Consider the following 60,948-nt stretch of genomic DNA (forward strand, 5'->3'; position numbering starts at 1 on the left):
TTTGAGATAATAGCTTCTTACTAATTCGTTTTTATAAAAAATATTGTTTTTTAACATTAGGACAAATTTTGAGAAAAATCGAATTGACAGTTTTTTTTTACAAAAAAAAAACCTAAAAACAAATGTATAAAAGTTGGTAAAAATTGATTTTCGACTCAAATATCTTTTCAAAACTCTGAGATATTGGCTTTAAATTACTTTTATCTTTCAAAAAATCTTGTTGTCAACATTCAGTAAAATTTTGAAAAAAATCGAATTGACAGTTTTTTTTACAAAAAAATAAAAACCGAAAAAAAATTAACAAAAGTTGGTAAAAAATTATTTTCGACTCAAATATCTTTTCAAAAATTAAAAATATTGGCTTCAAACTTATTTTATTTCACAGAAAAAATTGTTTTCAATATTCAGTAATTTTTATATACAAATCCAACAGTCCGTGTTTTCATAAAAAAATAAAATCTACAAAAAATAGTACGCAAATTTGGTAAAAATTGATACGAGTACATATAGACAAACTTTTAAGCAAGACAAATCGACAGACGGGATGGGAAGTTATCAGTGTGGGTCGCATCCCAGCCTCTTTTTTTCAAAAGGTATACAGTCTGTAGGAATTTCGGAGTTTACTTTTTCTTAAATTGAAAGATTAAAGAGACTTTTGACGATGTTTCAAATGTCAATAACCTTTTATGTAGTTGCATTAATTTTTAACAATTTCCTCTTTTATCACTTTATCTACTTATAACTTTAATTTCTATGGCAAGACACATTAAATAAAAACAACAAAAAAAATCTATGAAAATAATTACAAAGTCAACAAAACAAATTTTGAAAAAAGTGAGTATACGCCCAAGTGATCCCAAATAATTTGTGGAAAATATAACGTAGTAGGATTCTTGTGATGTTATAAAAGCTTACGAGTAGCAGATTTCAATTTGCATATCGAGAAGCACACAATCCTATATTATTGTTGTTTAAATAAGCCACCTCAAAACACCACAATATATAACTTATTAATGAAACAGACAAAACCTATAGTATACCAAAAACAGTAAATCTTCTGCATAATATTGCCAAGAGTGACAGCAGAAACAATTAATCCCAGAAATACATTCGCAAAACTGGACCGGACCTTCAATATTCCCTTGAGCTTGAGAGTCATAAGCACAAACCATATAAATCATATTTTATACGGATGTTATGTATAGTATTTATATAATTATGTAAGTTTTGTTTTATAAATTTGGGATGGCAACAATCGAGACTCGAATATGAATATTGATTTGCCTTAATATTGAGCCTGGGGGGTTTTGAATTTGATTTATGTTTGCTCCACTGATGGCCATTATAGGTTAATTATATATAAACTTAATTCGAATAACCAAAACGCAACGCTCTGCTTAAGGCAATTAAAAATATTTTTGATAATGAAAAATCGAATTAACGAAATAACAAAAGGCAAGACTCAGACGAAAAATGTTGTTTATTATCTCTTGAAGAAGAAAAGGGAACTGTTTTTCCTTTTAGCTACAACTTAATTTATGTGAGACTAAGATGAGTTAAAACGTAGACAAAAAATAAACATCCGTCTGGCCGCCGATCCTTTTTTTTCTGCCAAACAAAAAAACAAACTTCAAACAATATTCAAACGTGAAAAATACTTCAGGAATATCTTACTTAATATTATCTTTGTCGATTTCAAGAAAAGATAAACCTTAAAAATGAACAAAGTCCTTTTTCGTAAGCCAATTAATCCAGATGTCCTGCCTAGATTTTTCATGTGATTTTCTTCTCTTTTGAAAGTAGGATAGAATGTTATCTTAAACAAATTAGAAAATCATGTCTGGACAACTGAATTAATTTGCTGTCTCTCAATTCAGTTTTCTGATGGTCAATTCCAACAAACTTTTTCAATAAAAATCTGGTTTTTTGGATCTATACAAATTTGAAATTGAAATATTGATGTTATTTCTTATGATATTCCATTAATTTTCATAAGTCTGTCACCTGTCTTACAAAAATTTGAAAGAAACGGGTTTCAACGAATCTGTTGTCTGCACAATTCTATTATAACGTTGTAAAATGAAGTCCAAAACGTATTTTTAAAACTATGAAAGTGTCAAATTAAAGATTTTCTTAAAGCTCCATTATAGAGTTTTTCAAAATTCTGCAATTTTTTGTTAAAAGATATTTTGAGTTTTAACTTAGCCTTAAGAACCTTGGAGTAGAATCGGCTAAGGTGATAATCGACTATCATATTTTTGATAGTCAAATTTGACTATCGTTTGTTTTAGATGATTCAACTCAATTTAATTCGATTGAAAAATTTCAGATTATAATAATTGTGAACATTCATTGTTGCTATGGTGATATTTTGAAATAGTTCCGATAAAATATCAAAATAAAAATATCAATTTTGCTGAGTTAGAAAAACATTCTTACTTTTCCTGTAATTTTTGTCGAATGTCGTTAGCTTTGTCGGTCACAAGAATGTGTTTTTGTTGTTAAAAAACTTAACTGAACAAATTTCCCTTTGTTTTTTGTAAGTGTCTTATAGATCTATTCAGGGACTTTATACTCGTATTGTAGGAAAACGATTGTCACATTTTTGTTGTGACAGATTTTTAGGCATCAATTTGACTACCACCTTACATACATATGTACATAGATCGAATTCCATTATTTTTACGGTCATTTATCAACAATCACCTTAGCCATCCTTGTTTTTGGTTGTTTTTAGTATTTTTAAAGATATATAAACAATATACATAAGTGTCAATATCGTTCTCATTTAAATTTAAAATTGCGTACACCTTTAAATAGTATTGAATTTATTGATTATTTTGAAAAGAAAGTATTTTAGATAGTATTAATGTATCAGTTTCTAAAAAAAATAGTAATCGGGCTATTATTCTTCTTCGTATCGTGTTGGATCTAATTAAAACAAGAAATATGTTAAGACAGAATTGGCAAAGATATCGATAGCAACACGATTTTCAACAAATGAATTATCTAAGCAAATTGATATCAAAATTCAGGAACAAAGAATGGAACAAAAACCTTAGTTCCTTACATCCTAGTTCTTAACCGTTTTAGAACATACATAAAATAATTAAAAAGAAAAATACTCAAATAGCACCACTTGAATCATCACGGACAGAACATACTTCTGACGAAGATTAAGCAAATACGCTTGCAAACATTGAATATTTAAAAATCTCTGTATGGTATTCAAAATCAAATTCTTAAAGAACGTCTCTTAAATGGAAGATGGCAAAAGTAGTTTCAATATTGAAAGCCGAAAAAACCCGAAATGATGCACTAAGTAAAGGGCCAATAAACCTACTGAGTAGCTTAAGTAAGATTTTTGAAAAATTTATTCGCAGCAAATTAGAATCTTTTTTGAATAAAAAGAATATCATACCAATACAGTAATTTGGTTTCCGATGACATTGCGATATTCTCATCCGATGAAGATCCTGACAAATAAAGTAAACAATATTTAAACTGACTGATTTCGAATATTATAAACACTGGAAAATTAAAATTAATGCTGGGAAGAGCCAAGCTATCTTTTTGCCCAGAAAAAGAAAGGAGTGTTTTTTACCCAGACGTAATATCAACTTTAATTACTGTTATATACCTTGGGTCAACTCTGTCAAGTATTTAGGCATTTATTTAGATAAGAAGTTGACCTTCAAGAAACACACACAAATGACAGCAAATAAAATAAATGTCGGTATAAAATGTTATATCTGTTTATTATCAGAAGTTCATTATTTAGCAAACATAATAAACTTATTATTTTTAAAGTCGTTTTCAAGCAATACTGTTGTATGGATCGCCAGTATGGGGTAATTTAAAAATTTTAAAAAGAGGCTGGGATGCGACCCACACTGATAACTTCCCATCCCGTCTGTCGATTTGTATTGATTAAAAGTTTTTCTATATTTACTCGTATCAAATTTTTACCTAATTTGCGTACTATTTTTTGCGAATTTATTTTTTATGAAAACGGACTGTTGGATTTTTATATAAAAATTACTGAATATTGAAAACAATATTTTCTGTAAAATGAAATAAGTTTGAAGCCAATATTTTTAATTTTTGAAAAGCTATTTGAGTCGAAAGTAAATTTTTACCAAGTTTTAGTATTGTTTTTTTAGAGTTTTATTTTTTGTAAAAAAAACTGTCAATTCGATTTTTCTCAAAATTTTATTAGAAATGCAAAAACATGTTCTTCGTTGCACAAACTTGTTTTAGAACGAAATCATATTTCAGTCGTAAAATTTTGGAGATGACTAATTTTTTTTCTTCAGTTTTTTTGATTTAAAAAAAACCGTTTAATTGATTTTTTTCCAAAAATATACTTCTTTGATATCACGTTACAATATATAAAATAAAATTTAATTCAATTCTCTAGTGTTTTTGGTTCCTAAGATATTTAGAGTTAACCAAACTGTTCACCTTTTTTTTTAAACTGCTATGGTAAAAAAAACACCCACGCAATTTTCTTGAGAGCCCTTTCTGCATCTTTGTGTCTTATTATCTGTATAATAAAATTTATTTGAAATCGATATCTCTTCCGGTTCTTGAGCTATTGACGACGAATAAACGTCGCGAACGTACGGACGTACGTACACACGCACGCTAAGACATCTTTCTAAAAATCTTTTATATCGACTCTAGGGACCTTGAAACGTCGAGAAATGTCAAAATTTTCAATTTGACAAATCGGACCCATTACAATAACTTCCTATGGGAAGTTAAAAATGATGCGCAGGCTCCCTGGCATTTTTCAAACCAATCCTTGCACACAGAGAAAACAAACGTGTTAAAAATATACCAGAAAATTTAAATTCTCAATAAAAAATTTTCTAAAAAATGTTTATTGAGTGAAACTCTCTAATTAGAAAACTAATTAAAAATTATACATTTTTAACTTCCCATAGGAAGTTATTGTAATGGGTCCGATTTGTCAAATTGAAAATTTTGACATTTCTCGACGTTTCAACGGGCAGAGAAAAAACGTAATTTTGTTGACCAGTGATTCTAAAGGTTAAATTATTCTTTGTCCGTAAAATATTTGAAGTTAAATATATAATTTTTGTAGTCATAAGAAATTGTGTGTTGATATTATATAAATGCATATTTATCACATCACATCATCATGATTTGTATTCGTGACTAACTTTTTTTTTAATTTGTATAATGGTTAATGTTACCATCTTATAAAACAATGAATTTAACATTTGCTTAAACAGAAAAATTAAATTAGTGAAAGATAAGATATTCTCGGATTTAATTTAGGAAATGATGCCTTCTTAAAATGGCTTTCTTTTAAAAGAGGAATTTCAACTCTGAGTAAAATGTTTAAACTTTGTAAAAAGGTTGCAGTTAAAGTGCATTCGAGAAAAAATATAGAATTTTTGGATATTTTTGTATATTTGTTTCTGTTGAACAAATTTTTGAAATTTTAATTTTTGTCTTAAATTTTGTCTCAAGACAAATGATTAAAAAGCTGGGTTTAGAAACATAAAAGACTAATTATGTTAATATGATTGAGATCATTTAGATCGTTATAGAAGAATTCTCCTAACTAAGTCGTGCATTTTCGAGCTGCATCATGTTTCAGAAAAAATGAAAAACTGTTTTTTCTTTTTCCTCATCGGTAGAACTTAAGCAAAAGTCATTTGAAAATACGTCTAGTGGTAGTTGTACTATAGATTGAGATGTACCGTACCACTCCTGCAAGTATGGCCTGCCACACAGCAAAGGTGAATATTAAACTGTTGCACCATCTCCATTATGATCGACAACTATGGACTGTTGTTGGGTTTGTAGAAACAGATTCCAGAGATTTGATAGCGGCATGACTATTGGAGAAAATACGGATATCCCGGTATCCCGTTGATATCACGTTTTCTTTTAGCCTGGACAGTACTTCGTTTATCGCCAAAACTTCGGCAGGAAACACGTTACACTGATTGGGAAGGCGGAATAAGGGACGTAGTTTTCGTTGTTCAAAGTACACGCATCCACCAACTTAAAAAAAAGGCACAGATGCGACTCACACTGATAGCTTTCCATCTGTGCCTCTTTGTCGACTTTTCTAAGGTTCTAACAACATATTTAAAACATTATTTTTTGTGAGATACAAAAATCAAACTGCAAAAGATACAAAAAACTTAAACGAAGTCACATTCTATATAAATAAACATTAAATAACATTATTTTTACATTTTTTGACTTATTTAAATTATAACAATGAAAGAAAGATTTAAATCTCATAAATTGGTACCATTTTTAACAATATAATAAAATCTAGATGTTTTTGGTTCATTTAAGTTTGAGGTAAGATAAATTTACACATTTATATGTTATTTGTGCCTCATAAATATTGTAATATTTTATATGGTACATTATTAGTTTATTTTTATTGTTTTTGTTTTTGCAGTTACAAATTATATCGTATCCATATCAACTTTATTACTTTTTTCCTCTTGTAGTGTTATTTAAACCCAAATAAAATTGTCCTACACATAGTTTAGCATTTTGTTGCTTCATATATTTTAATTAATATTAAGAAAACTGTTATTAATTAGCCCCTAAAAACCATTTTATAAAAGTATCTGTGTAAATTATTACATTAGCATCTAATTATTTCTTATCCCTTTTTATTAACGTATTGCATAGTAACTGTTACAATACAAAGTGAACATAATTCTTTGTTTCCAAACCTACAAGAATTTTTGTGACATTATTAACACAATTCAACAAAAACAAAAAAAATACAACCTGTATATACACCTGTATATATTTAATGTATTTTCTGCTAATATTACATGTCCTTAATGTCCTTAAAACTTTAAAAAGGACGATTTTCCGCTAAAAAAAAAGTCAATTTAATTCGAAAGCTAGAAATGCAAGTATTCTTAAAATCAAACATAATAATTTAATTTTAGATGTTTATAATTGAAGATTGTTTTTAAGAATTTGCTATGTAAGTGTTTTCCATTCACAATCATTGAGTACTTAAAGAGTGTCGTACGTGATAAGGGTATCTTTCCCATAGAAGAAAAGTCTGTTAATATTATCAAATACTAAAAAAATGGAAGCATTCCTCTTTTGCTTCAAAGTAGCATATTGTGCAATATTCCAATTTTAAGAACTTCCGTTAAGTTGAATAGTTCACAACTTGCCTTTGCGCATAAAAGATATTTCTCATGTAGGTAAGTTTATCGTTGAAATAGTTTCAGTTATTAATATTAATTAGTTAGTGGATTTTCGGTCTTTTTCGACAAATCATTACCTGATTCTTTTTGGTTACTTGGGTTATTTTACCACTACACCAGTCTTTATTCCTTGATTCTTATAAAAAATGCAATGTTTCAAAATTTCAGGGATACCTTTTTGTGAGTAGGGAGAATAACGGTTTTTTTAACGATGAGGAAAATCAGCATGCGAGAAGATTATATTATAAACTGTTTTTACGTTGTAAACAATTAAGTGATATGCATTAAAATAAAATTCGTATGATATCCTGTCGTCTCGTGGTGCCTTCCACATTTTATGCCTTCTTCATAACTGCTCCTATCTCCTCAAGTGTTGAAGCCTAACCCGCACACATTAAGGTGTTACTTCAATCTTTTCGTTAAAATTCGTTATAAGTTCTTTCATTTCGTGGGACAAATTTGCAACTTGAACATTTTTAATGCCAAGATTCAAAGCTAAAGTTAGTTAGTAAAAGTAAAAATCTGTTACTGGGACAACTGTTGTTGCAAAATATTGGCATTCTTCCCTTTAAACAGTTGCAACCACAATACTCAAGCTTATAGGTATGCTCATCAGTCCAACTTCGGTCGTATTGAAAAGTAAAGATATTCTTTCTTTAGCCGTAGTACGCGAATGTGAATATGCTATACCGCACTCTGCATTTCCCTGTCATTAATGTTCAGGAATTCATAACCAATGTACAACGTCATCTCCTCTCCAACTACTCCATTTTTTCCTAAAGCCAAAATATCAGCAAATTTCGAAAATAAATTTCCAAATCCCCTTTTTTCTCCTGCGTATTGAAATGTTCATATCAGATTTTTCAATAACAGCGCTACAAAACTCGATATATTTGGCATTGTCATCACGGGCACGCTTGCAGAAGTATAGACATTGAACCCAGTTTTCGACAGTTTTCAAGCATAAATCTGCCGATGCTGCTGCAATTTCACGTTCGATATTCGTACGAAGTTCATCAGTTCCGAGGCGATTAAGCGACTGGACCATTTTGGGAGATAACAAACTTATTTTCCAATAAATTGATTGTGACAATATCTGGGTGGCTTGTCCTGTTGGAACCACATCTCCTCCAAGTCTATATCATCCAACTGGGGCTAAAATTATTCAGTTATCATTGAACGGTAGCGATCCCTCTTCACATAAACTTGACGGTTTGATCATCACGGAAGAAGTACGACCCAGTGATGCCACTGGCCTATAAACCACACCAAACCGTACTTTTTTCGGTTCGCAATGATGACGCATGGAGTACGTGTGGATTGCTGCCTGAACAATACCGAACATTTTGTTTATTGACCAAGTTATTCAGCCAGAAATAAGCCTCTGAAATTTATTTGTCGATGGAAATCCGAATCATTTTCAAGTTTTTGCTCAGCCCAATTAACGAACATACAATACTTGTCAAGGTGGTCAAGGGATTCAAATTTTTCCACTAGACGCTCAATTGTTGATCTGATAGGATGATTATGACGACTATAAATTGGGTGTAGCGCTCCTAACATTGATTTCACTGATTCCGAATTTCGGTAGTAAATTTTTATAATTTCGTATATTTTTCCATCATGAAATGGAAAAGTTACTGAAGAGAAATGTCAAAAGAACGGCAAAAAATATGGCGTCATATGCTGTCCCCGTCGCTCTACTTTTGTAGCGTCCCTGTTGAAAAACACTGTATTTAAATTATGTCATAGTTTTGGTAAAACTAAAGGTTATAAGTTTAAGCTTTACAAATTATGTTTGAAAATTCTCTCCACATTTACCTAGTTTTCTATTTCATTATCCTTGTTGAGGAATAAAGATATCAAATCGACAACTAGGACGATGACGACAACTATACCAACGACAGCACATATTCATACGTACCTAGTTTTGGATCCTGGAAGACTTATTTTTCCACTAAGTAATTAATTTAAAACCAAGAATCAGTGACTGGAAAAATTAATACGGAACTCATTAAATTAAGATTCTATTGAAAAGATGAATATTATACGAATGATGAGTGAATGAATGAATGAATGATGAATAAGGGGACCTCTATGAGTGAAAAGGATATATTATTTTATTTCAATTAGGTACACTTATTTAATAATAATAATTTATAAGTATAAGACTCTGTAATTAGTAAGCACTCATAAAAATCTATGCATGTTTGGTTCTATGTTATGTATGATGATGATGATGAACATTGAGTACTCACTCGTGTTTTACTTATAGTTTTTCATTTTAAGGCAAAACTGCCTTTCCCTCTATCTAACAGTATACATACCATATCATCATATATCAGGGATATACTTGTACGTCTTGAAAGTTTTATGATATATTCATTTTGCATCGAGAACGGGATCCTTATGTTAAAAGATGCACTTGAGGAAAATCAGAGACATTCATAATATTCATAAGGCATACCGAGAAATATGTGAAGGTAAGTAGGTATAGACGTTATAGACATATACCTACGTAGAAGGTAAGGTATTATTATAAATATACTTCATAAATTGACTAATTGGCTTCTTTTGATTTTAAGTAAAGATATACCTAGAACATACCTCTCCTACTCCTATACTTTATATTAGACATTGAAATTGAGAGAAAATAAACTTAATTTCAGAATTGGGTCTTCTACAGAAGCAATCTTAAAATATGAATAAATGAGACCTTTTTGGGTTCATAAGTAATGTATTCTCAGGAACATGTTTTCCCTGAACATGATACATGATAAAATGAAAAATAATATAGGTTTGGATCTCAAATGTAAGCATTTGAGTAGATATCAGTTATTCTTGAGAACTGTATGCTTAAAAGATAAAAACATTGTTAGAAGAGTAGTGTACATTTAATTCATTACATTGATTTTTACGCTTAGGATTAAATTCTGAGAGGAAATCATTTTTGAACAAAATAAAATAAGAAAATACAACAAAGAAAATTTTGGAAAGTGCAATTTTATCTTAGTAATCCTAAGGAAACTATAAACCAACAAATATCATCAAAAGATACAAATCAATAACTTTAAAAACAAATTTTCCGAAACATTAAACTCTGTAAATATACACTGCTTAAAGTGTTATCAGTTGTACAAGGTTTGAGTAAAGTTTTTGAAAGGTTATCACTTCTTGAAAACGATAATAAATAATTGTATGCGCAACGCTTATCTACACTTAATAAATGGCTTGATACTAAGGGTCATATGCAAAAGGATGAGTTCAAGCTCTTTACTGACTTTTCTGAAGACTTTCTTAGAGTGGTATGCAAAAACAATACAGAGACCGAGATCGATCTCAAGCTGTGAGTTCGAATTTAAAGTGTTAAGATCTATCGCTCGACAAAACCTCTATGTAAGAAAGTTCTAGTTTTGATATGCAAAAAGATAAGCAAACGCTCGATTGCATGAGATTGATCTCACAAATTGTTGAGGATGGGTTTTCACTTACTCAATTATTAAATAACTATCAACGAAATGGACGAGTTTCTGAATAATATCGATACAAATTGTGTTTATAAAAATAGAAGATGTCTTATTGGTCAAGATTTTCGGAAATTCTATAGATTTTGTGAAACAGGTGTGCAATATTTGCCATATGAATTTTTGGGCCCAACTCTGGAAACACGCGGTGGTGCTTTGACTCATCATTTCTTGGATTTCAAAACGGTGTTGGCGAATACATTGGTGTCAATCAATCAACGGTATCTAGGGTTGTACATCAAGTCGCAACAAAAATTGCAAGCCGTGCAACTGATTGGATCATATTCCCACACACTTCTGAAGAAATAGAAGAAGCGCAAAGGTTATGGAGCTGTAAGTATGAGTTTCCTTACGCTTCATAAAGAATGCTCTAAATTGTACACATGTGCATATAAGGAAACCACTTTATCACCACGAAGGAGTACGTCAACCGCAAAGGGGACTACTCAATAAATGTACAGGCTACGTGCAACGCGGATGAAAAGTTTACAAGCATTAAAATAAGCAATTCTCTTTCCCAGTCCTTAAGAATTATTTTCTGATTTCCAGTTTTTTTTAAATATATTTTTCTCTTCAAGCGGGACTTCATATTTGACACTTTTTTAGTAATTTTTTTTCACTTGTGATCTCGCCAAATAAGTTTTTAAATGCTTCTATTATTTTAAGCATTGCATCTAATTTTCAAGCCTTTAAAACTGGTTACTGCGACATCTCCAGTAAAACTTTATTTAGTTTCATTTATTAGAACAATGATGGTCAGCATTATTGTCTTTAATTACACTTTCATTTTCGCTTTAAGAAGATATTTTTCCTTTTTGACTCGACTGACAGCACAGAAACTACTGTTTTTAGTAGTGCAAGTGCATACAAAGAGCTTTGAGATCGTTCTCATTTCACTGAGTCGGAACTGTAAAGAGTGAACTCGTTTTTTGCATATGAAACTGAGTCCGAGTCCGAGTCCGAGACTGCTGCTCGATCGATCTCACATGCGAGTTCAAGCTTGTCAGCTCTGACTCTGAGAACTTTCTCATCTTTAAGCATATGACCCTTTAGTTGCTAATTCAACCGTATTGCCTAGGAAACTTTTAGTAAAAACTTGTATTTTTCTTTTTATTTTCAAATATATTAATTATTCACCAGACACATGTTTTTTTTTTAATTGTTTACAAATAAAAAATACTAAATTAATTTGTTAGGATATTAATACATATTTTAGTATTTGTTTCGACCTCAGTAAAAAAATACTTTTGAGCATTTGTTCATGAGAACAAGTATTTTGTACTGTCTTCCTGTACTGCGCCGCGTCGTCCCTCGGGATTGGATTCGAAGACCTTTCAGGCTGGAGCGTTGATGTCCATTCGCTCTACGTGACCCAGCCATCTACGTCGTTGGACTTTTATTCTTTTAACCAGATCAGTGTCGCTGTAAAGCCTGTACAGTTCGTCGTTGTATCTTCTCCTCTACTATCCTTCTAAGCAGACGGGACCAAAAATCACCCGAAGAATTTTTCTCTCGAAGCATCCTAAGACGTTCTTCTTATCTTTCTTTGACAGGGTCCAAGCCTCAGTGCCATAAATGAGAATCGGGATTATGAGGTTCTTATAGATGGTGATTTTAGATGGTAGAAAAAGGACTTAACTACTAAATTGCCTTCTAAGTGGAAAGAAGCAGCTTGTTGCAAGAGTTCGTCTTCGTTTAATTTCAGCGCTGGTGTCTTTGTCTGAATTAAAGCGGTGCCTAGGTAGACGGAGTCCTTAACAACCTTAAAGTTATAACCGTCTAAGGTTTCGTTTTGTCTAAGACGTCATCGTCGTTAAATGTCCTTCTTTCATGACAGCATAATATATGTACTTGGTCTGGCCATCATTGACCGCTCAAAAACGTCCCACTGACACTTTGATCTTCCAATAATGTCAATATTATCGGCGGCGTATTGGATAATTGGATGATCCTTTGGAAGATTGTGCATCTAGTATTGACGGATGAGTTTTGCACAATTCTTTCCAGAACGATGTTGAAGAAGTCGCATGACAGTGCATCTCCTTGTCTAAATCCATTTTTGAAATGCATGGGTCGAGATCTTTCCTAATATTGATAGAACAGCGTGCGTTCTCCATCGTCATTCTGCATAAACGGATAAGTTTGAGAGAGATGCCAAAACTAGACATTGCTCTGTTTAGTTCTTTCTTATAGAAGCTGTCATACGCGGCTTCAAGATCGATAAAGGTAGGTATCGATTTGAAGGTAATGTTTTTTTTTCAGATGTGCCGATATCTAAATATTTGGTCAATGGCGAACTTTCCTGGCCTAAAGCCACACTGATAAGGACCCATCAGGTTGTTGACGTACGGCTTCAGACGTTCACATAACACGACCGGGAGGATCTTATATGCAATGTTTAGGAGACTAATGCCTCTGGCGCAATTTAGAGGATTTCCTAAATTGAATAACTCCCTTACAGAATTCAATTCGTTTTCGCCGTTATAAAATTTGGAGAAGTAGTGTTTCCATATTCTCATCATGGAAGAATAAATATGGATCTCATTATATAAAAATCTATTGAAAATGTAAATAATATACGATTGATGAACAAATGAATGATGAATGGGGGCTCTTCATGAATGTTAAGGATATATTATTTAACTTTAATGAAGTACACTTATATAATAATCATATTTAATTTGTATTTTTTCTTTTTTTTTCTAATACAAAAATTCTGACTAATGCCTCTTCGGATTTTTTTCGAATTACAGTAGACGCTCGATATAGTGAATCTCGGAAGAGTGAACTATCCAATATAGTGAACACCCAAAATTTTACATGCACTACTCTAAATCATAGAGGAAATATATTATCAGCAAGCATAACTAGGACTTTGATTAAAATGTTAGCAAAATTAACTCCACCCGGAAGAAGATCGAAGACATCATCTATGAACAGGCAAATAATAATGGGCTGAGGATACAACCTTGAGGAACACCTGAAGTTGTTTTGAATCGATTTGAAAATGTGATACCGTCCAATACCCTTGCATTTGTTGACGAAATAAAACTTGCATGGAGAAACTTTCGTGACAAACCAATACAAGAGAGTATGTAAATTAAAGCTTGTCTATTGACTTTATCCAATGCAGCTTTAAAATCAACAAAGCAAGTGTATAGTTTATTTGTCCTATCTTTAAATTGTTGAGCAATGGTAGAAATGGCAAAGATATGATCCATGGTTGAAAAACCTGGGTGAAAACCGGCTTGAAAGATGCTCAAAAGACTGCTATCCTCAATCCATTTTGTGAGCCTTTCATATAGGATTGCAGTAAAAGGATTTTTATTGAATTTAAAATTGAATCTATAATTTTCGCAGCGTTAGCATCACCTTTTTTAAAAATGGCAGAAATTACAGATTCGTTGAAACTTATAGGTACACATCCATCATTGTACAACTTGTTATAAAAGGACACGAGGTAGTTTTTGAAATCAATATTGCTGTTTTTATAAAACTCGACTGATATGCCGCCTATGCCAGGAGCCTTGCTATTTTTCATTTTTTAGAGCGTTACTTCCAATTCGGGCAATGAGAATTCTAAATCCAGCTCGTTGACTCTAGTATCAGGTAGCGCGTACTCAAAGGTATGAAGGCCTTCATCAGCTGAGAGTAGAGTTTTAAAATGAGCTGCTAACGTTTCAGCTTCTAAAGAGAACCTCATACCCTGATTGCGCCCACCAAGTTCGCTCATTGTCTCCCAAAATATCTTTGAGTTTGTGCAGTTTTCCAATTTCTTAGCCACCTTTTTTTAAATAGGTGATTTTCTTACTGAGCACATTTTTTTTAAATAATTATTAACGCGAAGATAGATGTTTTTGAAAAATTGAGAATTGGTCGTTCTAAACAGTTTTAAGTAAACAAACGAAAGTTTACGGAGATTTCTGAAATTCTTATCAAACCATACATTTTTAGCTACAAAAGTGTGTGTACTCTTCAACGCAAAAGGGGCTGCAATCTTTATAACCCGTTCTATACTTTCACACACCACTTCGGACGAGACTGCGGATTGTTGAGGGAAAAATAATAAGTGCCGAGAGAGGAGGCTTCTATAGAGTGTTGCATTGTTCTCCGACCTGTTCACCTTTTTAAAACTAGGTGTAGCTAGCTGGTTGGCTCCGTTAGCTGTATTTTAATAACAATTGGAAAATGAGCCGAATAGTTGACAAGTGCAACTTCAAAGTCATCGATAATGTTCAGCCAGTCAGTCCCCTGCCCGCTAACAAAAGTGAATTCGCCACTTGCATCACTATTAGAAGACCTATTTAAAACGAATAGACCGAAAACTTCAAAACCTCTGTTAAACTCCGCCCGTTGCGGTTATAAATTTGATCTCTAGAACATCTACTTTCGGCCAGTGCAACTCGTAAAATGAGAATGTTGATATTCACCAATGCTAGCATTTAAATCACCGACGATTAACAAATTTTCAAGAGAACTATTGTTCATAAATTCCACTAGGATTACTTTCATGGCTTGCACCAATGCTTCAGGTCGCCATAAAGTAAAACCGACTCCACTCCAATCAGCTTGGATGACAGGAGCTATCTTTAAAGACTGGTTTCATAATTTATTTGTTCCAGGAGTTGAAAACTTTCTTAGAAAACGCACCTAGTCACCCTCCGGAAAATCAGCTTCAAACATCAGATGGCTGCATAACAGTCATATATATGCCACCAAATGTTACTCCACTCATTAAACCGATGGACCAAAACGTAATCCGACTGACAAAACTTTTTTTTAAATAAAAAGCTTGTTATTGTCATTTATTGTAGTACCCGTGGCATGAAGTTTAGTGCGTTAGCCTGTCATGCCAGAGGTCTTGGGTTCGATCCCTGCCTGTGCCAGCTTAAATTAAAAAAAATAATTTTCGCGGGTACTGCCTCTTGCGAGGAATTGACAAATCCTTCAAGAGTAATTCTTGTCATGAAAAAGTGCTTCCTCAAACTAGCCGTTCGGATTCGGCCTTAAATTGTAGGTCCCTTCCATTCCTGACAACAGTACTCGCACACAGGAATGGTTGAGAGTTGTAAGTCACTAGGCCCTGGTTCACAACGGACTGTTGCGCCACCCCATTTGATTTGATTTGAACTCTTGTCATGAAAAAGCGCTTTTTCAAATTAGCCGTTCGGATGTGGAATATAAACTGTAGGTCCCCTCCATTTCTGACAACATTACTCGCACATAGGAATGGTTAAGAGTTGTATGTCACTAGGCCCTAGTTTTCAACGGACTGTTGCGCCACCCAATTTTATTATCTCAAGAGGCGTTAGAGATATGGGCTGCATATAACTTCAGTTTTATAAATAATAATATTAAGAGATGCAGAAATTACTGTAAAATATCTCATCCAAGAGTCTGTTTAAAAATGTTTCGTCTATTTTAAGATAAAAAATGTACCCGCAAAAAAGTTTGATTTTAAAAATTTAAACTCCATTAGATTTTTCTATTTTAGTGGTGTGCAGTTATTTAAAGCTTATTAAACTACGCCTTACGTTTCAATTCTGTATAAAAATGATGACTTAATATTAAAGGATCAAATTTCAAAAAAAAAATTGTTAATATTATTTTTAAAATAAAAACAATTAAATTTTGTATCGTAAAGTATTTTTGAGACTTATTAAAATCGGTTATTAGTTCGGTACTTTAAAGCAAAATAAAGGTACTATATGGGTGCCTTTCTGAAGCAATACAAAAATATTTTTTTTTTGCATTGAAAGAAGAAACATTTTAGCAAATATTTTTTTGAGAATTTTTGGACCAAGAAATTTTAAAATTTTTAGTCTTAAAAAAGGTAATAAAATGCTATTATAAATCAATGCCTAACACGAATCGGCTAAAAACATCAATTTTTTAAATTTGAAGTCAATCGACCCAATGTTTGAGCTATCGGTGCCAGGGCAGAAAGATTGACAGAATCTATTTCAATGTCAAGTTTGTTTAAAATCTCGAGTTTGAAATTATTTACGAATGCAAAACTTGACATATAGTTTCGAAGTTATAGTTTATAGTTATAGTCTAAACCTACTACTTCGTTAAGAACATTTTGGCGAAATATTGTTTCAATGCAAGATTTTGTGAAGGAAAAATAACAACGTTCATAAAATGGTACTAAATTTAATAACAATTGGTTTTCGTCTTAAAATATCTGAACCTAAACAGATATTGGAATCAAAACTATTTTATCATAGGCCTAGTCCAAAAAGTCTTCGTGCAGCAGTCTAATTTTATTGTTTAAAAAAAAAAATACTAGGAATAAATGCAAAAACAAAAGTGGTAACTTTGAAAGAAAGTTAGTTTCCACCTTGACCTTTTTACCAAATTTAAACAAATTGTGATTGTGATTATTAAAATACTTGTTTAATTAGATATATTGTTATAGTAAATATTTTATCTGAGACTCAGCTAAAAGAAAGCTGCTGTACGGAGACTTTTTGGACTGAGTATGTTTATGCTAAATATTGTTGCTAACTTTAAGTTAATTTGTTAGAAAAATCCAATTAACAACTTTTGTCTAAAACCCGAAACCTAACAAAAACAACCTCTTTTCTAATTTTGTTTTAGTTGCTTTTAAATTCATGGGGATTTGGTGCAAATAACTTATTTCGTTGGATCTTCTACCTTCAAGAATAAAAGCCAGCATATTGTTAATTTTATCCTGTTTTTTTTTCTTTTACGAAACCCTTCTCCTACCTTTATTTAACATATTAAGAAATGCATGTTTTATGAATCTCTAATCTTTGGAAATATCCTCACAAAAAAAAGGCAATTTTTGTTTAAGGCAGCTAGCACAGGTTTTTAAAAACTATAGGTATCTACTCTTAAATGGCCTTTTCAAATATATAATATATACCACAGGAAAGGGAAGCTAAGAGAATCTTGCACATATGTCATCTCATCTTTGTAAATGTTCTTGTAATCAAAGACCCAATAAGATTGCAATTCCGAATTTTATTGGAAACAGAATAGCTACTCCGAATTTTATTCCATGGTTTAGGAATAGGATTTAAATAGCTTATACTTAAACCAAAATAGGTGTTCCCAGTATTAACGAAATCTCCAAAAAGTATGCAATTATTAAAGAAGGTACACTTTTAAAATATTTAAATTGATTTATGTATTTCAAAAATTTGAAAAACTAAACTTATGCAAATAATTAAATATTTTAAGACTTTCTTTAAAAACCTAAGCTGTGAATTAAACTCAATATAATCAATTCATTTATCATAACATTAACATATAGAAAGTATTTTAGTACAGTAGCATTTAAATATATTAAGTGAAAACATAAGCTTGCGTTCTGTACAAACAATTGTTGATAACTTATTGCTTTAAAATTGTTTTGTGAAGAAATATATGAGGGTCCAAAACAACCCGTTTACGTAAAATAAGTCGTTTTTTCTTAACGCACTTTTACAATTTAACTCATATAAAAGGTTTTAAAAGAATACAACTTTTCAAATAAAAACAATTTATAGAACAAAGAAAAACACATAAAAAAGGACATCAGTTGACTTAAGATATTAAAACTTTAAAATAATTATTTAAGGTGGAATCTTTTTAGGTAGTGTTTGAAAAAAATATTTTTTATTAAAAAACAAGCTTTAAGATTAAAAATGGAAAGAAAATGAAGCTTAATTGATTTCTTTAATGTCTTTAAATATCCAACACCAGAGAAATAATTTAGTTTTTCACTCAACGTGTTAACAACAATTTTAACGCTTCTCTCCCATTTCCCTTAAATTATGTTTTCTACTTTAAATAAAGTGTTTGGTAAAAATTCAGTTTTGTCGTTATTTCTTTGATATTAGGACACATTTTAAATTTTGTTTTGTTTTCATTTAATTTTTTTCTGGGCTGGTGATTATTCAATAGCACTAAATAAAAAAGAGGCTGTGGTGCCACCCTCACCTCACCGATAACTTCTCATCCCGTCTGCCGATTTGTATTGCCTAAAACTTGAACAAAAAGTTCATAACTCAATATCATTTATTCGCCTAATACTTGAGTCGATTTCTTATCAATTTTTTTTGTTGTTTTCGTGTTTTGTTAATAATATTGTCAGTTGACATTTTTTCTAAGAAATTATATAAAAATTATCAACAATATTTTGCATATGATAAAATAGATAAATTTCAAAATCAATTTTTAGTAACGAGACTTTTAGTCGAAAACCAGTTTCTACTAATTTTAGTAACATTCCTTGAAAGTTTTTATTTCTTCTAAAGGGTTTTATCAGTAAGGGCGGGTAGATGTTGAAATGGATAAAGCTGTGTGTGAGGTTTAACAAAACTATTTTTTATTTAAAAGGAGCATGTGTGCCATTAAGTGTGGGATATGACATATTTCAAATGCCTTCTTCGGCTTCTTACGGTGGCACGGTTCCAAATGGTCAAATTTTGAATGACTCTTCTGCATAGATCCGACTGAATTTGAGCGATGGCCTGTGTTATGTTCACCTTTAGGACATCGGTTGGTTGTGGTTTAATTGCTGTGACTTCAAAAACCCCTCAAGAAAAAGTCTAGCGGGCACAAATCGCATGACCTTGTAATTCATATCACCCTCAAATCGTTGATGCAAAATGTCAATCGTGGCGTTTGCTGTGTGGCACGTACCATGGAACCACATGTCGTCTAGGTCCATACGATTCAATTTGGGCCACAAGAAATTAGTTACCATCGTTATGTAGTGCTCGCTTTTGACGGTGACCGCCTAACTAATGTCGTTTTCAAAAAAGTACGGACCAATTACGCCACCGGCCCAAAAACCACACCAAACGGTAACATTTTGAGGATGCATTATCACCTGGTGAACCTCGCGTGGGTTGGTGTCGTCCCATACATATATGGTAATTCAGCTTGTTAACACGTCCATTCATCCAAAAATGAACCTCGTCACTTAAGATGATTTTTTTGACAAATTTGGGGTCCTCTTCTAAACGATTCGAAGACCAGTAACCGAACAAAAGAACGGGTATTGGCTGATTGTTTACTGAACCTGTCATCTCAAGTTTGGCAACCAAACGTTAAAGAGTCGACTGTGAATGCCACCACGTCTACCGTAAAATGGGAGCAATGCGCACAACTTTTGCGTTAACGAACACTCATTTTGATAGTAGGTAAAGTTTTATCATTTGAACGTGCTGTTCAATCGTGTAACGTGCCATGATGAGTGCAATTGCATTTTCTTTTCGCACTGCAATTACCTTTAACCAGCTTTTCACTGACCCCAAGATCCAACATCTATAACAAATCTTTTTTCTAAATACTTGAGCAAACCTTATACTAAACATCTTTTTGATCCTGATCCTCACTACTTTAGTTATTTAGATGGTTACACTCAAACCTCTCTTCCCAAAATCGTAAGCCTCAAAGAAAACTTTAACCCTGGTCCCGATATAGCATACCATTACTTGTTCTAAAAAAAAAGGTATACATTCTTGGTAAAAACCTCTAACTTTACTCTTTGAACTCTCCCTTTTCCAAGTTGTGTTTCCTCATACATGGAAAGATTCCTTTATGTTTCTTAAAAAAAAGGCAATTAAACTATAATTAACAATTATAGACCTATTTCTAAACTTTCATGCATTCCAAAACTTGAATGTTTGGTTTTTGATTCCGTTTATTTCCATTGCAAGCCGTTTTTCTTCCACGCTCAACATTGTTTTCTTAAAGCAAGATCCACTACGACTAACTTTATAGAATTTATATCTAAAGTTTTGTCAGCCCTTGAGAATGGCAATGAAGTTGACGTGTATAATGTATACACTGATTACAGCAAAGTCTTTCATAAAATATCTCATAAGATTATTTATCTCAAACTTAGAGCAATATGCTTTCCATATATATTTATAAACTGCATAAGCTCCTACATTGTGAATAGAAACTTATAGATTCCTCTTCTGTAAATCAGTCTCCAGTCCCATACATGACACTTCTGGACACCCACAAGTTAGTCAACTTGGCCCAGTACTCTTCGTTTTATCTGTTAACGATGTCTGTATTAAATTCAAAACTCAGATATTCTAATGTGTGCCGATGATAAGAAATTTTTTTAGATTATCTCAACTCCATCTGATTCCTTACTTCTACAAAATGATCTTAACATATTTTTGGTTTGGTGCTTGCATAATTTCCTAGAGTTAAATGTAAGTAAATGTAAACAAATAAATCGCGCAAACAAATCCCATCTCATAGAGTATACTACTTCCTTAATGACGCCGCGCGCCGCCGTCAACGTAGTCGATTCTATTGGAGATCTAGGTATTATGTGTGATAAACACTGGAATTTGCAATACCATTTTGACCGAATTATTAATAAAGCTAATAGATCTTTCGATTTTATTAAGTGATGGTCAAAAGAATTTTCCAACCCATATGTCCCCTAGTCCGACCTCATCTTGAATATGCATGCCAAGTATATGGTCTCCTTTTTATGAAAACCATTTACTTGAAAATATTCGTTCGATTTGCCTAATGTGGCCTCTACTGGGCCGATCGAGGGTTGAGAACCCTTAAAATATAAGACGCAAAACGCTGATATATTATTTGCTCACCAATTCTCAATGGTAAATCAAGGTATTGATTTTGAAATGATTTCGTTCTATGCAAAATTCAGTTTTTAACGTTTATATAATGGTCTTGGAAAAATCTAATCTATTTTTGTTTATATACGAGTAAGAAATACTAACTTTCATATAATGCTGCTAAAATTGTAAAAACAAAAACAGAGTTTAAACCAAAACTTATTTTATAATATACAAGACATTATTTATAACTTTACGTTTATTGTTTTTTTTAATTCAATTGACAAACTTTTGTACAAAATTAACTTTCAAATTGATAATAAAAGGTTTCGAATACTTGAACCTTGATTAAAAGAAGAGAGAAAGTAATTAACTTCAAATGTCTCATTTTTCACAAAATATTCTTGTTAATATTTTGTTAAAGTCTTAGCCAAATCTACAGATGGGTGGATTGCTTCCGAGACTCTTTTTTAACAACTTCACTGTCCAACGAATCATATGTGATTCATGAAATCCATTTTGTCCCGTGTTTCCTACGTCCATGAATCACATACGATTCAAAAGTTTTACTATAGGTAATTATTCTACGTCCCCATACAAAGTGATCAAGCAACATCTCTACGTCCATATATTTTGTTTAGAAAATAAAACTTCAGTATCACTTCCAATGAATCACATGTGATACATACATTTTTTTTGTAGGTACCGTGCTTACAGCGTCCATGAATCATATCATCTCAATAACATAATTTTGATGTAAATATGTTGGCTATATATAGCCCATAACATAGCTGCAAAAAAAAATGGAAAAATGTTTAAGAAAACGCATTTTTTCATCAATGAATCTTTATATTTTTTTGATCAAATAAATTGAAAAACAACAAGAAAGTAATACAACAATTGGATACAAATTAAACAAATAACAATAACAATTTACATTTTTAAAGTTTAGACACTAGTCCTTTTATGTTTAAAGTTAAAACATGTTAAGCACATGTTGCACTCTGTATTTACCTGTTTTGCTTTCAAGGCAGCTATATGACCATCTCTCCTCAGGTTCTTATAGCACAAAGCGCAACGCTTTCGCATAATTTTACCATTTGAACGTGGTAATTCCGTGAGAAAATGTTGGCTTGGATGTAATATTGTTGGAGGAATTCTTGAGATATTTGTTGCGAATGCACAAGAACCGAGCAATACTCTCAACAGCATTTCTTGAGCCTGCAACATGGAAATTGGACCGTCCGCGTCGTCTGCTAATTTGTTGTATATGCACCTAGCATTGATGACTGCAACTCGGAACAAAAGGTCTACAGCAACTTTTTTATACCACGTGAGGGTTTTTCGCAATGGCGAATGATATGCAGCTAATTGATCTTCTATATCTATGCCTTTTTTAGCGCCATTGTAATCTATTACGGCATTTGGTTTAATTTTTTCACCATTCCATAGACTTACTGCTGACGATTCATTTCCATGGCATTGAGCAATGCTTTCATTTTTTTTCAATTTGTGCTTAGTGACGTGTGGTGGAAGATCTGCCCGATTTTTTCGTATTGTTCCACATAAGTCCGTGTAGCGATTTTTTAAATACGTTGCTAATGGTAAACTGGTATAATAATTGTCGGCGACAATCATTCGTCCCTCACCTAAAAGGGGTTCACACAATCTGACAAGAACAGATTCCGGCTTGTCTAACCCTTCCATTGCTAAAGATGCTCCTGAATATATTTCGTAGGACCACGTATAACTATCAAATGTGCACATTTTGTAGACTCTTATGCCGTCCTTACTGGATTTTGAAGGGTTGTACGTTTTTATTTGCAGTCGACCGTGAAACTTGATTACCGATTCATCTACCACAAGTATTTCGCCAGGAGTATACAATGACCGGAAGTTTGCCTGTGACTCCTTTATTACAAATATTTTTAATTTTCTTCATGTTTATAAGGAAAAAAATCTTAAGATGAACTGATAATTTCAATCTAATTTATGTGAAGTGTTTTTAAAACATGCTTTTAAAGTGTATAATCACGTCTAATGAAGAACTATAACGTAATAATCCCTTATAATAATTTTGTTTCTGAATCATATATGATTCATTTGACGTAGTGATATGCTATGAACACTTACTACGTCCATGAATCATATATGAACATAAAATGAAACTATTTTTTTAACAACAATATAAGAAAGCCTAAGGTTAAAAAAACGATTTTTTGAATCAATTTGTATAGGGACGTAGAACACTTTTCATATTTTTCTTATTTTGAATCATATATGATTCATGGACGCTGGAAACACGGTACAAAAAAGTTCTATGTATCATATGTGATTCATGGGACGTGATGGTAATGTCCTTATTTCTGATAGGAAATAATGACCGTAGAGACGGTTTTCAATCAGTTTGTATGGGGACAGTGAAGTTGTAATATGTTTTATCCTTAAAGAAAAACGCATTCAAATACAAATTGTATCAAAAAATTATTTTATTTTCGAATTTAATTTCTTATGTACATTTACATTTTCACTATTTTGTACATACATTTACATATGTACGTATATAATTATATATTGTTCTGTTTTACAATCTTAAATTATAATTTGCACAATTGGCCAGTATTTAATTCTAAACAAAAAAAGAAATATGATGTACATTCAATTGTTGTTTAAGTTGTATATGACTTAAAAACAAAAAACATTAAAATTTTAAATAATTTCAAAACCAAGATTATTCATTATATTTTGCGTATATATTTTTTAAGAGGTATATAATAAATTTTGATTGAATAATTCAATGTACCAATTTTATCAGCTATCACTTAAATTCAACATTCTAAACTTTTAACACTGGATGTTTATTTCTTTTAAATTTGTGTTCAAATTATTAGTGTTAATATATTTTTTTGATTTTATTAAAATTATAATAGAATTAAAAAAATAATAATAAGGGTTATGCACGACGGATAGAAGGAAGTCATTGAATAGAACATAATCAGAAAAATTAGGTGCATAATGACTTTTCAAAAAGGGTACATTTTTGTAGAAAGAGTACCTTAACAATTTTGATTTTATTTGTTTATTTATGTTTTAATTTTAATGGATAGGTTTATCTATTGATTTAAATTTAAGAATGTTCCTTAAGTCCAAATAGTGTAGAAAAAGGCAAAGAAATCATCCAAAGTTATTATGAATTTAAATATTAGCTGAAATGTTGGCATATAGAAATTTTAAAAATCTTGGAAACGCTCAAAAATATTTAGAGGGAAAGCTCAAAAAATACAATAAAATTAGGGATATTTTTGTATATATCTTCAACCAAAATAAGTCTTTAATTAATAAATTAATAGAAGATTTTCGAAGTTTAGTTCCTCTGTTGTAAGTGCTTCTATACATTCATCACACTTAACAATTTAACATCCTTTTTACATCCTTACCAATAACCTATTATATACTAAATATACCATACTCTTTTGTTTATCATTTCTAAATATACAAATTCAATATTTTGTTTGTATTTTTTGTTTACAAAATGTCCAACTACCTAACTTAATTTTTGGTCCTATTTACATTTTTAATGTACACATAATGTACATTATTTTGAGTTTTGTATAAAAACTCAATTTAAAAATTTAAAAAATAATATAAACCTAAGAAATCTTAACCCAAAGAAAAGTCTTAGATAAACTTATTCTTTCTTTTCTTCGCTTTTAAGGGCATCTCGCGCCGCTTGAGCTGCTTCCTTTTTGTAGCTCTTAACATAGAATGCACTGAACATGTAGGTGAAGAGACCAGCGTTGAATGTCAACAAGGCGGCAATTGATTTGGGGAATTTGCAGTTGGGCTGGAATTGAATCTGCAGGGTGTGCACGAAAATGATCAAGAATTGGATCTGTCGAAAAAATAAATAATTTTATTTAGTATAGATTCACCATCTTTGAAGAGTAATAGTGCGTTAAAAAAAATCTTACAATTTGCATGATGGTAAGGTACTTCTTCCACCATAGATACTTTTGTACTTTAGGTCCAAGAGCTGAGAGCAGGTAGTAGGCGTACATGACGATGTGGATGAAAGAATTGATGAATCCAAGAAGAGTTCCATGTCCACCTGAAAAAGATGTATAAAATATTAGAGGCTGAAATGCGACCAACACTGATAACTTTTAATTCGTGCCCATCTGTCGATTTGTCTAAAAGTTCAGCAAAATATTAATAACAACATTTTGTAAGCGATGAACAAATTTTGAGTCAATATCTTTCTTTGTTCTCAATATACTTGAGTCGAAAACCATTTCTTATCATTTTTTTGTTATTTTAGTTGGTTTACGTTATTTGTAAGAAATGGTGTCAGTTGATTTTTTTAAAAAGTTAACTAAAAGTTACATGCAAACATTTTATTTTAAAAACGTAAAAGTAAACGAAAAAAGCTGCTAAAGCGTTTTTATAATTAACTTTTTAAATACATATATTACATAATTTTTTTTTAAAACGTGTTAAAAAATCTATTTAATATGTAGGTTTACATTTCAATTTGGTAAAAAATGATGACCTATTTTCGAGATGTCAAATTTCGAAAAAAAAAATGAATATTTGTCTATACATATATCAAATATAAAAATAATGTCATTTTTGTTCATCAAATATTATTGGGAGGGTATAAAAGCTTGTGCAGAGACAAAAATTTTGAGATCGATTGACAAAATTCGAATTTTTTAGTTTTGGCCAAAATATGGGGACTTCTGTTATTTTTAGTCTTAAAAAAAAACAGGAAAAAACTCCTAGCACAAATCAGTTCAAAACCTTAATTTTCAAGTCTTACCTCAATCGACCCAATAGTTTGGGTTGCAGGGGCGCGGGCAGACAGAACCACTTTTTTTCGATTTTTCCACAATGTGTTATCATCTTTGATTAAAACCTCAACTTCGAAATTTTTTACGAATATAAAACTTGATATATATGAACATGATTTGACAAATTAATGAATTTGTTATAAACTAATTTGGTCTTATAGTCAAGATATAGTCAAAAAACTAAAATATAAAATGGTATTTAGAATATTTTGTGAAGCTACTCTTAAACGTACAAATCTATCTCAAGAGTGTCACGTCGTTTAACAGTCAACGAAAAAGCTGTCAACCATATTCGTTCAGCGGAAAGATAAAACTAATTATCTGTCAAATCAGATATGAGCTTAATGTTACCATTCACGAAAGAAGCACTAGTTGAAAAAAAAAGTTAGATGGCGGACCCTATACATTTTTGAGTACACGCATTTACTGTTGTTTTTTTTTTATATTTTGCTAGCACTAAAGGGATTTGAATTTCCTTATAATGATTAAACACATTGCGAGCAATTAGAAAAGGAGGACAGGACAGGTTTTGAATGTCTACACATTGTAATGAGTGGGAAATATTGAGTCATGTAAAGCATTCCACATTCGTGTAGTGCGGCTAAAGAAAGAAAATCTGTCCGAAATCGGGCTCAAGGGTAAATTGATGGGCATTCCTAGGAGTACGGGTATTACGGTTGAATTGTTAAAGGGGAGGAATGCAACTGCCTATTTCGCTAGAGCATTGTTTATAAAAATAACGATAAAACAATGACAGGCATGAGACCTTACGGCGGTGTTCAAGAGAAGCAAATGTCTGGGTGAGAGATCGATCTCCAATCATTTTTAGAGCTGTTTTTTCAATTCTATCCAGAAGACTCAAGTACGTGATAGTTATACCCGAGTTTAGGACGAATAAAAGCTTTGTAAATTATAGCCACATTAGAAGGGGTAAAAAACTTCTTGCATCGTCGAAGAAAACCTAAACACTTAGCAGCATTATTGGCGATGTCAAATATGTGATCACTCCACAACAAGTGGTTTCTGATGCACATACCTAGGACTAATATTTTAATAAGTATGATTTAAAATATAACCAGCATAAGTGTTCATATATGCCTTTCGCTCTGGTGTAATGGTTGGGCTCATCAAAAGATGACCATTACACCTTGTCCAGACGCATTTATCTTCTTTGAAGACTTGTAGCAACTATATAATTCGCAGTTGCTCTATGTAGCTCGGATTATATGGAATCCCGATTTATTAGGGAAAATATGCATAAAGACAAGGTGTAATGGTCATCTTCTGATGAGCCCAACCATTACACCGGGGCGAAAAGCATATATGAACACTTATGCTGGTTATATTTTAAATCATATTTATTAAAATTAAACACTGTTCAGGAAAAACATTTCGACTGTTTACAGTCAAATATTTCTTTTATAACTAGAACTAATAGATGTTCAGACTCCTCGATGTAATTAGCACCCATGGATAGTCGCATTGGGTGAGGGTTACGCTTTAGAGACAGTAGACAGCATTGAATTTTCGAAGCATTATATTCTACACGGTTTTTGATTCCCCATTGAACAATGCTGTCAAGATCAAAATTTAATGAGCTTATCATACGCTGCCGTTGGTAGTCCACATCCGAACAACAAGGATGATAATCTTAAAACGGATATGAAAAGCAGAGGGTACTGTCATCAGCGAAACAATTTATCAGGTTAGAAGTTTCAGACAAAAGATCATTTATGCATATAAGGAAGAGAGTCGGAATCAAAACGGAGCCCTGGGCCACACCAGCGTTTATATTGTGGGATTTAAATTTGAACTCGTGCAATTCTACTTGAATTGTATGGTCCGAAAGGTTATTTTCTTACACAACAAAGAAGAGTTTCATCAATACCAAAAGCACACATTTTCGATAAGAGAACTTGATGCCAAACTCTACCAAATGCCTTTGTTTTCTGTGACTTACACATTAGTCTTTGCTAATGTGTTTCGGGATGGCCCGTAATCGGAAGAGCTGTATCCCGACATTCACAGGGCATAATTTTGTAGCAAGTCAAATCTTACTTTTAATGTTACCCCATACCAACGTACAATATTTTAATTAAGTTGACAGATGCTTTTAAAAATTAATTTTAAAATACAGGTGAATATTTTTGTTTTTGTTTTGATAATAGTTACTATCAGAACAATAAGCCTTACAAGAGCTTCAGTACATTGACAGACTAGCAACAGAGAAGGCTTTATCTATCTCTTAATGTATGTAAAAAGTAGTTGTTTGTTACTATTGCTACAGATTAATTCAGGAATATTAGCTTAAATAGAATTGTACGGTCCAAGTAATTAAGTCCTGAACTTTATTATGTCCATCAATTGGCTTTTTATCCAAATGCATTTTAACAAGATGCGAGCAAAGAGTGATCCAAGTATGAGCTATCATCATGTTTCTCATGTTTGCCTTAAATTGAAAATTTCTTGGTTTTGAACCCTTCTATGAAATTTCTTTCAAGGCAAATTACTTTTGACGTTCAATCAAATGGAATAAAAGTTAAGACTTTAAACGTACCCGAAGAGGAGTTATGGTCCTCGTTGAGATATATAATTTTCCAATCGTTTTACTAACAATATATGTGTGATTTCTTTTTTATTTATTGGTTCCTAATAATAATCAAAATTTTAAATCAACTTTCAATAACAATAATGGTAGAAGTTTAATGCCAGCCATTTGAATTGCAAGTACCTTAAAGTAAGCATTTAAAAAACTTGTAATAGTATTTTACCTGCTGACCTAAAACTAACATCATTAATTCATGGAGAAAAGTTATGTTTATGTTTTTATAGGATTTCGGTAGCGTAAATTTTGATTTTTTGGTGACGCCAGAGAGTCAACGCGTTTACCCTTTACGTTGGCCGTGTGCTTGTAGATTAAAACCTTAGGGAAAATCCAATTGACAGCTTTTTTTTACAATAAATTAAAAACCTAAAGACTTAAAAAAATATTTAAATTGTATTTTGACTAAAATATCTTTAGAAAAAAACAAAGATACTGACTTTTTATTCATTACATTAGTTTCATCCCATGTTACGGTCAATATTTTGTAACATTTTAAGTCAGTGTTTCTTATGTAAATCAAAGTCCTAGTTAAAATACTATTTTAATTATTTAACTTCTCAAATACGAAGATGAAATATTTGACTGTTAACAGTCGAATTGTTTTTTTCCTAAACACCGATTATTTTTAATAAATATGATTTCAAATTATAAAAAAGAAATTTGTATTTAAAATCATGAAAATGAAAATAAAAATGCCCCGATGTAATGGTTGGGCTCATCAGAAGATGACCATTACACCTTGTCTTGACGCATATTTTCTCGAATAAATCGAGACTCCATATAATTCGAGCTCCATAGAGCTACATAAATTGTAGCTATATAACACCTATGCTGGTTTATTTTTATTTTCATGATTTTAAATAAAAAAATCATTTTCATGATTTTAAATAAAAATTCATTTTCATGATTTTAAATAAAAAATTCATTTTCATGATTTTAAATCATATTTATTAAAAAAAAAATACTCAAATATATCTTGAAAGAAAAAAGTTTCAGTTTAATTTTGTTATTGCATTATCTTTCCAGTTCTTTGTTCTTACTGTACATTGTCATATTGTTTCTTACGTTTTTTTTTTTGTTTTTGGTATTGCCAACACTTTTCTTAGCTATTCCAAATTTCAATGATACGTTCATTTATGAGACACCCTTTTTATGTATGCCGATATGTTTACAGTCGTGACTAAAAATCTATCATCATTCTAGATAAATTCGAGTAAAAAATTGGGTTTTCGAAACACATATGGAAAGATATTGTTGTACCAACAAATTTTTGATATTTAACTCTTAAAAAGCTCTTTCTTTTTTTCCGTATTTTACTTACCTGCAAAATATTTAACTCCAACAAAAGCACAAACTGGCATCAAAGTGTGATGATACAAATGCAAGAATGACACTTGGCGTTGTCTTTTCCTCAAAACAAAGAACACTGTATCCAGAAGTTCTGTCAATTTTGCAATATAATATAACCATACAGCACCAGCCATCTGTCAAATAATTAAATAATTTAATTTAATTTTATATAATTATAACTCAAAATCAAACCTTACCCTCATTGAAATTGGATCTGTTTCGTAAATAACTTCTTGACATCTAAAACTATAATGACCGCCCCAACCACCTTTATATCCCTATATAAAAATTAATAATAAATTTATATAAATTTTTTTAATATTGTGTTATAACAAAATGTACTTACTTCGTAGAAAAGAACATAACTTAATAACACTTGAAATGCATTATAAATTAAAAGAGTAGTTTTCAGTTCATAGGGTTTACGATCACGCATATAACGAGGTCCAGCATAGAGGCAGAAGTACAAATAGGCAGCAAGAATTGTTATAAGAGGTCCGGGTGAATTCGAAAGGAACCAACTTTTGGTACGAAGATCTAAAAAATAAAGAACAATTTTTGTGATAGAAAACACACATAACAAGGATTTTATGTAAAAGTCCAATACAATAACTCTAAATAAAATAAAATAAAGTCGACATTAATTTTTCTTACAATGGTTTTAAAAATTTAGAACTAAGTAGTTTTTAAATTTGGATTTTTTAACTAAAGTACAATTATAAAATCATTCAAAGCTGATTAACTTAAATAATGTCCAAATATGAACTAAGTCCTAATCACTTGAAAACAGAAAAACCCCCGGAAATAACTATTTTTCTACCTAAAACATTATGTAACTTAAATATAATAAATAAATCAAATACATAATTATTACCTTCATGTTCCACAAAAAAGTTCACCATGCGGTCTACGACCGTATCCGTTTCATTCATTCTCATAGACATTTTCACACTTCTCGTTGAGTTTTATTTTTTCCGAATAAACTGAAAAAAAAGAAAACAAATATTTAATAAGTTTTATTAACAGAAAATTATATATTTTTTTAACAAAAAACAAAAATAACAAACTCAAACAACATTATAATTACACATTACTTAAACTTTAAGAGTCCGTCCCTATATAAGTTCAGAAACCTATAACGACACGAAGACGTGTTGTTTATAAGTTTTTGAAGTGTTAGATTTTAAAATCAATATTTATTTATTAAAACTTCTATGTACATACTCATCTTAAAAACACGTTTTACTAGAAAAAAAAATAATAATTTTTTAAGTATATCACACAACAACACAAAATTACCATAAGTGCTAAATAAGTTAAATGAAACTAGGTAGGTAAGGTACCTAAAAGTAGCTATGACAAAAAGAACAAATATTTAAGAGAACATGCTTAACTTGACCATGTATACATTTATACATATTTATTATAGTTTTCGTTTTGTTGGAAAATATTGCTAAATTGTGATTTTTTATATTGTCATACAACAAATATTCAAATCAAGTCGTGCAAAAATGAAACATATTATGCAACCATAACCTTCTCACGAAAAAGTTTGAAGATCAGATAAGACTGTGCCAAATTCTGTTAACTTTTGTCCAAATAAGAAATTAAAAAGACAAAAATTAATAAAAATATTAAGCTTGGTAAAGAAAACAGAACCTGGGATAGTGCTTGACTGTTCTCAGTAGTTTTTAAGCCATTTTACAAGTATTATTTCTGAAAAGCGCTCTGTATTGATAGCTCTCACTTTTAAAGCTGTTGGCTTTCGATATTTTACTACGCCATTACTAGAACGAAACCATACACTCCTCAAAACAATCTTTAAATGTTTGCAGTTTTGAAAATTTGGCCACCGTTATCGTCTTTGCTATCTTGGGTTACTGAAAAAAAAATATTTTAAATGCTCTGTCCGTTCCCTCAATTCTAAAAATCCTAAGTTATTGCCTTCAACTTCTGATATTTTAAAACGATTTAATCTGGTAAACTTCTGATATTTTAAAACGATTTAATCTGGTCGAATTCAAATCAGAGCAACTTAATTTATCCAAATTCAAATCACTTGGATATCGCAATCATCGACATGAAGAGCACGGAAATCACATCGTTTAAAGTTCGAAAACAAGTGAAACCGATATCGATAAATGTGGATTTCAAAATTCTAATTCGTATTTAAAATAATTTTGACTTTCATTTCAAGTATAGGGTGTCCCAAAATTAACGCAAGATTTGAATTAAATAGAAAACGCCGTTTTTAGTCTTTTGATATTTATATTTTTATTGACTCGTAAAGTACATAAGATAGGGTTATGTATGAAATAACACATCGGACAAATGGCCTCCACGGCTTTTTATGCACACTCTTTTGTTGAAATTTTCCATGACCATTCTGCATAAATGTCGCTGAATTTCGTTGATGCAGCGTTGAATCTCCTCCTTTAATGCACGGGTGGTTGTGGGCTTGTTGACATAGACTTGTGATTTCAAATAACCCCATAAAAAGAAGTCTAATGGTGTTAAATCACACAATCTAGGAGGCCAATTTTGATCACCGAAACCCGAAACGAGAGAGTACACTACCTGGAAATGTCTCTTGCAGTAATTGAATTGTTTCACGGGCTGTATGACATGTGGCACCGTCTTGTTGAAACCACATATTGGACACATCAATATCATCCAATTTTGGCAGAAAGAACTGTGTAATCATGTCGCGATATCGAGCACCAGTAACAGTCACTGCTTTACCAGAATCATTTTCAAAAAAAATATGGCCCAATTATGCCTCCAGCCCAAAATCCACACCATACAGTCACGCGTTGTGGATGCATTTGTTTTTCGGCAGTCACATGTGGGTTCTCTGAACCCCAAATGCTGCAATTTTCACGATTGATAAAGCCATCAAGATGAAAATGTGCTTAATCGCTTAGGATGATTTTGCTCGAAAAATCAGGGTCCATTTGTTGATGTTCAATAATCCATTCAACGAACTTCTCTGTCCATGGTCATTAGGCTTCAATTGTTGTGTTAATCGAATTTTGTAAGCATGAAGACACAGATCTTTGGTGAGTATACGCTGTTTAGAGGTTCTTGAAATTTGCAATTCTTGTCCACGACGTCGAATTGAGGTTCCTGGATTGTCAGCAACACTCTCACGCACTGCTTCTACATTCACATTTGAACGGCTTGTTTTTTGACGACCAGTGTGTTTGGCGTCTCCAACGGATCCAGTCTCCATGAATTTTTCAATTAATCTCTTCACAGTTGACGAAGTTAAAACACTATTCCGACCATATTTTGTATGAAATTTTCGAACTGCAGCCGCCAAGCTTTCACTATTTTTGAAATATTCTTTAATAATGAAGACACGTTCTTCTATCGTGTAACGCTCCATTTTTAATAACCCTATACTGTTAGCTGTCAAATTGTTTTTTTTTTCAGGGTTGCCAACACTTCACGGCACAAATGGCGGCAAATTCGAATCTTGCTTTAATTTTGGGACACCTTTTATAAGTGAAATATTGAACCTAGATAGAACAGTTTTCTAAACAGATACAGAATTAAATCTTAGAAAGAACCTCAACAATAAAGTAAAAATATAGAGTTTATTTTATTTGAGTTCTAAGTTAATTTAATACTGATGATAATCATGTTAGTTATTTTATTTTCTTAACGATTTGTTTAAAATTTTTCCAAGCTGTTTTCAAAATATTCAAGAATTGTTGTTGTAAACATCTACAAAATATTAAACCTTTTTTTTCGTGGTGTCAAATTGGTAACACTGCTATTTAACACCAATCAAGCTCAGCTGTCACTTAAAAAATCTAAAATTATGACTTGTTTTAATTTCCGTTGAAATTTACTACAATAGTGACATAAACAGTTTTCGAACATAACATGATAATTAAGCCATCGATAAAATGTAATAGAAATGTAGTTATGCTTTTGCAGTGAAAGGGGAAGTGTTGCTGATGAACTGATTTTTTTTTACCATCAATTGAATGTGTTATACAAGTCATTTTTATCCGGCGATTAAAGATCATTACTGAAACAATTAGTGGTTCAAAAAGACGGCGAAACAAACCATGCACAACGATCATTTATAACTTTATTACGTGAGGAGTTTCCTGATCGCATAATTTCAAGTTTCGGAGTAGTCAGTTGTGGCCTAGAATGACGCCATCTGCCTCTGTTACATTTTAATTCAGTGGGGCTACAATAAAAGTCGTTTCTCGTGCCTACGAAAACAATAACCGAACTCTTGACGTAAACAAAAAAACAATAATTAAGTAATCTTTTCCAATACGTTTTGATGGCGTTAATTCAAATCCGACTTTAAAATTAATGTATAACATTAGGTTCTTGAGATATTACTTTTCAAAATACGAAAAAAAAATTTTATATAAGGATTTTTGACGCTTTATACATAAATGTATGAAGTAGCTATTTTTAATTTAAATCTGTGATTGATTTTCAAATCTTAACCATTTGTTCAATATTCAGTTGAAATTATTATGTTATTTTATTTAGTATCGAAATATTATTAATAGTTGCTACACAAATCTGAAAGCCATTTATGCTTAAACGGTTTTCAATAGAAAAAGGTGAAACTGTTTGAAAACAAAACAAAGTTCTTGTAACGAAACTTTTTTCTACATAATTATATATTATATCAGCTTTTTAAATAATACATATTACTTGAGCAAGTAGTTAAAATTCAAGTTTGATTTCGATACCAGCACTTAAAATTGAGTCTTAAAGGAATTTTTAAAAACATTGAAAGTATTAAATTCAAGTTTTTCTCAGAGCTTCATATGGAGAAAAATAAAACAGTAAACTAACTAAGAAAGATTCTAAAATGATTTAAATTGTATCTAGAAAAGAACATTATTTTCTTTGCAAAATCATCATACAATTTCTTTGGTAAGCGATACATTGAGTTTCAAATTAGCCTTAAAAAACCTGTTTTTTGGTTGCTTTTAGTATTTTTTAAGTTGCATATTCTTTGAGTTGATTCGAAAGGAAGGGATGGAATTAAGGATGTCTTAATAATTAAAAAAAAGTATTATTTTATTTATTGAACAAGAAAAAATCTTATTTCGTTGACCAATGTTACTGACACGATACTTCTTAAATGTGCGAAAAAGTGCTTAAAAGTTTACTAAAGAGAATCTTTCCGAATCTAACCCAAGTTGTCATTTGAATAATAATTTAGTTTCACACTTAAATTCAAATTTTGTAATGATATAAAATGTTCATCCAAAATGTTTCATTGATTTAATCTGATAAGCTATCTTTACTTTAGACATTGAAAAAGATTGAGATGTATTGAATTCGAATCCCATCAAAAAATGTTTCTATCACATCAGGTTCCTTAAAATGGGGAATATTGAAGGATGCTAAAAAACAACCAAAAACTTTAACATAAAAACTTGTCTTAAAAACAAATTGTATGATGATTTTGCAAAGTATACAAACATTGTATTTTTGAATTAAATCATTTTAGTATTTCACTTACTTTCTGGGAATTCTCATTAGTTATGAGCCTTTGTTTGACTCTATATGAAGTTTTGAATTAACCTTGAATTTAATACTTACAACTTTTTATATTTTATTACCGATTTCGTTTCAAACATTAATTTTTAACTATTTGATGAAGTTTTGAAAATATTTTTTTTTATTTTTTTTAATATACTTAAAAAACTTCAAATAATAGAATTCTGAAGCCAAGAATTTAAGAATAAATGGTTAAGCGTTTCTTTCAGATTTTCGAAAGATACTGCATAAATTAAGATGGCCTTAAAAAATCTTATATACGTGTTTTTTAATTTTAAAATGTGATATCTCAAAAACCTAACGTTATGCATTATTTTGAATTCAATTTCAATCTAGGCCATAAAACATCATAGGAATAAACCCTTGCTGACCAATGTTGATATTTTGAAAGGAATCACACATTATTCATCAAGCGTTTATATATTTAACAAAAATAATTAAAATTGTAGTTTTAAGCCCACAAAACAGTTTAAACATTCTATAAAAAGTTTTTACATTTCTCCAGGTAATATAATTTTGTTTTGGGAGTTGATTATAATTCTTTCAGTTAAAATTTGTACTTAAATCAAAAACAAATTTTGAAAAAGTGACTGTCAATTTAACTAGCGTCATTTATTTACTGACGAATTTTTAAAGGAACCCATCAATCAAGATGCCAAATTGATTTCACTCTTCAATCGAAACGGATAATTATTTACAGAAACTTAAAACGATTTCTCAAAAACCGTAAGCTGGACGGATGCAAATTTTTAAAATAGTTTATAACTTTTGATAGAAAAATGTCGAAAATATCTGTGCACATAATATCGAACCACTTTTTCGTTGAATTATTTTACTACACATTTTTGTTTTTTTTTTGGTAAAATATGCAAAAATAGGTATGTTCATTTCTCAATGAAAAGCTTTCACATCGCCGCGCCACATTACTTCATTCAAACAATATACATACATCGTACAAGCGAATATCTTTTGAATCATTATAAAGCCGTGTTTAGGTACAGAGAAAAATTTGATCACAAAAATTGCATAATTTTTTAACAAAACAAAATTCAAAAAAAAATCCAAAAACAAACATTAAAAAAACACTAATTTGTGGGTCCACATATTCCAAATATACCAAAACCATAAAAAACAAAATAAACAAACTCACATTACGTTGCGTTGTTATATTCCCAAAAAAAAAATAAGTTGGACCAAACCGACAAAAAAAAAAGTTCACCAAGCGTATCTACTAAGACTGTGACTGGTAAGACACTCGCTCATAAAAATTTGGTGTCTGGGTCATGATAACGCTGGCTGATGCCTACACTCCATGACACTGAAATTAACCATTTAGGTGTTATGCGTCGTCTTCGCGTCTTGCCGTCCTAAGTCAAATAATAATAACTTCAACTTTCGGTTTCATCTTCTTTTTTTTTGAGATTAAGAGGTACCATAAAAAGATAGACTTAGGCTTTATTGACACTATTAACAATGTACACGATGATGATGACGACCCGAAGATATAAAAGAAGCACTTTACAATTTGTCTTTTTTTTTAAAGTTTATTAACAGTACACTCAATTAAACTATGAGAATTCCCGATGATTATGAAAAGAGTGAATTTTTTTAAAATCTTAGAATTGATTTGTTTAACATTCACCACAAAACTAGATACGGAAGTTCAAAGAGAAGATCGGTTTACCTCAAATAAATTGGCTTTTGACATTATTTATTATTGTTTTATTGAAGTTTATGCTGACTTAGCTGTTAATGGGTGCAAATATTGATAAGAAGGTATAAGTATCAAGAGAGGTTTGAGGTAAATAATCTAGATTCATAATTATTTATATAGGTTGTACCTACTACGAGCAGAGTAAAGTATAATGTTGAGCTTTGTTGACATATTGTTATGTACGTGACCTCGATTTTTGTTTGAGTTTTTGATTTGGTGAAGAGTATTTTTTCTTGGTAAAGTGTTACTATAATATATTACATGGAATAAGAAGTGGATCAGTGGGAATTTTTTATAAGTGCTGATTGATTGCAAATTAATATTATTAGTCATGTTAACATAAGACTATTTGTAAATATTGTAATATATATTACAAAGCACACATATTTGAATAAATATTCATAACTTTGTTATACGATCTTCAGCTTGTAATTTAAGCTTTTTAACAGATCAAGCTGTTTTAAATTCCAATTTCTTTATCATTTTTCATCTATTCCAAAACAAGGTGATTTAAGGCTAAGGTGAAACACAACATAGTCCTCACAAATGGTATGATGATTTTGAAAAATAAAAAGATTTTTTATTTGGAAAGAATTAAAATTATTGTATTATTTTACTTTGTTTTTGGAACATTAATTGGTTATATATCTTCAGTTGACTATATATGAACCAATGACCAATCGATGGCGGGAGGTTATTTAGGTCATCTCTCTCTCTGGGAAAGTACTTTTTTAATTTTTCGTATGAACTGAATCTGAATCAAATCTTAAAGTATTTGATAATGGATGGGGGGTCATCCCCCTTTTACTTAATATTATTTATTTACTATATAAACAAATAAAATTTGTGTTAAAAAAAATTGCTAGTTTTAACTGAGGACAGGACAGAACAGTTTTAACTGAGGACAGGACAGAACATAATATGAATCGGAAATCCAGACCTATTCCAATCGCGGAACAAACATGCATGAGCTTTTAACCAATACAGGATCCAGGGTGGTTATAAGAGCTATAAAACAGTTTAGTTGTATAAGCATAACACAGTTTGCCTGTCAAAAACACCTTAAATCTTTCTTCAAACCTTAAAAGTATTCACAAAATTTAAAAGTAGAAATAACTTCAGTAATGCTTAAAATTCTGTCTTTTCTGAGAGAACGAGCAAATCTTCAGATTCTAAAGAAGACACCTTGAATAAAAGATCGTGAATTTGATTCTTTTGAAATAAGTATTTTTTAATTTTGTGGACACAAACTGAAGTTTCTTTTAAATTGCTGAAACTCTTCTTCAATTCAATATTATTTATTCAAGTGTTTGCCTTACCTATAGTACTCTTTCTTTCAAAATTGATTATCTATTAAATACAAAAACTTTTAAGATCTTAAAAAATAAAATTAATTTATGCACTTTCGCTAATTTTATGGCTTATTGAAAAACATAATGAACATTTTCATATTTATTAATTTAATATAAAAGCTTTGAGTCTCTCGAGAATTGAAATAAGAAGAGATTTTGACACGTGTAGTTTGCGAGTGTCATAACATAGTTTCTTCCCAACTTATTTGTGTACCTTTGTCTTCGTTGTTTTAAGTTCTTAGACACATGATTTACCAATTTCTTTAAGTTCGAGAAATAAGTAATTTTCCCATCAACAAATTTGTAAGAGGTTTAAGCAAATGGAATATTTCTTCAAGCAACTGTCTGTTTTAACCTAATTTCGAAAACATTTGTACACAAAATCCATTTTGAACTATTATGTTTTACTTTTCTTTAGTAGCACATATTAAGAGAACTATTGGAATCTTGCAATGATTTCATATGTAAATAGCCCTACAAACTAATAGGTAGTGTTCTAAAACAAGTCCAATTACAATAGTTATTTCTTTATAGAACATTAAAGAACATTTTTAAGCGGTGCCCAAAAAAACTCGTCCTTATGATAAGTGTGTGACCCCGCCCCCTGATTAAAATTCTTAATCCACAATTGATTTGAATACTTTCAAATTGATTTTAAATTGGAGTTAATTTGTAGTACTGATTTCGAATCCAAACTTCGATTTTAAGTATAAGCTCTAAATTTTGTACGTTTATTCAATTTCTTTCAAAATATGTTTTAATGTGTGGTTCTACATTTCACTCTCACACTTAATACGTTGAAATCGATTTAAAATACAAATTGGAGTTCTAAAATTCACTTTTATCAATATCGATTTAATTTTTCTTTAATTCCAAAAGAGCTGAATTTCCGTGTTCTACATTTCAATATTTGGCATTTTCAAGTTATTTGAATTCGATCAGATAAAGTTGTTGTAATTTGAATTCTATACAAGTACACTTTTTTAAAAACAGAAACAGATTAATAACGCTTTTCCACAACAATAAATGACTTCTCTATAGCACTATAGCAAAAACAACGTTCTTTTAAAAACTTTGACACCAGAGTCTATCGTCGGAAACTGCTTATTGCAAAAGAAAAACCAAATCTGCAGCAAATTTACATCAACACAGTGCAAGTAAAAAAACATTAATATTCTAAATTTTGCATTGACTGACGCAATTTTCAATTTAGATTTCGATTTCTTTTCATTTTATTTTGGCAACCTAGCCAATAATAGTTATTTGTAATTTTGTAGTTTAGTTTTTTTCTTTGCGTTTTAGAATAAATTCCAGATGAAACTTCTAAAGCTGATTTCTGGAAATTTTTACTATATACTATAGATATTTATTTTTATTGTAAATCAACTTTTGTTATTTAAGACATTTAAAATGACAGTTAATTTTGACAGATGCGAAATGCCAGCGCTACCAACTTAAAGCCACTAAATAAAATACTCGTACACCATATTTAACCTGTTGTACTCCAAAAAAATATCTTTACTTTATTAATTTAAACAAACAATTTGTATCGCTTTGAATTGGATTCCTTTCAATATGTCCAAAGCTTTTTTCTTACCAAAATATATATTCTAGTATGATCAACTTCCACCACCTTCGTCTTTCTCCGTCTTTGATCTTTAGGTCGCGTCGTCGAGTCCTTATTCATAAAATTTCCATTAGTTATTTATTCGAATAACAACTACAAATTTTCGGATTACTTGTTTAGGATTAATAAACAAAACAAAACTAAAACAAGAAAAGACGATCCAAACAATGAAAAAACATCTTTAAGTCTGGTATGAAGAACATAATTCAAGAATAAATTGATCTTATAAAATAAATTATAACGTAGGAACAAGTTATGATTAAGCACTCTGATGGGTGCAATATCAACCAAAAACTGGATCTTCATAAAAATAATCATCATCTAAGTACTCTACATACTTCAGAATAATAAATTATTAAATACAAATAAAAAAAGCATGTTAATAACTTGTCTCGCCATTATTCTCCGCAATTATAATCAAGTCTGTTGTGTATCCAAAAGGGTTAAAATAAAAAAAAAACTCTGTCTACGTCAATCTTTGCACATAAAATTAATATTTAAATGAAAAACCCTCCTACGAGTAGACGAACTATTCATCATACACTTTGCATCAGTTTATGCATAGGTAGTATGACACTTACTTATAAAGTCCTTGAATGAAGCATCGCGTGCCTACCGGTTACATCTTATATTGTAGGAAGGAAGGTACTTAAAAGTAGATTTTGATTTTTGTTTTTATGTTAAAAGATTAAAGTTTTAATTTGCAGCTGTTAAGAATTTCTGAAAAACTTGAATCACCTCCTGCTTTGCGTATTCAAGTATAAACTATACTCTATCTTGACTTCTGTCAAAAATAGAAAAAAAAACAAAGATCTCAATTAAAAGTAAAACTTAAACAAATATTGCCGGCAGCAGCGGTGTACCGTCGGCGTTCCGGCACGTATTTTTAAAACAAAGCTTCGCATGGAAATTGTTTATTTTATATTTATTTATTTCGATCTACGCCCACCATAAATTTAAAAAGTGTTCTTATGCTTAGGTGACGTTGTGGGTACCTAATTTGCAATTGAAATAGTATTTATAGGAATGCTTTCCATTGATAGACAAAAATACTTATTTCTTCATGTCTTAAAATGAAGTTTTGAAGTTGTTGGTTTTTGTCTATACTTCATTGTTTTGAATAAAGAAGAAGAGAAGTAGTGTCAATTTTATTATAATGTGTAAATATAAACATATTTTGTGATTTTCGCAAATTACAGCACTGTAAATTTGGCAATACTTCTGACAAGTCTTAAAAGTAAAGCAAAGATTGTGCAGGAAGAGCAAAGTTGTTTTAGTCGTTTGAACTTGGATCAACCAATTAAATACCAATTATAATTAAATCTCCATTTTGAACACAAATATCTTAAGAGATGGTTTAAATTTAAGTTTAACTCTTGTTTTAATTAAAATTATCACATCAATGCATCAAAAAATTAAAAAAAAAATCGTCTGATTACAAAAATGTATTTCACAAAAATCAAGAAAAAATGTGTATCCAAGACATTTAACTTTCAGCCTTCTGCTTGCCAAACGCATTTTAAGCTTTTCCGGTGCATTTTTCAAATTAAGTAACGTTTTTGCCTTTAAGGTAAATGAAGCACGATATGAGTTGTTTTAAGAAGATTGCAAACCAGCTTCAAAAAAATTAAAAACATTAAAAGTTAGTTAAGAATTATAATTATTTCTGTCAAACCTTAAGTAAATTATATGCTTAAACGTTTTATCTGCTGGTTTTGAAGGAAGTTTATTGCCACCAGTAGAAGCGTTTTATTTCAAAATAGCCAAATTTGAATAAATGCGACAGTAAATCTATAAAGCACAAAGCTTTCCCAATTTACCTGTGGCTGGACAATGTAGGATAACATTGTAAAACTGAAATGGTTTAACGGAATTGCGGTCCCAGAAATCATTTTAAACTTCATAAACGAAAATGAAGTTGCAGACATTAATAGTGAAGAAATTACTTTGAATCTTTCATCCCTTGAATCTGATGATTTTTTCAAAAAATCAATTTTTAAATGAAATGTTTAATTTGTATTCAATTTGATTATGGTGTGTGATTTTTTTACTTATTGGATATGACTACGATTCAAAATGTATCCCCATATCTTCTTAGATGGACATTCTTATCAGGAAAAATTTTCTGACATAGCAAAAAAGTTGTTGCGGTCTTATGTTGAAAACACTTTTGAAGAACTACTCGAGTGCATGTGACAAGTAGAAGGCTGCAACTAAAACGTCTTGGACACACACTTAATGTATTCAGGGAAAGTTTTTTGATATTTTGTTATACCATATAACATACGAACAAATTATTACAATTGCAGATTTGACATAAAATAAAAATTTCAAGAAGGGGGTTTGTTCGAAGACTACTACATTAACATGTGGTGTTGAAGCAAGCTTGAAGCTCACCTCAATTCTTTATATACATAAATCGAGTTGAAATGCGCTTGATTCGACTCGATTCCGGTCAGGGATCGTAGTCGAATCAAAATTTGTGAAGAAAAATCTGTGTGGAGGAGTTGGTTTTACAAATATATGGTCTGTTTATTTCAATGTTTGTGTTCAAAAAATATGGTTTTGTTTTAATCAAATAAAAAAAATGCACATGGAGCAGCTAACATATTCTTATATTCAGTTCTTCATTGTTTAACACGAATCTAATTATTTCACTTGCACTTCATAAGAAACATCGAAACACCATTTGTATTTTAGAAAGTGTTGTCAAACTAAATCATTTTTAAATCTTCTTGTGCGGTGGAAACACCAAAAATATTTATTCAATCTAAACTGAAATAAACCTTTGGTGGAAGCATAACAAAACTTAATTAGCTTTTCTATTGTTTTCTTTTGCAAAATAACCAAAGTTAGTCCATTTTCATTAACAAAGCTAAATATTATCAAGAGTAACAGATTGATTGTTGTCCCCAATGGTAAACGCATCTTTCCAAATGCATAACTACTCAACGAACACAGACATCGAGATACAAATGCAATATCAATCGTACGAACATTTGATAACGAAATCACATAGGATTCATTCGAGACTCGTCTTAATGTCAAAAATCCATCAGTAGTAAGGTTCTACTTTAACCTTTATTCGTAGTATACTGTTGATATTGTTTTTGTTATTCATGTAAAATCCTACTATACTATTGAAAGATTTTTCAACAAAACACGGGTAATTTTTTTAATTAGTTTCACATTCATCATAAAGCAAAATTTGTTTTTAAAAGTTAAATTTTTTGTCAATCAGCATCGCATTGTAATCATCGTTGTATAACAACGATCAGCATCACAAAAAAGCAGTGACGCCTAAGCGCAACCAAAATATTTGACGTTTGTGAATTTAGCCCACATCTCAATAAATATGGTCGATTCTGATAGATGGCCTTGGGCCAAACCAATTAGTCTCAATATATTCAAAAATTGTTAAATGTTTATTTTAAACAAAACTGATTTAAAACTAAAACTAAGTGTATGAGCCTATATAAGAAAATTTTACTTGTTACAAATAACATATGTTTTAAACCTATAATATTTTTTAAAACACAATACATTTTTTTTTCATAAAAAAGTAAGGATTTACTTGTGATCAAAAGTTTTTGACTAACTTTTTTGTTCATACAAAGATGACAAAGAACAATATTAATGATCAGAAAATTTAACTTAATTGAACAAAATGAAATTTAATGATAATCTTTTTTCAACTTCTTCATTGTATAATATTAAAATGGTTGCTAATTAGAAACCACAGCGGCGAAGAAGTAAGTTTCTATCGCATGAACCCCATTAGACCCATAACATTGGGCTAAATTGTTCTTTTTAATAGAAGGTCGCATTATAACACGTTTCAATACTTCTTTTATCTTATAAGATATATAAATTGACAATTTATTCTTTTTCTTCTTTTGACGAATAAAAATCATGTAACTTTCAATTTCAAATTCATTACCGAACATAATTTTTTTCATCCGATTTACGTAATATTCTTGTAAAAATTACTATGTGATGGCACTGACATTTGATCGAACGCAAGGGGTATATAGGTACGTACATTCATAGGTACGTACGCTCTCGAACCATGTTAGGCGAACATTGTCATATACCTAACACATCGTTGTCCAGAACGCATGTTGATGAGATCGAAAGTACAAAAGAAGAAAAAAACAAAACTCATTATCACCGTATAAAATCGTAGAAAATTACTTTGCTAATTTTTAAGAATTATTAACTTTTGTTTTTCTTCTTATTCATTGTTTTAACAGGTATAGAGGTATACGAGTAGACTTAAAAACAAAAAGATTCAATGAAATTAAAATTGATTAAATACAAAACAAAAAATGGCCACTCGTCTGCTTAGAGCGTTGGAAATAAAATTAATTGGGAATCGGAATAAAATTATTAAATTAAATTATTTCTTATGTCAACTATAGTCTACTCATATACTTCCTATATAATTATTGGAAGCACACCTGACGTTGTCTTTGCATTGAATCTTAATAATTTACTGGCTACGTCTATACGTCTTAATTCTGAGTCTGAATGAAAAGTTTGGATTTATAAACTGAGTTTCGAATTGTTGGTCATATGAGTTGATAAGATAAACTTCTTATATCTTAAATACGGGCTCTAACCTTCACTTCACCTATAGTATGGGGAAAAGTGGATTTAATGTCTGTAAAGATCCATCTAGCTGATAGTATTTTTCGAAATTATTTTGTCATCATATTTATTTGCCAAGTTCAATATAAATCTCTACCTTTCCCCCTTAAAAAAGAAGCCACCTCGAATACTCTTGTAATGTAAGCCCATGATATTTTTAGTGTAGTTCACACGATTAATACATTTTTCTTTTGTACTTTTCTTAACCAAATTTAAAACTTGGACACCATAATAGAAAATTAGTAGGCGCTTTTTCATGGTTATTATATTTTTTGGCAATATCATATTTTGACCTTACTTCAAGTTTGATTTATAAACATTACCAATTTAGGATAAAATTTGCTGCAGAAATTTAGGTCAATCCAATAAACAAGAAAGTGAAGTGCTCTTATATCATTTTTGTATGTTCAAGTTTTATTATGGTAGTAAAAATAATATTTATTTTTAAATAATAACCAGTGTTGTGCTCTTTTATTTATATTGCACATTTTTGTATGTAAAACTTGTATCTATACATTTAAGTTTGAAAAAAAGAAAAATAATGCAAATCATCACAAAATTTTTAAACTCATTAAAATATCATATTGACCCCCAAATGCATGTACCCTATGAGCTTTATTTATGTTCAAATTAAAAGCACTGTTTATTTAAAATTTGATGTGTTTGAAAAGATGTCAAAACGGTATTTAAGAAGACTTGTTTTATGAAGTTAATAAGCATAGGTCTATGAGTTATTTTATGAATTGTAAAAAGTAGTATAACATTAGTTTAAAGTGCATTTGAGTATTAAAATTTTATTAAATTTTGAATGATCAAGTGATTTTTCATTAAATTATTTGTCTGTGAGTTAAATCAATTAAGATTCTTGCGGCATAAAAATCATCATAAAGATTTTATTAAAGACAAGAATATTTTTAACTTTTCCCTTAATTTGGAACTGTAGTTAGGTCTTTATTAAAACTCAAATATGACTGGACATTCTAATTATAGGAACTTTTAAAGACTTCTTTTAAGCCAATTTACGTTAATAACTTAATTATAATTTCAGAAAATACATATTCCCAAGTTAAAATGCATTTTGAATCAAGTTGTTTATATAAGTAAACTATCGATAGTTGGTAAGGTAGTTTTTATGAATCCGAAAAATGACTAAGAGTAGAAGGCAGATTAAGCATCTTTTTCTCAAATACAAAAGCAAACGACGTAAGACAGATACAATCGCAAGAGATTGACATTTCCCTTTTCGACCAAAGCCCTAACAACCTCTAAGGAAGTCCTATGCTGCCTGAATTAAGCATTAAAAACCAGTGGCAACATAGTCTTGAAACCATTAAAGATGCCACGTCCGAAGTGCTTGGCTTTACACGGAAATCACAGTGAAACCCCTAGTTTAACGACGAATGCTGGCAAGCGCACGCATCTAGACAAACGGCATACAAAACGGCTCTGCACGGAATTACGTGAGCTGCTCTCAAGCTCTAAGAGCAGAAAAATGGAGAGGAACCACTGGCTTCTTAGATGAAAAAGAAAGCTTGAGAAGCGCGTGATCAAGAAGATCGAGTGATGTCACGACAGAAATGAGGTTCGTTAATATTACCAAAAGGTCAACAAAATCTTCCCAAATGGACAATGCCACGAACCGAAGCCTGTAAAGACTATGCTGTAAGAGAGATAGCACAACTCGACACAGGCGACGCAAAAATTCCGCCTACCCTACCTCGACAAAGTGACGGTATAGCTTTATCTAAACTGAAGTCCAACAAAGGTGCTGGAGCTGACGGCATCGCTGCCGAATTATGCAAAGCAGCAGACGATGACTTGGTAGGGAGTATGCAACAACTCATCTGCAAAATATGGTTGCAAGAAAGCATGCCTGATAACTGAAATCTCAGCATAGTTTGCCAATCAGTCTCTTGAACATCGCATAAAAGATCCTTTTTTCCGTATTATGTGAACGCCTGAAGCTATTCGTCAACAAACTGATAGGTCCTGATAGGTGGCTTCAGACCAGGAATTACCACCATTAACCAAATATTCACATTAGGACAAATCTTGGAAGAAACCCATAGGAACTTTAAATCGATACCAATTATCTCTTGATCGGTTTTAAAGCCGCGTATGACAGAAGAGCTCTACAGAGCAATGTCTAGTTTTGGCATTTCTTTTAAACATATCGGTTTGACATTGACATAAGTGGAAGATTAAAGCGTGATGTCAGTGGCCCATTTTTGGGCATTGTGACAGAAGCGAAAAAGATGGGTTTAGTTGTCAATGAAGGCAAGTCTAAGTGTATGCTGTCATCAAAAAGTACATTGAACGACGACGTCTTGGACAGAAAGTCACAAAGGACAGCTATAAATTGGATGTAATCAAGGACTTTGTCTACCCAGACAAAGCTTTAAATTCAGACAACGGCACCAATTTGAAATCAAAGCAACAATAACAACTTGGAAAAAGCTGCTTCTTGGACTAAGAAGGTAATTGAATAGTAAAGTCCAGCCTCGAGCATCCTAAGTCACTATCTATAAGACATCATGGTTCTCAGGCGTTGGTTGAGTGTTGCACCTTCTCAAGACAAGATGAGAACGTCTTAGGATGCTTCGAGAGAAAAATTCTTTGGGTGAAATTTGGTCCCATTTGCATAGATGTAGAATGGATGAGAAGATGCAACGACGAACTGTACGGGATGTAAAGCGATATTGAGCGAATAGGCATTAATTCTATAGCCCAGAAGGTCTTCGAATCCAATCGCGAGGGATGGCGCAGTAAAGGAAAACCGCGACTCAGGTGGGAGAGGACCTCACCTAACTTGGCGTGCGATACTGGAGTCGCATGTCCCGGAGTGGAGCGCCACTTTAGGTAGAAGTAAATATAAAAAGTAAAAAGTGACTAATTTTTGTGGACATTTCAACAAAGATTTTAAACTTTGTGTTTAATGTCTTGTAATGTAGGAAAATCTAGTCAAAATTCATTGTATGTCTTATTTAATACTTTCACAAAAAACATAAGCATTAAGAAGCCACTTTACTGCTCATTGTGGCAGGAATAAAAATGTATGTCAAAATTGATCACCTTATTCAATAAAGAAGAACCTTCTTAAAAATTTAAAACAATCTCTGAATAAAATATTTATGCATTTCCGGTTATTGCAAAACATTTTTATGTTTGTACAAATGTAAATTTTATTGATTTAATTGTTAAAATCAATGTTTAGAATTCATTATGTTAAAGATAATTGATTAAGTATAATATAATGATGTATTTAATTATTTAATAATATATTAATTTACACCTTATTATTATAGTGATATAGTTTTCTTATTATAGATTTACAATTTTTATAATTTAATTAGTACATAAACGACATAGAAAACTTTTTCTTTCTTTTCTCTTATACAAAAACGGCATTTCTCAAGCTTTTGTAACAGGTTTATTATAAAAGTTATTACTATTAGTTCAACATCCCACTCAGTGGGATAGATAAAAAAGCTGCAAGACCTTGCTCTTAGAATGGATTAGTTGGTGGTGACAATTTTATATGCAATACTTTCTTAAGTAATTGATTTATTTATATCGCTTTTAATTGAATTACATATGGATAAAATTAGAATAAAAAGTTGTTAACCCTTGTTCATAAGTAATGAACTAGAAGAGCAGGTTCTTAGAAAATAAACAAACATAAAAAAGTAAACAAATATTTTACATTCTTTTTAACCTATAAAAATAATAATTAAAAGATGAATGCACAACTAACATGGTCTACAAAAAATCACACGATTTATTTTGTTTTTTTTTTTTTATCAGAAAATTACTTTATCTTCTTTTTTTTAGGACAAAAACTAATTTTCAAAAATTTCCAAAGCATTTTTTAAATATTTTTCGACTAGTCCTTAAATAAAAAAAAAATACTTTTCTAATAAGGGGTTTCATTTTCCATGTCTATTCTTATAGCTGCAATTTTTGAAAGTGCCATCTTTTGATATTTGACAAATAAAAGCTAGGTTATTATTAAAAATTAAATATTACGAGCTAGATTTGATAGCGGCCTGGCCATCAGAGAAAATACGGATATCAGATGTTGATATAGCGTTTCCTTTAAGCCAGGACAATACTTCCTTTATTGCCAATAGTTCCGCCTGAAACATGTTAGAATGATTGGGAAGGCGGAATGAGAGACTTAATTTCAGTCGTTCAGAGTACACACCTCCACCAACTAGTTGTTTTGTTTTTGAACCATCTGTATAAAAATAAATTGACTCATCTTTCAGGAATGTCCTATCCTCCCAGAAAGATCTGAGAGCTATAGAAATCTGGAAGTTTCTGTCGAATTGTAGTTGGGGGATGGTGTAGTGTGTGTGCTTTCGAATTGATTCTAAATACCTAAATTTTACGAAGTGTACAATGTTGCTGTTTGTCCACTGCGACGAAGCTTTGAGGCGAATATCAGGGCTTGCAGCTATTTGTTTGCTAAATATGTCAGGAGGTATTTTTATGGATTTCAAAATTTATTAAATGAGTTCTAAGCACATTATTTATTTGTTTAATTTAATTGAATAAAAAAACAGAAAACAAAAAAAAAGAAAAATTTGCATAACTTGAAATATTCTTTTTCAATATCCAAATAAATTTAAAACAAAAACTTTTTTATTTTTGCTTTGCTATAGAATTAAATATATTTAAAACAAATGAAGTTGTTTGACAACTTAAGTCAATTCAAATGTCTGAGTTCATTTCTTTCTAGGTCTGTACAAAATATCAGGTTTATTAAAATACGAAAAAAAAAACAATTAATTGAATTTTGAATGAAGAGTTATAATTTGGTAAACAAATTGTGGCCAGTCGTTAATATTTAGTGTTGATAATGTTTTTTTCCAAAATTTAGATCTTTTTTTCTCATATTTTTTAATTTGTATATATGTCTGACAAAAATGACTATAATATCCCTCAATCGACTTATTCTTATTCAGACAATTGTATGAATACCGCAGTTTCCAATAAAACACGAACTTTAATTGTTGCAACAACAATTATTATTGTTTTATCTTAATTGAGCTAGAATTTGAGATTTTATCACACTTGCTGTATAATTTGTTATTAAACACCTTGTACACTTGCTTTTCACACACAATCTTGATCAACTAATGTCATTATTATCGATACCTTATGATATATTATTAACTTTTTATTAATTGGTTCTTTTAATTTATTGCAATTTAAATGTCCGCTATTGATTTCATGTGGCATGTGTAGCTATGTTTGATTTGTATCGATTTTAATGAGTAACTTGAGGTGTTGTTTGTGATAAATAGTACAAAAATAGCAACATATTACAAATATTCGTTCCGCATTCCTGGAAAAAGAGTTTACCACTGTGAAAAAGTTTGAGACAGCTGAATTCATTACCTGGAGTAACATTTTTTTTTCCCAAAAATTACGACATTTTTTTTTTAAATAAAGAGAAGGTAAAAACTTCTTCAAGGTTTTTTATGGCCCTTTTTATACAGTCAACAGGTTTTGAGTATTTTGTTCATCTGGCCTATATTATGATAAGTATCACAATCATATATTGGTCAAATAAAACAGTCTTAAAATGTTCAAAAGAAAAATATTCCATACAGTCTTTAAGTAGGTAAAGCTTTTGCTAATTCCTTGTATTCTAATGATATTTTTTCTACTGTTAAATTCTTATAAAACATTTTATGAGCTCGTGTTCTCAAAGAAGAATTAGGTATTCAGCATAGTCGCGAACAGAACTTAATAATATTTCGGTGTTTCAGTTAAATATATGCAAATAATTTTTGTTTGTCTTGTTTAAAGATACATAAATTGGTATTACTTGGATGAGTTAAATTTATTCCCTAACTGTTGATATTTTATAGCTAAGCTTAAATATTCCTAAGTGTTTACATGTGGACATACATACATAGAAAAACAAACTAATATTTTTCTTTATTTTTTAGTTTAAAAAAAATATGTAAATGGTTAAGGTCAAGGAACTTAATTATGTTGTAAGCAAGTGTTTGAAATAAAACAAGAACTAGCTAAATAAACTATTATAATGAATGAATTAATTTAAGCATTGAATAAAAATTATAATTCGTGGCTTATATTATTAACATAAAAAAGGGTATTATTATTGCTGATGAAGAATAATATATTTAAAAATATTTGAATAAATATGAGTTCTTTTTGAATAATACCACTATAAGCTCAAAAGAGCAACATTTTTCAACTCACCTCACAATAATTTGTATAATTTATTTCTAAGCTTCGATCAAATATTTTATTTTCAAAAGACAATTCGTACTTTTGAAATACTTTTTTTTAAATAACAGCTTTTCTTATAATACCAATAACAGGTTATTTTTACAAAAAAATCCAAACGTACTAAAACTGCTACTAAGAATTGTGAGAGAAACTTAAATGTAAAAAAAAAACTTAAAAAATTATTCTGTATTGATTAAAAATCTGGAATATTAAGACAGAAAAAATTTTAGCCTCCATTTTTTGATTTAACACATTTTAAAGTTCCTTAAAAACACTTAAGCTTTTAACAAAACTAAAAGAGTCCGACAAAGAAATCAAGCTATCGGAGCTTAAGATAGAACTTAGCAAAGTGAACAACAAAGCTACAGAAAGTGACCGAATTAAAAACGAATTTTTAAGTATGCCTCAGTTGAGGATCTCCCAAATCTAAGAATAGCTTACAACAACATTTTAAAAGTTTGGAGAGGCTGCCGAAATTTTCAGGAAATCAATTATTTTCACAACTTTCAAAAAAGGGGATAAAATGGACAACTCGATTTATAGTGACATTACTTTTTTGGACTTTGCTTTTGAAATGTTCGTCAAAGTTCTGAGATGTCGTTTACATGAATCAATGGGTTAATAGTTAGTTTCTCTTCAGCGAATTCCAAATAGCTTTTTGAAAAGGTTACTCGACAATTGGCCTACAAATATATTTAATATGTATCTTCGAAAACGCAAGAAAAGTTATACGTTTTTCTTTCGTTGACTAGGACTAATCGGAGTAATTCCAGACTTTTGTATTACTGAAGCAAGGATGTAATCTTAGCCTATTAATCATCTGCTGTTTATCGAGAATATTTTGAAATGTGGAATTAATTACATTTAAATGAAAATTTTAATGTATGCTGACGATTTGGTGTTATTAGCATAATCACTTGAATCGTTTCATGTAACTACTGCAAACAGTGGAGCTTGCCGGTAAAGCTTAACAAACCTAAAACAATGGTCTTCAGATGATAGGGGATGGAGATACTGACCTGAACCAATGCAAACAATCCACTATCGTAAACGTCTTTATTTTATTATTTTTTTGTACTGTAATAATTCATGTCAAATGTTAATAATTATTATGATTTGTATTTTGTGCGTGTGTTAGGCTATAATTGTATTATTTTCTTACTAACAACTAACACATGCACTCAGGATCAGATTTAGGGCAGGGCAACCGGGGGGAAGCCCTGGGGCCTTCACAAACGGAGGGGTCCCCACAATAGAGACTTCGGAAAATTTTTGTTTCAAATTCCAACTAATAAACACCTTTTCCTTTGATATGTATTTTTGCTCTTTTACCTTTACCTACAGCCTACAGTACTTTGTACATATATGATTATTTAATCATATTAATCTTAAATAAAATAAATCATTGATCTATATCTTTTCACTTCAATTAGGCAATCAGTGAAATATCAAAATCTCAAATGGCCCTAATAAGAAGCAGTTCCAATTCACTATCCATCTTGAGGGAGTACCCCAATCGCTTAATGGTTGAGTGGGTGGTACTTGCCTGCTAATATAACAAATTAAATGATCGAATATTGGGCGAAAAAAGGAATAACTTCAAGATTGCGATCACAGCCAGGATAGAGCAGCACCGAATTCTGATTGAGAAATTGTAAAGGAAAAGAAAAGCGGTCAGTTTTTAGTCTTGAAAAAGCTCAGCGACACTCGTTGGTCTTGTTGAGCTGAAGCTACAAAAGCCTTAGTCAACGCCTATTCGGAAATTGAAGAAGCTCTAACCAGCATATCTTCCAATAAAGAGCAAAAAGACATCGTGAGGAATAAAGCAACGCACCTTCTACAGAAGATGAGTGGTCTCGAAACCGCTTTATTTGTAACATTTTGGAACGATATCTTGGAGCTATTCAATGCTACAAACAAGATGTTGCAAGACCCGAAAATGATTCTTGAATCGGAAATGCGTGCACTAGAACCATTGAATCCAAACGAAATGATTTTGAAAAATACGAGAAAGCAGCCAAAAAACTATCCCATACTGATGAATATGAACGGTCACGCACTTGCACCAGAACGAGAAATGTGAGTTTGAATCAGCTCGATTACGGGAAAGCACAAGACACCAATTTATCACACAAGAAAAATACAAAGTATCCGCCTTCATCCCAGTGATTGACCAACTATCCATTTCTCTTACTGAAAGATTGCATGCCTATGAAGCTGTACGTTCGAGATTCGGATTCCTGAATCACATCGAGAAGATGTATGCTAAAAATTTGCACGCTGCAACAGAGGCATTGGTGGAAATGTGTCCAGATGTGATGTGAACAGATCAATCGCCGGAACTATTTTACTACCAAATTTTAAAATTCAAATTTTGAGGGCTACATTCCCAAACCTCGAAATTGCATTGAGAATGTATTTGGTTTTGATGGTAACAAATTGCACTGGAGAACGCTCATTTTCAAAAATGAAAATTATAAAAAGAGGCTTCGACCCAGGATGGGACAAAACCGTCTATCGAAGCTTTTTCTTCGGAGTATTGAAAGCGATTTACTCCGAGAACTGAATTTAAACGAAATCATCAACGATTCTTCGGAGAAAAAAGCTCGAAAGATCCCGTTTACCCAAAAATTTAATTTCAGATAATTCTTTTCTCCGTTTATATTTATATGTGTTTGTTCAATACTTAAGAAATCTACTTGATTTTACAAGAAATTATTTATTGTAAGACTCGAGTGAAAAAAAATGTTTACTTTATTTGGAACATCTGATCGTAGTTTGACGCTTGCTATAAGCTAACTACTTTCTGAAAATTATAAAGTGTTAAGAAACCAGTTAAGAAATACCAGTACTTGGGATTCATTGTGACAAACAAAATGAATTTGAAGAATATTTGGAAAAGAAATTATTGGCATTCAAAAACGCGATCGGAACTTCGTGTGGCAAAATGTATATAGCTGATTAACTTTGGGGGTAGAAGCAAAGTGATACCATGGAAGGACTTTTGAGATTCTTCTTGAATCCACACCAAACTACACGCTATTATAAAAGCGGCAGGCCCCTTCCCATTGTACTTAAAATTACGTGAACTACACTTAAACTATATTTTAACCTCATGTTTGGCCTTGCGGATAAAGTAAAGTTACAGTGTGTGTTGATCCTAGGTCCTGATTCCATGAACGGAGATATTTGAATACAAATGCACTTTGCCGATCAATCTCAATATTTATAAGCATTGATAACTGGAAAAGATATTTGGACATACCGTTTAAAAACCTACATTTAAAAGTATTAGGAACGAGAATAATGAAAAAGCGAATGCTCGCTTTCTGCTCCAAAGTGAAATACAACTTAGGCACTTTGAGCTTTTTTTTGGAAGATCTGAGTACAGCCAAAGTATCTTTGATATTCAGAGTAAGAGTAGAGATACCTCCGCTTTTTTTCATCCCGCATACATATAATATACTGATTAATGATCAATACCGATCAATGATGATGAAAGTTTTTAATGCAGTCGTATTTGATCGAAAAATTCAAATGCTGTGTTATTTCACGTCCGTGGAGATGTCAATTAGCTACTATCATTATGTTGTGTGGCCTGTTGGATCTCTTTCTTTTCAGATATTTAAAAGAAGAAGTCTACGTCAATAGGTCAAGAATAATTTTAAAACTAAAAGGTGAAACTATTCAGCATATTTTAAACATTAAGTGCCTTTACACATAGTACAATGAGAAATTGCCAACAAAACGATCCGCAGTAGCCAGATTTTTGTATTTAAACATTGGTACAACTCAAAGAATATCTGTCAGTATAATAATTTTAAAAAAACACACACAAATAGAAGAACGTTTTGTGAAAATCAAATGTTAAATTTACTTAGCAAAAAAAACTAACTAAAACTAATAAAATGGACAATTTTCAAGATGAAATGGTAAGAAAACATCTGGAAATTTAGATTCCACACAAAAAATTAATTTAACAATTGGTTCAAGAAAGGGGTTTGTTCGCAAAGTACTAAATTAACTTGTGGTGTTGAAGCGAGCTTGAAGATCGCCTCAATTCTTTATATACCTGAATCGAGTTGAAATAAGCTTTATTTGACTCGATTCCCGTAGGAGATCGGAGTCGAGTCAAAACTTGAAAAGAAAAACTTGTGTGGAAGAGTTGGTAGCATATTCTTATATGGCGCTGAACTAATCAGTTCTTAATTGTTTAACACAAATCAAACTATCTCACTTGCACTTCATTAGAAACATCCCCATTTGCATTTTAGAAAATGCTGTCATACTAAATAATTTTTAAATGTTTTTTGCTGTGGAAACATCAAAAAGATTTGTTTAATCTAAACTAAGATAAACCTTTGGTGCAAAACTTTATTACTTTTGTATTGTTTTATTTTGCGAAATAAGCCCAGTTAGTCCATTTTCATTAACAAAACTAAATAATATTAACAGTAACAGATTGATTTTTTTCCCAAATGGAAAACACATACACAATTACAAATGCACAACTACTCAATGAACACAGCCATCTACTGCTACTGCTACTTTTATCGGTGTTATTCATACTATGGATATTATTTTGTTATTCGTGTAAAATCCTACTATACTTTGAATAGATTTTCCAACAAAACACGGGTATTGAACAAAGATTATGGCTCAGCATCATTGGAAATATAGTCAATCGAATAGAAAGATTTCGCAGAATATAAGGAGAGCACTTAGTTGATGTAGAGTGAGAGCCTATTATTGTAAAAATACAAACAAATCTAGGTAATACAAAAATACAATTACAATACCATTTTTTTTATTCCTAAGCTAATGTTGAATGTCAAGATTGACAATGTTTTATTTTTAACTATTTCCTCATATTATTCTTTTCTAAAAGTAAGATGTTATCTGATTTATTTGTGCTTGATTTTATTTCTTATGTATTTGACACATTATTGTTATATACAAAAAAATAACCATACAAATCCGACTGATATTAATGACGTTCAAAAGCATTTGTATAAATGTATTTCAATGTCATACTCATAAAATATAAAAATAAGAAGAAAAAAATCTTCCTTGAATCAAATCAAATCATGTTGAAATAGAAGTAATGCTACTAGAAAACTAAGTTAAAATTACATTGTTTAAATTAAGATATTTTTAAACTATCCCACCATCAATTACATTACATTCTTGAAATAGTTGAAAGTCTGTATAGGATTTTCCAAAGTTTTACCAAAGAACCTTCCAAAAATGAAATATTCTGTGGAAGAAATGTATCTTATCGACTGTTTAAATCTCTTCCTCAATCTTCCAAAATACGTTTTTTTTGATTATCTTTATACCTCACAAGATATTATTTTTTTGAGTAAGTCCAAAAACTTAACTATTTATTTCATCAATCATCTCTTAATAAATTATGCAAATTACTTAAAAAGCTGCATAAATTCAAAATAAATAAAAACAAGATTATCAACCAAAACTAGCAATCGATCGAAACCACCTGAAATAATAATAATTTTATTATCAAATACAAATTTGGTAGTAATATATTGTATACAGGTTATCCATCAATGTTTATATATATATAATATACAAATGTGTAAAAACGAGTATATACTGTACTGTAGTATATATTGTAGACAAAAAAGCCGCAAATTGATAGAAGATACAAAAGGGTACTTAGATTGCATTATCTATCCCAGGCACGTTTGAGGGTCGAAAATGAAAAAAGTTCCGCCTTAAGTATTGTGCTATATACTTTATAGTGATGAGTTATGCATAAGCACATAATGCAAACTAATTTTTTTGTAAAACACGAGTTCCGGTAGAGATTAGTGATTATTGAGTGGAAACTAAATTTAATTTTTGGACTGTATATAAAATTTACTCCAAACCAAACAATTCAATTGAATTACTTAAGTCAGTAAAAAATAAAATAATGCCTTAGTGATCTCACAATTATTTTTTGTCAACTTTCGTTCTTAGAACAAAAAAAAAAAAACAAATTAAATAATTTATAAATTCTTATTTTGTGTTGCCTCACATATGTGAAGATTTCCGAAGATAAAAAACCGACGTCCATTTTTGAATAGCCTGTCTTCCAATATTAAATGTAGAAATGAAACTACACTATCATTTGCTCAAACAAACAAAATCACTATTGGATCTTAAAACTATAAAAAAATACTAACAGAAATCGGTCTTAGATTTTGATTAAGTACTTTGCTCCTAATGGAAACAGTCAAGTTTCTAGAAAGACTTTTCGCAAACAAACATTTTGTTCCCCAGCATAAAATTTATCAGCTTATTGTTTCCGTTTTGAAAAAGATAATACAAAATGTTTTGAGTATCCGACTATTAAGGCAGCTGTCAGTTTTTAAGCTGTTATACTTTGATATTTGACAAGCAGAAGCTTTGTTATTTTTAAAAATGGAATATTACGATCATCTGCAACTTATTGAAATTGTCAAAAGTCACTCCCATAATGATGAACCATTTGCAGTAACCGTTTAAAAAAACTGAAGAACTTTTGGACTATTTTTAGACTGTTATCCTTTGACATTTGACAAGTAAAAATTATGTTATTTTAGAAAATAAAATATGACGATCTTCTACAACTTTTCTAAATTGTTACAAGTCAGTGTCAAAATGAGGAATTAGTTACAGTCACAGTTTTAAAAACTTGAGCACATTTAGCCTGTCGTACTAACCTCCTTCTCGGTCCCGCAACAGTACGGTTTTTTTTTAAATGTGTGTTATTGAGACAAGTTAAATATGTGAAGAATCCAGAATATTGCTTACTGTAGTCCTTAGAGTTGACTTCAAAATTAAGGTATTTGAAATTGGTCATTCCACAAACGACATTACACCGTAGACTTGATACCGATTTAAAAGATTTCAATGTGGACAAAGTTTCTAGAGCAATTTATCACAAGTGCTCATTGAAATCTTGTGATTAAACACCTTTAACACAGTCTAAAAGTACTCCACGCCGCTAAAAGTATTTTCAAATGGCTTTTGCAGAAGCTGTATTGATGAAGAAACAGTTCATTATCTATTCTATACATGCCCTGCTCTAGTTCAAAAACACAAGACCTATACCTAGAAAAATCCTAAACGATCTCAATCATATTATCATAAGCAGTCTTTCGTGTTTTGTAAGGGACTCAAACTGTTTTTATTGAGTTCAAAAGAAAGCCTCGAAATTCATGTGGTATCACAATGGACCAATAAATTGTGTCCTATTCCATCGCGGACAGTCACTTTAACCTAACACACCCTAACATATTTAGACGTTTTTCGAAAGGTGAGCGTTCGCGTAGCTCTACAATCGAGGAACTAAATGATTTAATTCTTCAAGGTTTCGAGGACATACAGCAGAAAATTTGTCATGGTGCTGCAACCGTAGCCGTGTGGATTCGACTGAATTCGTTTTCTTTTTACAAAATAAATTAAGTATAAATGTAGTATAAATGAATATTGATTAAATTTCGTTATCTATAAAGAGAGTTGACAATTCTTCCAAATACATGCCATTTTATTTCCACGATTGAAGAATTGCCAAAGAGTACAATCCATCATGCATTTTTAAAAACTCCTTTTATTTATATTTATCTGGCAGCTGTACAAGAAAGTTTATTTGTACTTCCAATGTTCTTTATTTCCAACACAAATGCCGCAAATTGATTTTAAGTCAGTCTTGGGATAACATTTGTAGGTCTTCTAAAGTACACTACAAAATCTCAACATAACTATAACCATGAATTATATTTACTGAATGTCTTTCATAAAACACCAATTTTACGGAATCATTGTCAAAAATATGTTTTTGAATTGTTTTTTTTTTTTACTTTAAGGTTTCTCGTTTTACATATTTTAAATTAACCAAACCAAAATCTTCTTCTTGTCATGCATTTTTTGAACCTTTTCTTTTCACTGCATTTACCTCTTGGCCCAACTCTGATCTACTTCGTATAATATAACAACTAAAAGGCTAACGCAGTTATCATAAATTAAAACTCTTTCACAATTGTTATGAAAAAAAAACTATACAAAAAACTCAGATGGTTATAAAAATCCAATAAAATATATTATAACCTATATTTTATTGCATTTCATATACTTTGGCTACGCATCACAATCACATACCACCCCACTACACCGCTCTCGATATTTATATCAACATAATCATTGAAGATTCAACAAAAATAATAAATATAACTTCCTATTTAAATCGAATTTGTATAAAAATAAAAACTAACCATCGAAAACAACAACAAAACACACAAAATATTGGAATACCTAATAAAAGTTGACCTTAAAAATTAGAAAATATCTGCGCTAGGTATTGCATAGCACCTTGTTTTCATGGTTAACATCTCTCAAACTCAAACTCAACCATCATAATCTTGTTTCACAAATTTTTTGATTATTTTATGAAGCCCTTCTTTTCGAAGGTTCGTTTGTCCGTTCAAATTTGAGTATTTATTTCTTTTTTCCGGTCAAACAATCAAACGAAAATGAAAAAAGTTGGTCTTTTGGGCTTATTTTTGTTGTTTGCGAAGGGAACCTTTAAGACATCACACATTTCCGCAAATTCACTTTCAATTTTCTTGCACTTGGTTAAAGTCTTTAACTCTTTTATATTTTGTTTGTATTGTTATGGTGATAAGTTAATTTATTAACAAATTTTGGTTTACCACATCAGTGTTGTTGAGTTGATGATTGTAACAATTTAAAAGTTCATTAATTTAATGATAAGTAATTACTTGATTTTTTGTATTTTTCAATTAATTTTGACACCATTTTATAATTTTTTTTCTTATTATTTAATCATTTATGGAATTCTTACCTTTTATTGTAAGTGGAAAACAAATTGTTTAATCCTTCCTGAAGGGTTACGTTAGATGCAAATCCAAAATTGTTATCTCGAATCCGAAGTTGAGATTCTTTTAAAAATAAAATAAAAAGTTAATAAACCGTTAAACGCGAAAGTAGAAGATTATATTCCAAAACGTATATTTCAAACTGTTTCTAGATTATTTTTTTTTTTGTTCAAGATGCACTTCTTAATCCTAGAACATATAAGACTTGCACCTTTAACGACTAGAAACGGTTTTATTTAAGTACCTGACGGATTGAATTACTTGCACCGACTAAAATTCACCCAAACCGATGTTACCGTCTACTATTCGAAAAGACAATAATCCGCGATAGCTGAAGCCAACAAAAGCGTGGTCTGAGACTTGATTATAGTTCCAGCTTGGGAGCTGAACGGAAAAGCTTTTTGATTTGAATCTATAGAAGATGAGCTTTTTCTTCTCAAGTTGGCCTCCAACCAACTCCACACGACCACCATTGACCATTGTTGAGATAAAGAAAGATTTTTTTTTGTAGCTGGTCTTCAAAGGTTTGAAGTTGTACGCACCGATAATAATGTAAACACTGTTGCCAACTTAGTAGAGTTGTTTATATTTTGGGGCATATTGTTGCAAACGCTGTAATTTGAGTTGCAAAAGAAAATTATCAAATTCCATCACATTAAGTGCTAAGTAGTGAGGAGCCTGACTTATAAAGGGTGATTTTTTTGAGGTTAGGATTTTCATGCATTAGTATTTGACAGATCACGCGGGATTTCAGACATGGTTTCAAAGAGAAAGATGCTC

At 30.9% G+C, this 60,948-nt stretch overlaps 1 protein-coding gene across 1 annotated transcript; it reads right to left on the bottom strand.

Annotated features, from left to right (window-relative positions):
* Positions 1 to 23,906: 23,906 nt before the first annotated feature.
* LOC129942005 (elongation of very long chain fatty acids protein 7) lies at positions 23,907 to 60,544 on the bottom strand. The gene is made up of 8 exons (XM_056050796.1): positions 60,413 to 60,544; positions 60,135 to 60,231; positions 31,001 to 31,109; positions 30,473 to 30,663; positions 30,324 to 30,404; positions 30,098 to 30,260; positions 25,293 to 25,429; positions 23,907 to 25,213 (listed from the first exon to the last, which is right to left on the bottom strand). The coding sequence occupies exons 3-8, from the start codon at positions 31,068 to 31,070 to the stop codon at positions 25,010 to 25,012; spliced, it is 846 nt and encodes a 281-aa protein (XP_055906771.1). The 5' UTR covers positions 31,071 to 31,109; positions 60,135 to 60,231; positions 60,413 to 60,544; the 3' UTR covers positions 23,907 to 25,009.
* Positions 60,545 to 60,948: the final 404 nt, after the last annotated feature.

The sequence above is a fragment of the Eupeodes corollae genome, chromosome 1 (assembly GCF_945859685.1).
Source record: "Eupeodes corollae chromosome 1, idEupCoro1.1, whole genome shotgun sequence".
NCBI classification, from domain to species: Eukaryota; Metazoa; Arthropoda; class Insecta; order Diptera; family Syrphidae; genus Eupeodes; species Eupeodes corollae.

Bases quoted from the DNA above. Each gene is read 5' to 3' on its own strand.
- LOC129942005 (XM_056050796.1), bottom strand. From the start codon at position 31,070: ATGTCTATGAGAATGAATGAAACGGATACGGTCGTAGACCGCATGGTG. The intron at 30,664-31,000 runs GTAATAATTATG...TTTATTTTTTAG, and splicing joins CTTTTTTGTGGAACATGAAG to ATCTTCGTACCAAAAGTTGG. The intron at 30,405-30,472 runs GTAAGTACATTT...ATTTTTATATAG, and splicing joins GTTATGTTCTTTTCTACGAA to GGATATAAAGGTGGTTGGGG.